The 72089-nt window shown below is 40.3% G+C and overlaps 1 long non-coding RNA gene across 1 annotated transcript; it reads left to right on the top strand.

Annotated features, from left to right (window-relative positions):
• Positions 1 to 23177: 23177 nt before the first annotated feature.
• On the top strand, positions 23178 to 47744 carry LOC142070831 (uncharacterized). The gene is made up of 3 exons (XR_012666754.1): positions 23178 to 23261; positions 28630 to 28684; positions 47341 to 47744. It is a non-coding gene; the product is annotated as an uncharacterized LOC142070831 (long non-coding RNA).
• Positions 47745 to 72089: the final 24345 nt, after the last annotated feature.

Here is a 72089-nt window from a genome sequence, read left to right as displayed (position 1 = left end):
TCTTTTAGCTTATAATGGAGCAATGGCCCATGTTTCAATTAGTCTAATGTCTGAAATTTGCCTACATGGGGAGATTGTACAGGACTTTCACCACCTGGTCCTGGTCTCTCTGACATCAATGGAGAGCAGGACGGGCACCCTGGAAACTATTCAAGATATACAGTGTTAATTTGGATCATTAGCAGTTATCTTCTGTGGTGTTCGGGAGTTTCCATCTGCAGTAAGTGTAATAGGCACTAGCTTGGTTCATGTAAGGGGTAAGCCTTTGCCTTTAAGGTACCTTTCAAAAAATTTCAAACAGCATAATTGAAAAAGAAGCTTCATTTCAATATCCCTATAAGTTGTTTTTTTGCAACAGGTCCTGTTCAGCTACCTTAGACTCGTAGGAGAATTAATAAAATGATTATTCAGGTAGGAAAGGAGAGGTTGTTGATTGTGCTCCATGCTAGATTCTTATTTGCCTTTATCTTGCTAGGGGCCTAATGTGTACAAGTAGTCCCAGTGGTTGCAGTAATAGGGAAAAACTTGCTTTATTCTGAGGCACAAGATCTGGAATGCTTCTTTGGATTGAGGCTTTATGGATACAGTGGGCCTCATTCTCCACTGTCATTTAGGCAGGGCTCGAATAGTGCCAGAATTGTGCCGGAATACCATTCTCGGTAGTACCAGAAGTACCATGACTGCAGCCAACACTACTCTTTTAAGGACTTGGTCATGAATTTAGGCCTCTGCAAAGTGGGTTTAAAATGCTACCAACTCAGTTTTCCAAACTAACTTAAGTCCACTTTGTATTGGCCAGGCCAGATATTCAGCTCTGCCCAAGGAGTCATGCAAGGGTGACATAAAGGTCACCTTTCCACTATCTGGTCCTGGAGCTGCTTCTCAGACATAAGCAAGTATGGCCAAAAGGCTACTTTAACTGACACTGACTGCTAATAGCCACACATGGGGTGAACGCTGCAGCCAGGGACTGGTGCTGTTTAGGGCATTCCAGTCCCTCGCCTTTGCTCCTGCTATGCCCTCTGCTTCAGCAACAGGGATGGAAATGGCATAGCAGGCTCTTGCACTAAGGCAATCTTCTTCTGCCCAGTTACATGACCAGAACCTGGCAGGTGATCTTAGCATATTCATGATATGACACAGTTTGCACTAGTGTCAATAACCACACATGGTGCAAACAGGCCCAGTGACTTAGTTATTTTGTATTTACCTAGGATATTGAGCTGATATGATTTTATGTTCAAATTTCCTACAGAGTGGGATACAATGTTTCTTGTAGTTTAAGAGTATATTTTAACTAGCTAAAGGCAGGCATTTGTCACCAATTAGCTATTAACTCTCCCAAGAAGAGAGCTTGTAGCGGCTGTCAATCTCAGGTGTGTGTTTTCGTGTGTGTGGTTTTTTCTGGTAGGTGGGTCTGAAGCTCAGTTTCCTCAGCAATAACCAGGGCCTAGCCTCGGCCGTCAAAGTACCCGAAAAAGTGCAGGGTATTTTTCCTTTTGAATTCTCTTGGAAATCATAATAAGAGTGCCTGCAACATGCTTGCCTGTTGTCAAAAGTATATAATTGTGGATGCAAGGAACTGTATTTCTGACTAAATAAAATCCTCAGCCAATGTGTAAAAAGGGCATAAAACACTCCCAGATTAGAATGGTAGGACCAGATCCTCAGCAGGTGTATTGCTGCAGCATATGCAGTTTTTCTTATTTTTACCTCAATTAGAAAAAATAATACTTAGTAACAAAACCACGCCCAATTTGCCTTTTTGTTTTCTATGCTATGTTTCAATGATGTCTCCCAGTTTCACTATGATGAGCCTATTACTTTTCTTAAAACTTACCATCAATCACACACGTAATGATGGGAAAATGCATTAGTTGAAGAAGAGAAGGAAGGAGGTAGACAAAAGGTCAGGAGATGCTGTAATAATCAAGATTTATAAATTAAGAGATAAACAGATAAAAACCTTAAGCATACTTTATAAATTGTAAGTGCAGTGAAACTGAAACCTGTTTATAGAAATATAACTAAAATGAGATTCAAAACTAAATAGAAAAAAAGAAACCTGATGGAAAGCAGTAGCACAGTTACACTCACTGGGAAAAGAGAACATTATCCTTTGAAAGATTTGTGACCATATTCAAGCCAATAAAGCACAGTGAGGCTTTATTTTCAGGATGTCTATGGCCCTGATTGTATTCCTGATCTTTCCATTTAGGTGTGATGTTTAGGTGACTGACAAGTACAGAGGCATTGCTTTTGGAAAGGCTGATGCAGAACAGTGTAGGGGGGCAGGTTGTTGGCAACAGCAGCAGTGGTGGTGGGCTTAAAAATGGTCTCTTGGAAAATCTGCACTTTGACTCATGTCTAGAACCAAGTAACTACCCTTGTGTGCAGCATGTTACTAATCAAACCCAACAGACAAACAGTGGCACAGCTGCAGCATATTGTGCTGCCATGCAGGAGATGCAGGCCTGGGGGAGACCTAATTCTTAAGACTTTTTGCTCACTAGGCAAGAGGAGACAATGCATGACATGAAGGTTACATGTTTAGTCTCTGGAACAGAACATTCAGACACTGCCAGAGTAGCTTGTGTTGACCTACTAATGGAGAGAAGGTCATGTTTTATTCTTCTAGTTGCAGAGTGCAAAGTTTCAGATAATACAAAATTATTCACTATAGTTCAGTATAAATCTGATAGCGAAGAGTTACAGGGAATCTCATAAAACAGGGTGACTGGGCAACAAAATGTCAGATGAAATTCAACATTAAAAGTGCAAAGTGATGCACATTGGAAAAAATAATTCTAACTATACTTATATACTGATAGGTTCTAAATTAGCTGTTGCTACTCAGGAATGAGATCTTGGAGTCATTGTGGATAGTTCTCCCAAAACTTTAGCTCAATGGGCAGAACGGTCAAAAAGGCTAACAGAATGTAAAGAACTATTTGAAAAGGGATGCCATCATAAAACCATGGTGTTCCCACACCTTGAATACTGTGTCCAGTTCTGTGTGCACCATTTCAAAGAGGATATAACGGATTTTTGAGGAAAGATTGCTTTGCTCTGGTCTCAGAAAAACACCAGAAAAGAAAGGAAAGACAGCTGACATACAGCAATCATGGCCCAACCCGATCTTCCATCACCACCAGTAACAACAAGCCTGTGGCCCAAGAATTGGACTCCTCAGTCACCAAAGAACCTATGAAAAATAAAACCTGCGAAAGAGACCACCCTCAACCTCTAGAAATCGCCAGCAATAGTGGAACTGGAACAAGTTCAGAGAAGGGCAACAAAAGATGATCAAGGGTATGGAAGGGCTTCCATATAAGGAGCAACTAAAAAGATTAGTGCTGTTCATCTTAGAATCTTAGAATTGTAGGACTGGAAGGGACCTCGAGAGATCTTCTAGTCCTGTCTCCTACACTCAAGGCAGGACTAAGTATTATCTAGAACATCCCTGACAAGAGTTTGTCTAACCTGCTCTTAAAAATTTCCAGTGACAGACATTCCACAACCTCCCTAGGCAATTTATTCCAGTGCTTAACTACCCTGATAGTTAGGAACTTTTTCCTAATGTCTAGCCTAAACCACCCTTGCTGCAATTTAAGCCCATTGATTCTTGTTCTATCCTCAGAGGTTAAGAAGAACATTTTTTCTCCGTTCTCCCTGTAACAACCATTTAAATACATAAAAATTCCTATCATGTCCCCTCTCCAGACTAAACAACCCCAATTTTTTCAATCTTCCCTCATAGACCTTGTTGCGCTTCTCTGGACTTTCTCCAATTTGTCCACGTCTTTCCTGTAATGTGATGCCCAGAACTGGACACAACACTCCTGTAACACTCTACCCCCCAGGGGAGCATTCTGTAACCCCCATATTCATTATTTATATATAACTGTGATATTGCACACAGAGCATGCCTTGTAAGGTATCATGGGAAAGGTTATGATCTGCTGAAACCCATTGTTCTGTCTAAATATTTATAGCATTGTGTTGTATAATTGTCACGAAAGTGGGTTTGGGCAGTGCCCAGATACTAGCTCCTCAAAGACAATAACCAGGGAGATAACCAACGCCCGGGCAGATGTTGAACAATCAACAACAGCCATTGTCCAGCAAGGGAGCTATAATGCAATGACTCACTTGCACAAGACCACATCAGGGGAATTCCTCAACCTCACCTTGTGTCTCAGCAATGCCCACCAGACATGCCTGGACTTATGATCCAAGCATATGGACTAAGGGTATAAAACAGAACACAGGGGCCCCATGCTTTGCCTTTTCTCCTCCCCCACCTATGCTGCAAGCAACAAGAATGCTCAGAAGACTGAAGAGTGTAACAGAGGAGATTGTCCCATGTTTAAGTGACAAACCTGTATATTCAGGACTGTAAGATCCAGTAGGTAAGAACATTGCTTGATCTAAATACTATCTAGTGTGATAAGGGTTAAGGTTTAGACTGTGTGCTTATATTTTATTTTATTTTGGTAACCACTCTGACTCTTTTCCTATCACCAATAATCACTTAAAATCTATCTTTTGTAATCGATAAACTTGTTTTACTGTTTCTCTTTACCAGTGAGTTTGCCTGAAGTGTTTGGCAAATCTGCTCAGGTTTACAAAGGCAGGTGTATATCCATTTTCCATTGATGAAGTGGTAAACCAATCAATAAACTTGCACTGCTCATCTTGAGCAGTGCAAGACGGCATATTCCTGAGGTACGACACTGGGAGCTGGGGGGATTTTTCTGGTGCCTTTCTCTGTGTGATTCATGAGTGGCTCTGGGAGCATTCATGCATTCTAGCTGGGTGTGGGGCTCCATATGTGCTTGTCTTTAGTGACAACAGTGCCTGGAGCAGTTTGCTACATTTTCATTAAGACTGTCTCTGATTTCCATCTCAACTTCAGTCCAAGTGTATCCATTTTGATATATCTTAGTAAAAAGATGATGGGGAGGGGTAGGATAGAATCTACAAAATCATAAACAGTGTGGAAAAAGTGAATAAAGAAGTTTTATTTACGCTTTCCTGTAATACAAAACCATGGGTCACCCAATCAAATTAATAAGCATCTGGTTTAATACAAACAAGAGAAAGTATTTTTTCATACAATGCACAATTAATCTGTGGAACCCATTGCAATGGGATGTTGTAATCACCAAAAGTATAACTGAGTTCAAGAAAAGAATAAGTTAAGTTCATGGAGAATAGATCCATCAATGGCAATAAGCCAAGATGTTCAGGGATGCAATCTCATGTACAGGGAAATCCTAAAACTATGACTTCCAGAAGCAAGGAGGGGAAGACAAAGGTGGAGCTCTCCAAAATTGTCCCGCTCTGTGCACTCCCCCTGAAGCTCTGGTATCGCCCACTGTCAGAGACAGGATACTGGGTTAGATGGACCATTGGTCTGTGCCAGCATGGCAGCTCTTACGTTTTTGTGTAGTATGAATGATGGGACACACTTTGCCCATGCTCAGCTTCAAAAAGAATTATGAGTTTTTTAAATCTGCTGAACAAGACAAAGAGGTCACCAGCTAAAGAGAGAAAAAGATGTGGAGAGATCCATTGCAGATGAAAAATACCATAACACTCCCTTAAAGATCTTTTACTGGATGTTTGTTATCACAAATAACACTTTGCACTTCCATAAAGTACTTTTTAATCTGTAGATCTCAAAGCTGTTTACAAAGGTAGGGAAGCATTTTACCAACAGGGTTACTGATGAAGAGAGAAGCTAGCATACTTGCTGAAGGTCACATAATGAATATCAGAACCAAGATTAGAATTTAGATCTTGTGACTTCTAAGTCCATGCTTAACAAACTAGCTTGTGTTTATTAAAAAAACAAACAAGCCATATCAACACAATTACATTCAGAGGGACATACCATTCCCATTCTACCAGTGTAAGACTATGATTGTATCTGCCTTCATACAGCTGCACTACATCTGTACTAAGGAAAGTGTACTTTAATTTTCTATAAAATACATTTCCTGTCAAAATAATGGCATCAGAACCACATATTATCAAAATGGAGTCATACTTACACATTTACATGAAAAGTAACATGGAGCTGCATGTGTTGCATATAAGAAGGACATACTCTTTTCAGGGTTTTTTTAAGATTGTCAGTTTACTGTGAGAATGCTCAGCCACAGGGCATACCCTTCAACTCTATGTCCATTACAAAATATACTACTGATTTCACACTACATTGTATCTCCATCCCATGAAACCTGATGCCATCGCCCTGTGTCTCCTTGTAAATTATTTATATCTGTAACCCCTTTGTGGTTTAGAGAGCATGGCCCTTTAAATCTTTTTCCGGAGTGGGGAAATGCTGATTGTTCCATGAAGAGGAAGTGCTGTTGGGAGGGTAGGGGAGCAGAGAGAGGGGGGAGAGAGTGACAGGGTGTGTGTCTGGAGCTCCAAACAGAAGGGCTGTAACAAGCAGGCCCTCTCAGAGTGAAGCAGCTGAGAACCTGACTGAATCCTGGGAGGGACAGAGTGGGGGATCGGGGACACCCCAGGGCAGGAGTCAGGAGGAGCACTGTGCCAGGAAGAACTCGCCCGAGAAGGACAAACTGGAGCTGGATCAAGTATCGCTGCTGCCTAGAGCTGCATGGGGCTGTGAGTACTGAGGGTTGTGACCTTGCATTGGGAATAAGCGGGAGGCTGTTAGCTAGTGAACTGGAGAGGTTGTCATCTGTGTGGCTTTGCGGAGAGCAACAGAAGAGGGCACTGAAGGGGTTTGTTGGGGAAAGTTTACTGGGACCGAAGATGACCAGGAGCACCCAAGATTCACCACTGGACTGGAACTTTGCCCAGGACTCTTGAACTCTGTGTGCAGACACATTGCTTGGTGTCTGCCTTTTCAGACTGTGGTACCACTGGGACTGTGGGGCCTTGTGTTGAATGCAACCCTGTTTTACTACTCGCCATATATATCCCCCTATTGTTTTTCTCCTCTCATCCCTCTGTGAGTAAATATTTCCCCTTTCCTATATTCATTGTACTCTTCCGATGTACACTGTGTTCACTGTGAGGGTTTGAAACAGGTTCCTCTGGGCTGGGGTGGAAGGGAGTATGCCTGCTGCATTCGTGTGCGTGCCTTCTCTTGGTCAAAGCTGCCTACAGAGCAGATTCCATCTTGGCCAGGAGGGTGCTAAAGTTACACATTTGTTGCCGGCACCCAGTGCCGAGAGGCTGAACAACAGCTTGAGTTGGTTCGTTACCCGGTGTGCTACACCCAATAATCACAACGGGGTGGAGAAGCAGAAAAGTTTATTTGCAGCTGCAAAAAGGTACAGGGAGAATAAAATCTCAAATCCTGCACACAGAGCAGGAAGTTACACAAGCTTTTATACATCCTTTTTCCCAGCATACTTATCCAATAGCAAGCTGCCCCAAGTATCCATATAGCCAGCCAATCCAGTTCCCAGCTAGTTCCCTGATTCTCTGTATCATTTGTTAAACTATACATAAAGCTGCTTTATTCAGCATTGTTCTTCCATATCTCCCCTGTTTGGCCTTGCTTAGTTTCAGGCAGTCTGACTCTGCAACATACTGTTGCAGATTCTCAGCATAACTGCTGTGTGTGCCTCCAGGCGGGGGGGCCAAGGACACTTGGGCCTAGTATGCAGAGCTGCTGCGAGTGCCTCCAGGCAGGAGGGGGGGCCAAGGACACCGGGGCCTAGTGCGAGGGGGCTTCATCGACACTCGTGGTCTTCCATCCCCTTGAGTTACCTAGTGGCTATGCCCCAGTGTCCCCAACACATTGATTATGCAAAATCATGATTTTCAACAGATGTTAGACAACAGTTCATAATATCAAGCTGCTTCTTTGCCTTTTTGCTATGTACTTTATTGTAGGAGTTCATCTCATAATAAAAATGCCGGTGTCACACTGGGATTGTGGGGTGTTCAAAGCTATGCCGCTCAGTAATTATGGTTATTAGGCCTTTAACTGCAGCAGAAACTTCAGGATCTGAGAATTGGTGGCCAAATGTCAGCACTTTCCTTTGTCCGGTATTTAATATGTAGCTAAATGCAGTAATGATTAAACTTGAGATATTACTGCTCAATATAAAGGAATTTAACTACCCAGCAAATAAAGTAAGATAGATTCATTTTTTAAAAATATGCTGAAGTAAATATCACTGTCCCGAAGAGATGCACGTGACTGTCTCAGAATGCATATCTACAATTCCAAAACCAAGCACCTGTATCTCAGTGATTCCATGTCCTACGAAAGTGGTTTTCAAAAAAAATTCTGGGGACCCAGTTGAAGAAAACTGTTGATGCCCAAGACTCAACAGAGCTGAGGATGAGGGGTTTGGGGTGTGGAAGGGGCTCAGGGCTGGGAGAGAGATTTGGGATGTGGGGGTGAGGGCTGCAGGTGGGTCTGGGAATGAGGGGTTCAGGGTGTGCAGGGGGGGCTCTGGGCTGGGGCAGGGGGTTGGGGTGCAGGAGGGACTCCAGGTTTGTGGGGGCTCAGGGCTGGGGCAATGGATTGGGGCACAGGCATGGACTTATCTCTGGTGGTTCAGCAGCGCAGCCGGGGTGCACTGCAAACTGTGCTATGCCCCGGAAGTGGCCAGCAGCAGGTCTGGCTCCTGAGCGGAAGTGCTCAAGCAGCTCCGCGTGACTCTCACCCACCGGCACCTCCCCCCCTACAGTTCCCATTGGCTGGTTCCAGCCAACGGGAGTGCAAAGCCAGTGCTTGCGGTACAGAGACCTGTGGCTCCCCTGCCTAGTAGATGGACTGCTACTGGCTGCTTCCGGGGCACAGTGCAGCATCGGAAAAGGTAGGCACTAGCCTGCCTTCACTGGGCAGCACCGCCAATGGGAGCTTTAATGTCTCGGTCAGCAGTTCTGACCAGAGCAAGGCAACCCAGTGCCTTACATGCCGTGACCCAGTACTGCGATCCATGGATTGAAAAACACTGTCCTACGGGTTGGACTGTCTATATATTTTAAGAGGAGGAAGAAGTGGAGTAGAGAGCTTCCACCTTACACTTCCCCTTTTAGTTTCTGACATATCTGATGGACACAATCCAGAATGCTTGCTTATAAACAAAAGTGAATGGAAATAAAACTATTACATTATGTTTGCATTGTTTGTATTAAGCAGATTAATAATTTCCACTAGATATTTGTTGGCATTAAGCACTTCTTAGTAAATAACATGTAACTGTATTAGTAATTTTAAATTAAATAATCACTAGTGGGATGCTTCTGAGTATCCAGGGTTGTGAGGCACCTCACCACCCCCTGCCGTTAGCATAAGGATAACCCCTGCAGTCTCCACAATCTATTGATTAACACTTTGCTTAGACTGTAAATGGGCGTCCATTGTGAACCACAGAATACTTAGTCTGTACATGAGCAGTCAGAGTGATACAAGCATCTTTCCCTCTGCCTGACAGCATATGTGGATTACCTTTCAGTGACTTGCCTTAACTCACAGACCTAGAGAACATAATTTGTAGTATATAGACATAATTCTTCACATATTTTCTGTACATACATCTTGCTATGATTATGATGACCGGTGTGACATAGGCTTTCATTAGAGACCTTACATGACATTCTTTGGCAGACTAGTAGGTATGTGCCAGACCCAGGGTATTCCTGTAACCCTCATGTACTCCTGTACTCTCTGTCAGTTGGCATCAAGTTGTTCATGGGTCACAACTAGTTAATAATAAGTATAAAAATATGAAGGGCCTGATAATATGTCTAATATTAATTGCACACTTTCTGGGAGGATCTTCCCCTTCCCAGGCAAAAAGGGGGAAGGGATTAACTCTTTGTCACAATCACCTTTGGGTAGTTTCTGCAGAGAATGCTTTGTGGGGTCAGTGATGCACAAGTCAGGGCTTGGGAAAGTGTGTGTGCATGTTGAGGGGAGAGAAGTACTTTGGGCAGAGGCCTCCAGAGCCAACATGGATGCACTGGCCTCTTCCTGGATTGTTCTAATCTCCTGTGGATCCCCTGGGATCTGTGCAGGTTTTGTCTGATCTGTGGTTTCTGGAGTTGAAACCTCTGCTCATTTGGCATTGATGTGAGGTGGGAATACAACACTGCACTCCAGGATAGGGCAATTTGGAGAAAACACTTGCTCATGTACCCCCTGAAAAAGGCTTTAAGAAGGACAACTGCCACACTTTTGTGACAGCACAGCCTTTCATCTGCTAATATTTCTGTATTGAAATAATTAGAAGAAAAGGAGTAAACCATTCAAGTATTAGAAACATTAACATTGCATCTTCTGAATGGCACCCACACAAATGGTTATATTGTCATTGAAAAGCCAACAAACAAATTATTCTTCTAGAATCACATTGGAATTAATGGAATATAACTTTGCTCTTAGGTGAAGCAGTGCTGTCCCAAGCAGATCAATGGATGAAAAAATGCAATGAGTCATCACTCTAGACTATTTTACAGAACCCTTTGGTAAGGTCTTTCTTATTTTATAAGACTTGAACTATGTCTCACTGTTGACACAGGAGTGAAAAGAAAGTGAGATAAAATGACCGACTGAAGATTAAATGGAATAAAAAATGGCTTTGTGTCTTTTGCCAGATTATGATTATTTCCCAGCTGGATTTGTTGCTCTTACATAAATAGATAGATCCTGCAAAAACTTATGCATGTGCTTAACTTTACGTCTCACTGACGTCATGGAGCTACTCACTTGAGTAAAGTTAAGTACATGTGTAAGTCTTTAGAGGAGCGAGGTCCACATATGTGATTATATACTTGTGAGTATATAGCTGATGAACCCTAGTACTACAACAGATGAAAAACTAGTTACCAGCACCCTGGATGGAAAATAAAAGTGTAGAAATCCTTCCTGAATTCTTGCTATGGGCCTGTGCTCTGGACTTTTTCTCTCCACTGATAGAGGATGTTGTGTACAGTTCATTTTAAAGTCTTTGGAACTCAACAGTAGATCGTATTTATCAGTTGGATGGCATTTTTCTTTAAATGCTCTATAAAAAAAAATAGAACGTTAACTTCATCCTCATCAAATACCTCTTTTTGCCTTTAAAAAAAATCAAAGTGTTGGAGAAGAGGAAATCAACTACCTTTTTATCATAGCTACTTAAAATGAATGACAAAGACTGCGACTTTAAGAAATATATTTTATGGTCTGACACCATGCCAAACGCACTATCTTTGCAATAAGATTTGCTATTAACACTGAAAGGAAGTCAAGAAAAATAAAATATTATCAATGAGCTGTTTTCACAGCTGGCAACCATGATTAGAGCCCTGTGTTGATACAAAATTTGTATCTGCATCTGATCCGCGATTCAGAAACATGATCCGCAGATATCCACAGATATAAAACAAACATCCACAGATTTGCAGAGCTTTATACCTGGTATCCTTTATTAAACTGTTAACATATGATAATAGGTGTGATGTTCCCCTGGTGTTATCCGGACTGGTGATCTGCTGGGTCACTCCAATCCTAGAGTCTGGGAGCCAGCTTTACCCTGCTCTGCTGTGAAAACCCCCACTCCTGAGCTGTTCATGCACAGCCTCTAGCATGTAAGCTGCTCCTTGGATTGTGCAACCGAATGACACTAGCCAATATCTCTGGTCCCAGACAGAACCCTAGGAACCTCCATCTTGCAGTGTCCAGTTATGCCCGCTGGATGCTGCAAACATACATGAGTTTGTCAATTTAACAAAGAAATTGATATGTACCAGGCTTGTTATCCCAAGGGGAGTCACAGCCACGCTTCAAATGCACTGCTTCAGGTAGAATAAACAAACAGATTTATTAACTACAAAGACAGATTTTAAGTGATTATAAGTCAAAGCATAACAAGTCAGATTTGGTCAAATGAAATAAAAGCAAAACACATTCTAAGCTGATCTTAACACTTTCAATACTCTTACAAACTTAGATGCTTCTCACCACAGGCTGGCTGGTTGCCCTTCAGCCAGGCTCTCCCATTTGATCAGCGCTTCAGTCACTTGGTGGTGATGTCTGTAAATGGAGGTGGAAGAGAGAGGAAGAGCATGGCAAACATCTCTCCCTTTTATCATGTACTTTCTTCCCTCTTGGCTTTGCCCCCCCTCCTTCAGAGTCAGGTGAGCATTACCTCACTTCAGTCCCAAACTGACTAAAGGAAGGGGGGTGACTCACTCGAAAGTCCAACAGATTCTTTGTTGTTGCCTAGGTTAGTGTCCTTTGTTCCTGTGAGTCTGGGATGGGTTTGTCCCATGCATGCCCTGATGAGGTGTGAACTGCTGCTCTGCTCTTGGAGAGTTTTTGCCTCGGCTTGCTTTAAACCATGAGATACCTTTTCAGCCTCATAACTATATACATGAAATTATAACCTATAACATTACTATAACATTACTGTAACAACAATTACGATAACATCACTATAACAACAATGAGCCTTCCAAAGATACCTAACATGACAAACTTTGCATTCGATTCCACACAATCATTTTATAAGGGTGAACATGGGGGTGTAGGATGTTCCCACGAGGTACAGAATGTCACAATATGTCAATCATAAAAGAGAATCCAGATAAGCCTGAACACCATTGCCTTACCTTCATGATAGAGGAAGCTACATTGGCTACCTTACTACTTCCTAAATAACAAGTAGATATTGCTTATTTGATGGTTACTATTCAAGTCAGTCCCCAAAATCTCTTCAGTTTAGTTCTTGGATAAGTGTCCTTCATCTGTCACAGGTATTTTTCCAGGATCTGCGGCCTTCCTCACTCCTGAGATACCAGAGGCACCCTGACATGTATACCATAATTTTACAGCCCCATATCCTGAGCCTTGGGAGCCTGTCTGCTGGCATTGGCCAGCAGCAGGTGTTCAATTGCAGGGTAGACATACCCTGAGTGCTCCTTTCCTAACATTATATCAAATGCCCATTTCTAATATGTAACCTTTGAAGTTAATTTCTGTTTCCAGTCAATGCATCTTTTTAATCTTTCCTTTTTAATGGAAAGCCAGCAGCAAGGCCAATTATTTTTCCCCTTGGTATTCTCTCAGCTTCCCAGAATATCATATCTTCTACATTTCTATCATTGTGGTTAAAATATTTCTCAGTATAGGATCTGAACAGTTGCTAATAATTAGAAGCTAGAAGCAACAGTCAAACCCCAAAATTATGTATTCATTTTTAATTACTGATTCATAGTAAGATAATTGCTTGTCATTTTCCAGTGGTTACTTAGAATTATGTAGAATTACTTAATTTTGTTTGGAAATTGCTTAGGGCTTGATTGCTCCCTCCCAATGAAATAACCAAGAAAGGGCTTGGGGCTATATGTTTACATTGCAATGTAAGCACAGGGGTGGTGGGACTTGAGTCTGTGGACTCTGGGTTAGAAAACCCAGGGCTTGAATATCTACACTTATTGTCAACCCTAGCTTAAGAATTTTCTAACCCAGGCTCAAATCTGGGGCTCTGGTATCCACGCTGCAGCACCCAGACTCAAGTCCAGCCAACAATATCCCAGACTTCCTAGTGTCCTTCTGAAATGTGGCTGCTCTAGTCCTTTGACTGTCGTGCAGTGTGGGAAAACTTGATGCTCCACCCTGAATGTTACAGGAAGTTTGAATAACCTGCCAACACATCCTGCCGAGCAAACTTTTTGTTCTGTGCATTCTCAGTAACTGGATCCAGCAATATGGAAAAGGCACAATTTGAAGGACTTCTCTTGCTTGTGCTTTCAGTCCTGTTTCAGGAAATAGGAAGAACCTTTGAGAGATGCTGGTGGACTTTTTGGTAGTATTTTATGACCCACCAAAGGTGCCTGGCAGGCTAATGATGGAGCAGGAGCAGAAGCAGGAGGAGGAAGACACAGACATGGCAGATTCAAACTGACTGATGCTGCTCATGATGCTTGGTGTAGCTCCTGATGCTCTCTACATAGACCAGTGCTTCTGGAGCAGGGCCACAAGCACAGACTGGTAGAACCACATCATCATGCAGAGCTACTTGGGTTTGCAGTGGAGGAAGTCAGTGGATGTATTACAAAAGGCTTCTTTTTCAGTTCAGGCATTCTACATTTTGGAACACATAACAGTTCTTGTGGTGCTTGATTGGCAAAAGGACATGTTATTCCAAGCTGCTGGTGAAAAACCAGAAGGGTATGCCCCCAAAGTATTCAAACGTATAGTGAGTGAAAAACAAATCTATGAATGGAGTGGGCTGGTAAGCTACCAAGGTGACCCTGGAAAATACACTCTTGTACAAAATGTGACTACCTACCTGGAGTTCCTGCTTCAGGAAGGTTGTAACTATTAGCACCCAAGATTGGGTCAGAATTCATGGCAACCAACATGATGCTGTGTTAGCTTCTATGTGGCTTAGTTTATTTTGACTGCATGAAAACATACATAACTCCACAGCTATCCTCCTTACATCCAGGTACATTTCTGGACACAATTTCAAGGTCCCATAGTATTTGGGAAAAATGATTTTGTCACTGGTAGACTGCATGGACTATCTCAAACTGAAATGGACTAGATTTGTAAATGGAACACATTCCACCTCTCTGTAGTTCCCTCATTACAACATTGTACAACAGAGCAAAGTACTTATAGGCATGGCAATGTAAGGTTATTATTTTTAAGAAACAGAAATGCTCTAGCAAAAATGTGTGACTTTCCAGTAAAAAGTCACTCTCTACATGTTTTTACTCTTTGGCTTTCCCAGTCACCATTTTGAATTTCACATGGTGGGGAGGGAGAGGAGGCAGGAAGACGTCAAACTACTGCTGGTATGCAATCTGCCATGAGCTGATACACACTGGTAGCTGGGGCCTGTAATAACTTTTGCATTGGTTCATAAAATGGAAATCCTTCCCATTCCTATATTAATAAACATTAAAATGGAGCCAGAAACTTATCAGGCTCCAGGACAGCTTCTATCCCTCCCATTTCTGCTGCCAGTCTCCTGGCTGGCCATTCCTCAGGAGGGGGATTGAAAAGATGTTCCAAGTATGGCCCCAGGATGTGCTGATGGTGCTCCAGTGGCAAAGCGTCTTTTGCGATCAACATGAGCAGCAGAGTCACTTTGCTGGCCTCGTTTACACCTGCTGCTGGCACGCATCAGTCCCCAGGCTGAATTCTGGAGCCAGCAGGTTGCCATCCCATTTGACCAGTTCATCGTGCACCGCTATTGGCTTCATGCTGGGTGCAGTATCGAGCACCTAGTCAAACTCATCATGAAATGGGTATGATGTCGGTGAGTTGCACAAGGTGTGGTTCTGGTCCCTGATTTTCAAGTGCTCAGTCCTGGACCTTCTCCCTGAACTGGTCACTAGTCCAGTAAATTTCCAATGCTGCCAGCTTCTTCACTATCTGTTGTTATGTGTAGTCATTTCTGGTGCTCTTACTAAAATCCACTGTTTTACTGGCCTTGCACCAGAGATTAATCAGAACCTTGGTGGGTTCCCGTGGCCAGGAAGCTGTACACTTTGCAAAAGACTTTATGTGATTAGTAGCTCTCGAAAATGCCGAATGTTCTCCAAAGGTGTGTTTGCAGCTCACCGGTGAGAAAACAATGGAAGGGTTAAAAGCTGACTCACCCAGCTGCGGCACTACCACAAGGTGAGTTGCTTCCATTCCCCTGGAGTTGACTGGTGATTCATGGGATAGAGAGGACAAAGGAAGTTGGCCCATGAGATTGTGGGATAATTTTGGCGGACTCCCAGGATCTGAGTCTGGGATTGTGGGGGGGGAGTGTCTCTGTGACGGGTTCGATCACAGAGACCCCCTTGGGACTGTCACCTCATGTGCTGAAATTACCTCTAAGCCCATTTTCCCTGCCAGATTGGGACTCCAGAACCCTGCCTTGTTGAGCCAGATATGCTAGCCAGCTGCAACACAGACTCAGGGTCTGGGCCATGGCCCCACAGCTGCAGACTTTAACCAAAAACAGCTCAGTAGATTAGCTCTCCAGCACCCAGACACCCAGTTCCCAATGGGATCCAAACCCCAAATAAATCCATTTTACTCTGTATAAAGCTTATACAGGGTAAACTCATAAATTGTCCGCCCTCTATAACACTGATAGAGAGATATTCACAGCTGTTTGCTCCCTCAGGTATAAATCACTTTCTCTGGGCTTATTAATAAACAAAAGTGATTTTATTAAGTATAAAATAGGATGTAAGTGGTTTCAAGTAATAACAGACAGAACAAAGTAAGTCACCAAGCAAAATAAGGCAAAAGCTCACAAGTCTAAGCCTAATACATTAAGAAACTGATTACAGGTAATATCTCAACCTCAGAGATGTTCCAATAAACTTATTTCACAGACTAGACTTCTTCCTAGTCTGGGCCCAATCCTTTCCCCTGGTACAGTCCTTGTTAGTTCCATCAGACATCTCAGGTGATAAGCAGGGGTTTTCTCATGACTGGCAGCCCCTTTTATCCTGCTCCACTGCCTTTTATAGCTTTGGCACAAGGCGAGAATCTTTTGTCTGTGCTTGTCCCCACCCCTGCCTCATCAATGGAAAACTACAAGGATTAAGATGGATTCCAGTATCATGTGAAATGGTCACATGTCACTGTAAGACCCCTAGTCTCCTTTCTTCCTGGTTGGCTCACACGTACACAGGAAGGTTCGCAGGTAAATAACCATTTACTTCCAATTGCCCTAGTCAATGGGAGACATCAAGATTCTAAACCACCATTAATGGCTCACACTTTGCATAATTACAATAAGACCTCAGAATTATACTTCATATTTCTAGCTTCAGATACAAGAGTGATACATGCATACAAATAGGAGGAATAAATTCAGTAGGTTATAACTTTTGTTATGATACCTTACAAGAGACCTTTTGCGTGAAGCATATTCCAATTCCATCATATACACACTCATAAGCATATTTCCATAAAACATATGGATGCAACATCACAGCCTCTATAGTGCAAAGCAATAGGTCTTCAACTCTGGACCCTGGCTGGATGTGGGCTTGAATCCTCAGCCCCTGCAGGGTCCTAGGATTCTGGGTCTCATCGCAAGTCATAGAGATTTGTGTGTAGATGGAAGGTGGATTTGGCCTCAAGCCAGAGGCCTGGGATTACATTGCAGTGTAGACATGTGGACAGTGAGAGTAGCTTTCTCTCTTGGCATTCTGTGTGGTCAAAGCTTAGAGGTGCACTGGTAATGGTACCACCATAAACCGGTACATATAGGAAGTGTTTTCACTTGTGCCCAATTCAGTATGGCTTAGAATCAGACTGTTTCAGTACTTGTGGCCTGCCTCCCCATCAGTATGTCTGTGTACTATTTTACTGAACACCAAAGCAGAAAATACACTCACAAAACACCACAGTGACAAACATGCTAACAGAACACAAAGCGGCTTGTAAGAATGAAGTCCCAAACAGCAGCATGTAGGCTGGTTGTATTTTGGGGTTCTTGTTCCCATGTGCCGTGTTGTAGTGAGTAATGCTGCTGTGGATACATGTTGCGCAAAGTTTCTGCACAGATCTGTCCCCTGGTGGAGGTACAACCACCTCTGTGTTACCCCACGTAGCTGTTACTCTCTCCATCTCTGATCAACTGTCAGATTCCAACCACCACAGAACCTTAGGACACCAACGTTCCATTTGGTTCTCACAGGGCCCAGTGATGACTGAACCTGGTGATATTTCAAACAAAAAGAGCTCTCAGCCAAGCCTGCAGCTGTTTCCATTGCTTCACTTTGACTCAACAGGCATTCAGTGCTTCAGACAGACACAGACAGAGAGTGTCTAACCTGGAAGATGTGTGTTGATTTGTGCAGATGGCAAGTGAAGGGTGTGCTGTAGTGAGAGACTGTGTGTGTTTAGGGTTACTGTGTCCGTGTGGTTTTGAAGAACTGTGGCAGCTGTGCCAAGTAATCCACCATCTCTGCAGTCCCCCTCATGCAACCAAACTAACTGTTGCATGCTAGTTAGCTGTAGAGTAAGGGTGGTGATTGGCTGAGTTCCTTTGCTGTCATCATGGTCTGGGACTCTTGGTTGGGCATAAATACATGCCTTATTGTAGCTAAGTTGCAAACCACATGGGTGTAATTTATAAAGGAAAAATGCTGAAAGCTTAAAAATTGGATGATAACAGACCACGAATCCCAGTGATGATTCAACCTGCTGATGTTCTGAACAAAAAAGAGCACTTGGCCATGCATGTAGCTCTTTCCTTAGCTTCACACTGACTCAACAGACATTCTAGGCATCAAAGTAACAATCCTGGAATCTTGTTACATAGATTATGCAGTGCAAGGTTGGAAAGGCAAATTACATGAATTCCCCAAAGTTCCTAATTTGAAGATTGAGCTTTGCCTGCTCCTATTTCAAGGCACACTGCCAAGCACTTTAAGGCCCCAAATTTTACAACCCATCAAAGATGTGTATTTTGTTAGCAAATGTCTTTCTGGAACTACTCAGTGTCTGTTTCTTTTAAGTACCACACCAGCTTTGAATAATCACCATTCCAACAAGCATCCCTCCCTGATCAGTCTCACATACAAAGTGGAACAATGACAGATTCCATAAGCAACATGTTCTTATTCAAAATTCAGCCAGAAAAAGATAAAACCTATTGACTTCAAAACTTTTGTGTCCCATGGGTAGTTTTACTTCCGCTTCATTTTGGATTTGTTCCTTTTCTTGACCAATCTATGGAATCTCTCTGTGCCCATGAGCTGACTCAAAGGACTGAATAGATGATGCACCCCAAGGAAAAAATTATAGCTAATAATATTAATCTGAATGGGAGATGTGGGTAATGTACTGCTTTCACCACACTGCAGGAGAATTCAAGAATGAGAGAATTCTTTGACACTGGTTTAATACGGTGTTCCAAGGAGTCAAGCAATGTGGCCGCACACTGGATATCTGATGCTGCACCCTCTATTTCTCCTTTGATATCCAAATCATAAAAACAACATACAGCTGCAGAAAACACAAACTGATTCTGAGAAAATGAATCAATGGACAGCCACAGCCACAGCCACTTATCAACTCAAGTCACACACTGCTTCACGTGAAACCACAGCTCACAAAGACTAACCCCAACATCTCAAGTTTGTGTTGATCACCGCAAGATCAGAGGTTAACCAGACAGCCTCATTACAGACGATGCCCTCCAAACAATCTATTTTATTGAAACCTGGCTAGATAACATAGCAGTTCCAGCGCTAGCTCACTGCATTCCCACAAATTCCTTTATATGTCACAAATCCAGTCCAAAAGCACCTGGCAATGGCCACTGTCAGAAAGCAGTAAACTGGTCTAGATGGACCACGGTCTGATCCAGTATGGCTGTTATATTCTTAAAAATAGTTAAAGACAAAAAATTGGTATCATTATTCCCATCCAGCTTCAAATGAAGAAGAGTCCCCTGAAACAAAGTATTAAATGCATATGCTTCATTTGTGAGGCCAAATAGGACCCAGTGGGCACCTGTTATTCTACAGAGCATCAGATATTGTAGCAAAGCTGATGGACATGGTGGGTCAGCTCCAGTGACTCATTCCAAGTGACATCAGTATCTTTTCTGACAGAACTGTTGATAGCAAGCCCCAAACTTAAGTTTTTCTAAGGTAATCTTTGAGACTAAACACATAGCCAGTGACACACTATATCTGTTCCTCAGGCTGAGTGTGGACATAGGGTGGATACCCATTACTTTCCAGTTCTAGTGAAATCACCACTTCATCAGGTGGTGTATGGAGGCGTCCCCATATGGAGGCGTCCCCATCTTCAGGAAAGATGGTCCCATCACCATGAACTGCTCCTGGACTCACCAAAATTGCAGAAAGAAAATATCACTCAAGAAGATTGCTTGGAAATCAACCTGCTACTCCTTGACTGTTGCTGTTTACATGCTGATGATTCCTACCATTGCTAAGCTCTTCTTAGTTTTCAGATGTCCTTCACAGAAACAGCAGGAAACTAGAAAATGTGAGCATCACTGGAAGAAAACATTAGCCGATATAGAAACTGGCACAATATTTTTTTTTCAAAACTTCCTCAGTGGTAGGGGAAGTCAAAAGATTGTACTAGTCCTCTGCTGTTGTGGCAAAAAAGTCACATCTCACAGGCCTATTTTGGATGTTACATCATCCTATCATTTGGAATGACTCCAAGAATGCCAGATCTGCCCCCCTCCTCGCAATGGGAGGAATTAACATCCTGCTTCAGAGAGGATCCCTCTGCATCAGAGATGGTATTTCCAGACACTAGGAGTAAACTAAGCTCAGAAGGATTGATAATGCAGCACACTCATTCCAAACATTTGGTACCAACCACAAATCAGGAAATCCTGGAAGCTATCTCAGAAATCTGAGCCACTACCTATGACCAACCCATGCCTTGAGTAGCTAATGAAAGAGAATCCAGAGTGTCTGCATATCTGCCAGCAGAAATGGTTGACATCACCATTATTCCAAGAAGGAAATCTACCACTAACCATCTAGCATCCCATAATCTGGACAATATTAAAGAAACGGTTGCTCAGTGATACCCATCTCACAAATCACTTCCCTGTGTACCTGAGAAACCACATTAAGCAGGGTTCTGGGAGCAGCCACAGGCTTTCCCTGTCCTGACAAGAAGTAAGACATGAGCTGTAGGCAGTAGAGTCTTTGTAGAGACACAGGGTTTCTGGGCTTGTGCAGATCCTTCATTACCTCAAATTATTGTAAACTCTGTTTCCCCACAACAGTGTGATTTGGGAAAAGATCCATGAAGGTAACCTTACTGCTGTTTCCTCCCTCTTGTGCCCCTTTCTAAGGGTATTACTGTGGAAGAGGACAATCTGTGACCTTGATATAGTCTCTCCTGCCCACTTAAATTGATCTTTTTGTTTGAATGTGAGTATTGCTCTTCAGAAGGCTTTCTATAGTTTCAGGGCAAGAAGAACATGTCATAGTAAACCTTATTCTTTGCCCTCCATTTTCTGCTATTCCATTATAATGCATGACACTTGGGAAAAATTGCTTAGGGTGATAAAACTAATGAAACTGGCAAATGATCCTTTTGTACGGTCTGCACAAAGCTGGCAATAAGCCTAGTTTTGCTATACGCTCTACATTTGTAACAAAGCTCTAACAAAAATATATTGTGCTGCTGACGTGCTACAAAACTAACTCTGGACATTATCTTCCACAATCTAATTGAAATAAACACAGTGTCTGCTTCCACAAGAATTGATTTAATTGGCCTATTCATGAGGAACAATACAAGCTCTGTGTAAAGAAGTCTACTTTAGTCCACTCCTAAAAAATCCTAGCAAAACAAAAGCCAAACAAAAAACCTATAGTGGGGAAGTATGTTATAAATTATTTACATAGCATGGCTAGAGGAAGAAGAAAGTGAATATCTTCTATTGTAGTCTGCTAATGAATAAGAGGCTAAGATTAATACCTATTCTCTAGTGGCACTATACTAAAAGCAAAATTCATCACTGAAAACATGAAAGGAGTTAACCTTCTTATATGGTTAAACGTAAGCCCTTAAAAACATGCAGTACAAGTAACCCTAAACTTATCATAAACAATTTGGCACTGCAGACTCACTTATACTGCATATTAGGGAAACTTTCTAGTTTTGAAGAGGAGGATTTGTATGCTTTCCTCAGGATCAGTTGCAATTAAAATTGTGATCTTTTAGGGCCTCTCTCTGGTGTTGCTATTACAATCTTATTCAATTTCTCTTCTGCTTAACGGGTAGTAAAATATACTGAACTTGCTAAAAAGAAAATGAAATTTCATTTATTTTAAATTAAAAGAATGTAGGGCTTTTGGGGTGTATGCTAAGATTTAAACAAATGAGAAATTTCTTTGATCATATAAAACGACTTTCAGAGCAAAAGAATGCTTGTAATTAATAGAATAAATAGGAATTTTTGTTTGTTCGTATACAAGTATATTTTCCTCAGAGACCGGCCTTACCCACTAAATCTGGAATGACCTTCAAGCCCTCACAATTCAATCTGTGATTTCAATTTGGCCTATTACAAAGAGAAAAGCCTGAGCCACATAATTAGGATACAAACTAACAAATAGCTCAAATGATTAGCAGCCCAAAATTTTAGGAGAAGAAAAAGCAAAGTGATCCAGTGGGCAGGGCACTGGGCTGGGAAACTGGAGACTTGGATTCTGCTCCTGGCTCTGCTGTTGCTGTGCTGTGTGACCTTCAGGTAGTCACCTCCTTGCTCTGTATCTAAATTTCCCCATCAAGTAAGATGCTTATTCTTCTTTGCAAACTCTCATAGAGCTATGAAAGACATATGCTGATATATATATATATATATATATATATATATATAAAGAGAGAGAGAGAGATGATTTCCAGGCTGTACTTAAGCTCCTGAAGGTGTTATATAATTAATATATGTATAACTATTATTGTTGTTCAGATCCCTGATTCTGTCTGTGACACATTTTTTGTTTTTCTTGTATATATTCACTTAATTTGGAATGTTTTCTGCTGAATCAATAGCATATTTATCAAGTGTAATATATTATGCCTCAACTGTATAACCTGCACAAAACCCCATATGGTGGTAAGGACATGCCTACCTCAAGGAGACACATTGTACCTCACAATGCACTACCTTTTCTGTGGCAGCTCATAGCACATAACAAGGTATGTGTGCACACTTCGCAACTAGGTCTTCTGGGGGCAGCAGATCCATAAAGCAGGCAGCCACATTCTGTACTATGTGATGTTTCCAAATCTTCTTCAGATGCAGCCCCACACAGAGTAGCCCATGCAGTTAGTGGATACTAACTTCCGACTGGTGACAGAGACACTGATCTTCACCACACTGACCCAGATCTTGTGACTGGAGCCAGACAACATAGGCTTTTACTATCACACCTGTATGTCAGATCTTTATTTTAAAGGGTGTCAGGGTGATCATATCTTGAGGTAACAAAAGCACAGATAAGTATTAGTAGGTAGAAAAGATCACCAACCTCTCACCAAACACAGCTGGAAAAAGTCACTTCTTAAGCAGTGCTGCTAACTGAATATCCATAAGTAGCTGGGGGCACAAAGTGATCCCCATATTGAAAACCTGTGTAAGAGATTGAGGGTGTATCCTCTGAATTGGATGAGTCAAATAATCTCCACTGTGTCTTCTGGTTACTTCCCACAGCTTTCAAGTATTACTTCAATCTTATCTGGGATGGACCACAGCCAGCAAGCCTTTGTCCAAGATCCACACCCCATTAGGCAAAGGGTAAGTCACTAAACTAAACTGATTAGGTTGAATGAGATGTAGAGATAGACGTCATTTGCATATTGAAGTCTCCACAGTCCCTCTTTCACAAGCCCTCCTGACCACCCTATATATGTTTCAAAGAGGGGTTGGGAGGATGTCAGAGATCCTATGGAACAATACAGAAGACAGCCTTTTGAGCAGATGACTAATTGCTAGTTTTTAGCACTAGCATTGCTATTACTAATATCTATTTCAACATTTAATCACAGTGAACTCAGTTTGAAGTCAAAACAGGAGTACATCAGGAGTGTGTCATGTCTGCAGTTCTCTTCAACATTGCCATCAACTGGGTAGTGTGATGTCCAACAGAAGATTTGACAAGAGGCATTAAATGGACGCTCTTCTCATTCCCTGAAGACTTGGACTTCGTAGATGATGTCGCTCTCCTATCACATAGTCAACACCATATATAAGAAAAAACAACTCGACTCAACACATTCCGCCAGCAAATTGGACTGAAAATCAACCGCAATAAGACAGATATCATGACCTTTAATATTGCCTCACCATCACCAATACAGATAGAGGATTATGTTCTCACCAACGTAGAAACATTAACATACTTGGGCAGCACCATCAGCCAGGATGGTGGAACAAGCCAGGACATCCGGAACAAAATCAGTAAAGCCAGGAACACCTTCAGGAGCTTAAGTACAGTCTGGAAATCATCAAAATACAACAAACTAAACTCAATACTTATCAGAGCTGTGTACTTTCAACACTACTTTATACTGCAGAATGCTGGGGAATGAGAAAGTATGACATGTCCAAACTGTCTTCATTCCATACAACCTGCCTCAGAAAAATCTTCCATATCTTTTGGCCCAGAACAATCTCAAACCAAGATCTATTGACACAGTACAGCCAAGAGGATCTGGGCACCATCATTGCCAGGAGGTGTTAGAGATGGGTCGGTCATGTGCTTTGGATGGAAACTGATTCCATCACCAGAGTAGCAATAAGATGGACACCCAAAGGCAAGTGAAAATGGGGTCACCTGAAAACAACACGATGAAGAGCTCTGGATGCTGAGCTGAAAAACCTGGGGCACAGGTTGGATTAGATGACCTTCTAACCCTGATATTCTATGAAATGATTTGAGCTTTGTGTAGATAAGCTTCATTTTTTCCGTGCGTGAATACAAAAATTTCTGATAAAGAATGCCTACAGATTCTGGAGAAGGTTTTTTCTAGAGAGCCTTGAATTTATTGCATTATACAAATGTGTCATTCTTCCCTTTTGAAGTGTTAAAGGTACTTTATGATAATGAAGCATATTCTCAGTGGTCTATATTTCTCAGTTTGAAGAAGACATCTAGGGTGTGATACATTAGAAATTATCATGCATATAGAAACTTCATACAAAAGTATCTCTCAGGAATTAGGAGTCTATAATAGTATGGCCTTGAATAATAGTTCTGTGATGGTGAATATTACAGCTCCATTGTAGACAGTATTTGTTGCATTGAGTATATTTCTCAGTTTTAGCACATTATCATTAAAGCTGACATTTCTCATGTCCCATCTTGCATCTGTTGAGCACAAAACTTCCACTGAAGTCAAACATTGAAAAAAACCCTGGAAACTAATATTTTGTAATATAGATTGAAAATTTATACTGTATAAGTATATTACAAAATATTTGTCAATATGCAACTGCTGTCAATTATTGTTTTATTGTTGCAGTACCATTTGTAAACCAATAACCAGAGATTATGGAGTTCAATATATCTATTAACTGGTATAATCCTGAATGGTTACTTTACACTGTTAGTGCTTTACATTCAAGTAATTCCAAAGTACTTTACAAGATTTACAAAGTATGCAGAATAATAAAATAGATGAAACATCTGTTAAAATATTTTATTTGAATGTTTAGCGTGATAAGTTGAGGGAAAAAATGTTCAAATTCTCTTACAGCTCATACTGTCACTTAAACATATACACATGTAAAATCTCATTGCACATCCCCCCCCTCAAAAAAAGATTATCTTTTGCACAGCTGCAATGTATAGACTACAAATTCTCTTACACACTTCAACCTTACATCAAGTACATTTTAAAGCATGACTAGAGATTTTTGCGATCATTACCGTGCTTGTTTTTACCCACCACATATGGCTCATATACCCATCCTCCAGCTTAGCTCCCCACTGCTAGCCTGAAACAACAGCATCTTGTTTCTTTTCCATCATAGGCAGGTCGGAAACTCAACCCTCTTCTAAACAAAGGCCAAAAAACTAAGGCCTGTTCTCCATGTACAGGCTATAGACAACACCCTTCTCCCTTCCCCACTTTGAGGCTCTATCTATTGGATTAGATATCCATTTATACTCATTCATTTGATGCATATAACCCTAACCTTTCATAAAGTTTTGCAGATGAGCAAGGCCTTCTGGAAATTAAAAATAAAAAAAGGTTTTCAATATGCTGCACTTAAGGGAGCATGACTGATTTTTGGTAAAAGAATACTCTCAGTTAATTGGGGATAGCTAATCAATACTGTACTACACACACATAACATATCATAAAACACAAGGGTGGGTATCTGGCCCACTGATACTTGTTCTCTACTTGTTCTTCATCAGAATGAATCCGATGAAGTGAGCTGTAGGTCATGAAAGCTTATGCTCAAATAAATTTGTTAGTCTCTAAGGTGCCACAAGTACTCCTTTTCTTTTTGTTCTTGGAACTAATCCTGGGAACATTTAGAACCAGGCAAAATGCTTATAGGAGATTTTCCTGAGTTAGGCCTGTGGGACCAGGCCCTCCTGTTGTATGTGTTCATATAATCAATTTAGAGAAAATCATGACAAATATGCATTAAAAAAAATTAGGCTTCTCTGTTTGCTCTGTTTCTCCAGTATAAAAACAACTTTTATGATGATGTTGACTGCTAGGTGAAAACCTTCAATAGACTGGGGAAACTGAGTACTTTGTAAATTCAAATATGGGTTCTTTTTCAGACTGTAGCAACACACTGTCCACATTTTTTATTTTGTAGAATTTTTTTTTAAAAGCGTGTCTTTTTGCAGAGATGTCAGTAGACTCTCTAAACATACTTGCTCAATGTAGTCTTCAGATATCTTGATGCATTTTTAAATAGCTAAATGTAAATATATAAAGCTAGGAACAAAGAATGTGGGCCATGCTTACAGGATGGGTACCAGTGACTCTGAAAAAGATTTAGGGGTCATGGTGGATAATGAGCTTCCAGTGTGGTGCTGTTGCCAAAAGGGCTAATGAGATCCTTGGACGCATAAACATGGAAATCTTGAGTAGGAGTAGCAAGATTATTTTACCTCTATATTTGGCACTGGTGTGACCATTGCTGGAAGATTGCATCCGGTTCTTGCATCCACAATTCAAGAAGGATGTTGATAAATTGGAGAGGGTTCAGAGGTTAGCCATGAGAACAATTAGAAAACATGACTTAAAGTGATAGACTCAAAGATCTGAGAGAAGGTTAAGGGGTGACTTCATTACAGTCTGTAAGTATCTACATGGGGGACAAATGTTTGACAATGGGATCTTCAGTCTAGCAGAGAAAGATATAACGTGATCCACTGGCTAGAAGTGGAACTAGACAAATTCAGATTGGAAATAATGTGTAAATTTTTAACAATGAAGGTAGGTAACCATTGGAACAATTTACCAAGGGTCATGGTGGATTCTCCATCCCTGGCAATTTTAAAATCAAAATTGAATGTTTTTATAAAAGGTATGCTCTAGGAATTATTTTGCATGAGTTCTATGGCCTGTGTCACATAGGAGGCCAGACTAGAGCTTTACAATTGTCTCTTCAGGGTCATACGTGTGGATAGATGAAAGCTGGTCATTTTGTACTCCTGCCCATTAAAAGCTCAATCCAGTCCCTTTGAAATCAGTAGGACTCTTTCCAGTGTTGTCAATGGAAGTTGCATCAGGCTCCAACAAAGGTGTTGGAAAGGGTAGTGAAGAAGACTAGAGACCAAGTTCTGATTGGCTGGTGATGCAGGCTTTAGGTTTGTTATATTGCAACTGGGCTCATGAGGCTTGAGATTGTGCCTGAGCTAGTGTTTTGAGATTGTTCCCAAAATAAATGATTCCCTCAAAGAGAAATCTGTGTACCTGTGTACTAGGTCCACAACTGGTATATATTCGTGATTAATTTTCAGATTGCTCTGTTTTTCAATATTTGTTTGCTTTTCTGTTTTGGGGGGAAATTAATCATTTTTTTTCCTCTAGACTTTTTCACTAGCCTAACTTGTTGTTTAATACCAATATTTAAAAGCATTGAGAATAAACATTTAAAAATCCAAACCCACTTGGCAACAAATTTTCCTTTGGCCAATATTACCTAATTTATATTCAAAGAGAAATTGTGAATGGAATTTTAATCCCCCAGAGATTATTTTGTTTATCATGGTGCATAACATGCTTCTAAACCAATGAAGCAGCTTAAAGCAATTTAGTCTAGAAGCTTCATAACATAAAACTAAGTATTATTTTCCTACAAAGTCTTCCTCTCTGAGAATTAAAGAGCTTCTTAGTGTTGTGAAGGCCTCTGGAGCCCAAACCTACATGTATTCACACTTCTCTCTCCTTTTGCAGGGGAAGCTTTCAGTGTGCACGAAATGCGGAAGAAGGCCATTAATTTAATTAAGCCAGATGCTCAGCTGGTATAAATCAAAATAGATCAACTGGGTGAAATTTTAGCCCTGTTGAAGTCAATGGCAAAAATCCCCTTGATTTCAATGTGGCCAGCATTACACCCTTTAAGGTCAAGGGAGATATGCTGATTTACACTAGCTGAAGATCTGCCTCCACATTTTATGGACCAAAAGCCTGCCCCACTGAAGCCCCTAGCAAAACTCCTATTGACTTCTGTGGGAGCAAGATTTAACTTACAGTTCGGCACTGTAATACTTTTATTCAGTATTTGAAAAATAATTCCTAATATTGAGCTCTTATATTTTGTTTTTTTGATCTTCAAGTTGAAAAAAGCAATTCTAAATTGATGAACTACATACCAACATCTTGAGCAATATGAAGTTTCCTCCAATCTTGAAGTGAAAAATGGTTATTCTTTATTACATTGGGTACAGATCCCTAACTGGCACATGCTTTACACAGTTTGTAGGTGTGCTGTCAACCTGAGTATAGAATTTAAAATAATGATTGACTAGAATAACATTCACATGAATATGAGGAATAAGTGTGATCAGTAATGAAGAAATCTTTGTGTGCAATAATTTCAATTCATTTTTAATAGCAGATTGTCTTAAGGAAATTACTAGTACAATATTTAATTTAAAAATAATAATAGTACTATCTCCATTTTACAGATGAGGAACTGAGGCAGTAAGCGATTAACATCACTTGCCCAAGATCACACATGAGGTCTGTACAATCTATCTTTTTTTTTAACAATTTTTTAAAAATATCTTCTCTGTGCCAGTTATATTCAGTATTTGCATAAGCAGTTGGGCAAGTCTATTTCTGCTACAGCACACAAACTTTTATATATTAAAAACATTTTGTATCAACAAAAATATCACAATTTATGTGTTAAATTGCAGAGAATAAAGAACTCTTTCACTGAAGGAAAAGTTTCCGGGAATCTGTATTTTACACTTTAACGCATTAAGTATCCAAATTCAATATCTGGGAAACACTTGATTTTTTTGTTTTTAAATGTCTCTGACAAACTTTGGGGTTCTCTAATGGTTCCTTTAAACACAGGCTGTGAAATAGATTTGTAAACAGTGGCCATAAGATTCACCAGGAAGAATGTTTTATTATGATGTTAAAAGAAAAAGAAAATGGTACAGAGTTTAAGCATAGAAGTTTCTGGTTATCAGGGAATAACATACACATTATCAAGGGGTGTGAAGTTCGGTGTAGGATTGGATGGCATAAGGAGTACATAATCTGCAATGTCCCCAATTGGGGGTAAAAGGTTAACGGGTCATAGTACAGACACTGAGATATGAGGGTATGTTGTTCATATAATGGCTATGTTCAGGTGTGGAGTATAATGAGCGGTTATGATGATGAGGATGGATCTACCCTCATTTGGTGGGATTTAATGTTCAGTGAGTTTATGGTTCCAGTTCATATGGTTCAATGGAAAAAGTCTCTCGGTCCCTTTCTCGTAGTTGATGTACTACATTGAATACAGAACCCCATTTTGTTCTGTGAATGTGATCATGTATTTCAAGTGTTACTTAGATTGTAACCTTCACTGTAACCTTCACTTTGTGCTGTAACCACCATTTGGGGAGGTTTGTGTTTGGGAGGCTTTTGTGTATGGATTGGGCACCTAGCTGAATGACTATGAATTACAGAGCAATTAAGGACTGTCAACTCTGAGTGACTCTTCCCTACTGGAACAATGGATTTGCTGGGGGTAGAGATCATTGATTTGAATAGACTTTCTACAAAGAAACCCATCTGGGAGTGGGTTGCTGGAATTCTCTGGTCTAAATACCTCTCAGAGACCTGCCAATTCTCTACCTGATAACTGTTATTTATAGAAGGGAATCTCTGTGAGGTGCCTTTCCAATGCCACAAATAAGCAGGAGTTACTGGAGAGAGTGAAGGCAGGAGAGTATCTAAGGACACTGACCAGAACCAGGATGCACTGGTGGGGTGAGATCAGATGGGAGGTGGGGTTGTTCAGAATGTTGTTGTTGTGTTGTTTGCCTAAGATCTAGTCTGCTTTGTTATGAGTCTTTGTAGTTAAGAAACTCCATTGCTAAGTCTTGGTTTCTTGCTTTATGCCACACTTTCCCTGAATGTTTTAAATAGAAATCAAAACTCCCAAAGCCAGGTGGAATGTGCGGGAGAACACGTCCAAGAAACTGGGGCTTGCAAGGGATGTGACACTAGTTCTACAGTCTAGGTGGATGGACTGTAGGGCCCCACTGTGCAAGAAAAGTGTGAGATAAAGGGCTTGGACGTGGGTGTGCACCTGAGAGAGTCAGAGCTAGGAACAGTGGCCAGTCACTGCCCATAGTCATGAGGCTTAGAATTATGTGTGGTTCAGCTCTTGGGTGCACTTAAAACAGACTGGTGGTCAAGAGGGAGGACAAGGACAAGCTGTAACACACTATACTTTAATATCCTTCCTGGAGTTTCCAGAAAGTTTCAAAATATGAAAATGTACTGGATAATTATAGTATAATTCTATAAGTGTTGGAACTGTAGCTACATACTCTCTGTTCATCAGTATGTCAAAGCACACTATGGAACTTTCAATGGGCAGCAGCAGGATCCACATGACCACCAAGGATATGTCTACACTACAAAATTAGGTTGAATTTATAGAAGTTGTTTTTTTAGAAATTGTTTTTGTGTAGTTGATTTTGTGTGTCCCCACACAAAATGCTCTAAGTGCATTAAGTGCATTAACTCAGTGGAGTGCTTCCACAGTACCGAGGCTAGTGACGACTTCCGGAGCATTGCACTGTGGGTAGCTCTCCCACAGTTCCCGCAGTCTCCGCTGCCCATTGGAATTCTGGGTTGAGATCCCAATGCCTAACGGGGCAAAAACATTGTCGCGGGTGGTTCTGGGTACATGTCATAAAGCCCTCCCTCCCTCCATGAAAACAACGGCAGACAATCATTTTGCGCCTTTTTTCCTGAGTTACCTGTGCAGACGCCATACCACGGCAAGCAAGTAGCCTGCTCAGCTCACTGTCACCCTACGTCTCCTGGGTGCTGGCAGACGCGGTACTGCATTGCTACACAGCAGCAGCTCATTGCCTTGTGGCAACAGATGGTGCAATAGGCCTTATAGCCGTCATCATCATGTCCAAGGTGCTCTTGGCTGCCTCGGTAAGGTCGGTCAGGAGCTCCTGGGCAGACATGGGTGCAGGGACTAAAATAGGAGTGACTCGACCAGGTCATTCTCTTTAGTCCTGCCGGCAGTCCTACTGCACCGTCTTCTGCCAAGCAGCCAGGAGATGAGGATTGCTAGCAGTCCTACTGCACCGTCTGCTGCCAGCCAAAGATGTAAAAGATAGATGGAGTGGATCAAAACAAGAAATAGACCAGATTTGTTCTGTATTCATTTGCTCCACCCTCCCTCCCTCTGTGAAATCAATGGCCGACAATCATTTTGGTGAGGTCTGTTAGGGGCACCTTGAAAAGTTTAATGGACACTCAGTCCTGCCTACAATACTGGGGGTGGGATAGCTCAGTGGGTTGCGCATTGGCCTGCTAAGCCCAGGGTTTTGAGTTCAATCCTTGAGGGGGCCATTCTGTGTGACAGTTGTTCTTGTTTCTCCTTGATGTAAAGCTACCCCCTTTGTTGATTTTAATTCCCTGTGAGCCAATCCCGTAAGCCATGTTGTCAATCACCCCTCCCTCCATCAGAGCAATGGCAGACAATTGTTCCACTCCTTTTTTCCATGCAGACCCTATACCATGGCAAGCATGGATCCTGCTCAGATCACTTTGGCAATTAGGAGCACATTAAACACCATGTGCATTGTCCAGCAGTATATGCAGGAGGATAACTGCCAAGGTAGCCCAGGAGGGGTGGTGGAGGAGGGAAGCACTGGGTGGGGTGGTGGAGGAGGGAAGGACAAGACCACACAGCACTTTCAATTTTAAAACTTTAAAACTTATTGAATGCCAGCCTTCTGTTGCTTGGGCAATCCTCTGGGGTGGAGTGGTTGGGTGGCCAGAGGCCCCACCACCGCGGTCTTGGGTATCTGGGTGAGGAGGCTATGGAACTTGGGGAGGAGGGCAGTTGGTTACACAGGGGCTGTAGTGGCAGTCTGTGCTCCTGCTGCCTTTCCTGAAGCTCAACCATACCCTGGAGCATATTAGTTTGATCCTCCAGCAGCCTCAGCATTGAATCCTGCCTCCTCTCATCATGCTGCCGCCACCAATCAGCTTCAGCCCTCTCTTCAGCCCGCCACTTACTCTCTTCAGCCCACCACTTCTCCTCGTGTTCATTTTGTGCTTTCCTGCACTCTGACATTGTCTGCCTCCATGCATTTGTCTGTGCTCTGTCAGCATGAGGTCAGAGAACATTTCATTGCGAGTGAGTTTTTTTCACCTTCTAATCTTCGGTAGCCTCTGGGAAGGAGAAGATCCTGTGATCCTTGAAACATATGCAGCTGGTGGAGGGAAAAAAAAGGGACAGTGGTATTCAAAAAGACACATTTTATAGAACAATGAGTACACTCTCTCACCAACCACGTGGCTAACAGCAGGGAACATTTCTGTTCAGCCACAGGCAAACAGCCCAGCAGGAATGGGCACCTCTGAATGTCCCCTTAAGAAAAGCACCATATTTCAACCAGGTGACCGTGAATGATATCACTCTCCTGAGGATAACCCAGAGAGATAAAGAACGGATGTTGTTTGAACACCAGCAAACATACGCTGCAATGCTTTGTTCTGCAATGATTTCCGACTACTTGCTGCTGGCCTGGAGTGGTAAAGTGTCCTATCATGGTGGACGGAATAAGGCTGCCCTCCCCAGAAACCTTTTGTAAAGGTATCTGTACTGGCCGCGAATGCCAGGGCAAATTCATCATTAAACACACTTGCTTTTAAACCATGTATACTATTTTAAAAGGTACACTCACCAAAGGTCCCTTCTCCACCTGGCGGGTCCGGGAGGCAGCCTTGGGTGTGTTCGGGGGGTACTGGCTCCAGGTCCAGGGTGAGAAACAATTCCTGGCTGTTGGGAAAACCGGTTTCTCCACTTGCTTGCTGTGAGATATCTACAACCTCATCATCATCATCTTCCTCGTCCCCAAAACCTGCTTCCGTGTTGCCTCCCTCTCCATTGATGGAGTCAAAGCACATGGTTCAGGTAGTGGTGGCTGAACCCCCTAAAATGGCATGCAGCTCATCATAGAAGCGGCATATTTGGGGCTCTGACCCAGAGCAGCCGTTTGCCTCTCTGGTTTTCTGGTAGGCTTGCCTCAGCTCCTTAAGTTTCATGCAGCACTGCTTCAGGTCCCTGTTATGGCCTCTGTCCTTTATGCCCTGGGAGATTTTGACAAATGTTTTGGCATTTCGAAAACTGGAACGGAGTTCTGATAGCACGGATTCCTCTCCCCATACAGCGATCAGATCCTGTATCTCCCATTCGGTCCATGCCAGAACTCTTTTGCGATTCTGGGACTCCATCATGGCCACCTCTGCTGATGAGCTCTGCATGGTCACCTCTGCTGATGAGCTCTGCACTCACCTGCAGCTTGCCACGCTGGCCAAACAGGAAATGAGATTCAAAAGTTTGTGGGCCTTTTCCTGTCTACCTGGCCAGTGCATCTGAGTTGAGAGTGTTGTCCAGAGCGGTCACAATGGAGCACTCTGGGATAGCTCCCGGAGGCCAATTCCGTTGAATTGTGTCCAAATTTGACGCGGCAAGGCCGATTTCAGCGCTAATTCCCTTGTCGGGGGTGGAGTAAAGAAACAGATTTTAAGAGCCCTTTAAGTCGAAAAAAAGGGCTTTGTCGTGTGGACGGGTACAGGGTTAAATCTATTTAACATTGCTAAATTCTACCTCAACTCCTAGTGTAGAGCAGGGCCAAGTGTGAGTCAGGCTAGCATGCTATAGATTCAAAACCCAGCTTGCCATATACTAAAACATCATATAGACAAACCCTTTGATTATGTGACTATCTGAATTATACACAGAGGTCTCTATAAGCAAATACCTGGCATTTGACTGGTTTTGGTTCTCACAGAGGTCTCTGTTAGCAAATACCTGGCATTTGGCTGGTTTTGGTTATTTAGTGAATGTGTAAATGTTCAAACTGTGTATAGCAAAGCTGCCTAGAATTCATTATTGAGGATCTTTTCTCTTCCATTTAGAGTTAGCTGTTATGTCCTTGAGATAGCCTTGTGTGTTCATGTAACTTGCTGCTGTGTCTGAATCTTATTTTATGTATTTATAAAAATAACAAAATGTATAGAAGAAAGACCATGAGATATGCAGAATGGGGTGAATCTTAAGAAGGGAGAAGTATTACAGGACCTCTGATATTCATACAGAAGCACAGACCTTTTTTGTAGATACACTATATGCTATCCCCTAATACACATAATCCAGTCAGCCTTAATGATTCATGCTTCCTTTGTCTTAAATATAACTGGAACTAGGAGTGGACTGAAAAGATGCTCAACTCATCTGGGTGCCTAAGTATCTTCATGATAACTTCTATGCCAGTGAGTGCTCCATGGTGTTGTACACAATCATTTTATTAGGAAGAGACAGTCATTGCTCTGTAGTAAATGCTGACTTCTACATTTAGGCATTCAACCACTGTGGTGCATATGAAGAATATAGTGCATTCTCCCAAAATTAGAGAGTGCAGAATGAGTTTTCTGAGAATTTGCAATTCAATCAGTTAATGAGTTAATAAATGAGTTTATGAGTTAATATTAATTTTAAAATAGTTCCTCTAAGAAACGATGTGCCTGGTGTTAGAGCATTATTTTAACCCTGAATGATCTTAACAGAATAATGCTGACTCTTCAAACATCCATATAATTCAAATTCACTGAAATGTTACTTTTGAAGAAGTTTCTTCTTCAGCAAATAATGTTTTACCATAACGAATTCCTCACAAAACTGTCCTCTCATCTTGTGCTCAATGGGAGAGGCTAAAAGAGTCTTCAGCAAAGATGCCCTCTTTCAAATGGTCACCATCACCCTTTGTTACCAATGGGAGTGAAGCCATCCTCCCCTCAGACAAAGGTAGCCCCTGACAGCCAAAGTTGCTTGAGTGTTCCTTGATAGACAAACATGCTACATTTCAGCCCAAAAGAAAAAATCTTGAAATTTCTTGGGCAATCTTAAGTATAGACATCACTGTGTGCTTTACCTGTAGTCCAGGAAAATGTTCTATACATTTTCTTCCAACAGCATAATTGCCATTTTCGGGATGATATTCCTAAACTTCTCTTCCTCTCAGTTATTTTTTTAATTTTTAAGATGATATTTAACTACTTTTGGTTTCTTCCTTTCAGCGTGTTATCAAGCCATTGCAGATAACTTACTGAGCTCTGCATTGTAACAGGTGCTGAGGCACCTATCGTGTAATGCAAGATGAAGTGAGCTGTAGCTCACGAAAGCTCATGCTCAAATTAATTGGTTAGTCTCTAAGGTGCCACAAGTACTCCTTTTCTTTTTGCGAATACAGACTAACACGGTTGTTACTCTGAAAAGAAAGACAGTGAATTCCTGTCCAAAAGTTGGTGTAAATCATCTAAGTTTGCTTCCTGCTGCATTTTAACAGTGTTTATTAAACTGCTCTTAGTTCTAATACTTGAGCAAGTACATTATTCATGAGATTAAGCTGATGGATATGGCACAGCATACATTCTACTAAATATTTAAACTCTTATAAGAGTTATGCATGATAGCAACAAGAGATTAGACCCTTTCATATAGTTTTTGAAATCAAAAAAAGAGGAATACATATTCCCATGTTCATTCTGTGCAGCAGATATTATGAATTCTCATGCCACCAGTGTTATACATGAACACAAATTGTTTTTAAAACTTTCAGAGAAACATTGCAATTGCTTGGTAAATTATTAGTATATTTTTTTATTATTATTATTATTAAATAGACCTTCAGGGGTTAATATTACTAAGTTATTGTCCCAAAATAGAGGCAATCATCTTTCACTGACATAAAATCCACACGTCAAGAATAAATATATCTGTAAAGTGCCCCTGAACTCTGCGTCTCCTCAACTATAACACCTATATTCATATTACACTGTTTCAAGTAGCTTATTTTTCAGTTCTTTCCAAGGAAAGGGTGGCCTGACCAATCTTACTTTAAATTATATCTTCCAGAAATTCTGACTCACTTTTATTATTATATAGCATACTTGTGCTCTGAAGTATTTTGTTTGTACTCTTGGATGTTCAGTACCACAATAGTTTAGGAAAGAAGATATGCAAATAAATTATTTATACCTCATCCTTAAAACATATTTTTAACTGGGAAAAACTGAAACCTACATCTGTTACCTCTAGCCATACCCAGTCAGGCTGGTATGTTATAATTTCTTATAAGAATAGAACGGGTGGATCTAATCGATACTTGGAAAGGAGGGCCACAAAAGGAAAACTCAGTTCATGGCAATATAAACCAGAACTGTGCAGAGGACAGAAGGATTTTGAGATTTTGAAATCGGCTTTGTTACAAATTTGAGTGAAAATTGAAAATTTTGAAATTCTTTCTGATGGAAAATTCCATTTTTGTTTGTTTGTTTGTTTTGGGTCATTTGAAATACTATGTAATATTGGAATACTATGTTTGGAATACTATGTAATATCATACATAGTAAAAATAAAATAAAAACAATAAAGGTGTTACAAAATGAAAAACTGAAACTATTTATTCCTAAAATGTCAACATGGGACATTTCAACATTGATTTTTTGCATGGTGACAGGTTTCAGAGTGGTAGCCGGGTTAGTCTGTATTAACAAAAACAACAAGGAGTCCTTGTGGCACTTTAAAGGCTAACAAATTTATTTGGGCATAAGCTTTTGTGGGCTAAAACCCACTTCATCAGATGCATGGAGTGGAACATACAGTAGGGAGGTATAAATACACAGTAAATGAAAAGATGGGAGTTGCATTATCAAGGGCGGGGATCAGTGCTAATGAGCCAATTCAATTTAAGTTGGAAGTAGGCAATTCTCAACAGTTGACAAGCAGGAGTGGAAGTCACTTTTGTAGTGTTAACTAGGTCAATATAAACAAGGTGGCCCATTCCAAACAGTTGACATGAAGGTGTGAGTATTTAGCAAGGGGAAATTTTTGTAAAAACAACGAGGAGTACTTGTGGCACCTTAGAGACTAACAAATTGATTTAGTTTCTGTAGTGACCCATCCACTCCCAGTCTCTATTCAGGCCTAATTTGATGGTGTCCAGTTTGCAAATTAGTTCCAGTTCTGCAGTTTTTGGTTGGAGTCTGTTTTTGAAGTGTTTTTGTTGAAGAACTGCCACTTTTAAGTCTGTTATTGAGTGACCAGGGAGATTGAAGTGTTCTCCTACTGGTTTTTTAATGTTATAATTCCTGATGTCAGATTTGTGTCCATTTATGCTTTTGCAGTTTGGCCAATATACATGGCAGAGGGACATTGCTGACATATGATGGCATATATCACATTCAAAAACCAGTAGGAGAACACTTCAATCTCCCTGGTGCTGACTACAGCTGAGTACAGCTGGTTAACTATTCATCATGAGCAATTCATTTGATTGATTTGTCCCTTTTTTAACGTTTCCAGATTGTCCATGAAACAATGGGGATTTTAAATAATTTGTTTATCTTTTTTGACATCAGTGTTTTATGCACATATTTGGCCAATGGTTTTTCAGAAATGGGTTGTGAGCATATGAAATATGGAATCCAGAATTTATACTATGTAGTTGGTCATGTAAATCATATTGGTATAGTTTCATTGGGTGATCAAACCATCAGTCTGCCAATTAGATTACCTAAACTTCAAATAGCAACAGTACTTGAAAGAATTAACACAGGAAGGCTTAACCTTATAGCTAGAGGGTCAGGTGCATTTTAGGGAGAGTGACATGGGAAACAAGATAATCTAAATAATTTTAGGACACATAAAATATTTTCTTGTCCTCTTTTGCACAAGAAAAGGAAGTTATATTGCATATGCAACCCACCTTCCATGTGTCTAAATCCCCTAAACTACTCTGAAAATCTCAACCTTTGTGTTTAAACAAGAACTTTCTCACTATCCATCTTCCTTTAACTTTTTTCTGCAGTAAAATCTTAATACTAATTTTTTGCTATTGTCATTTGCTCCGTGACTTGCACAGGAATGTCACAAATACAGAATTATAAGATCAACGCAGTAGCCTTTAAAAACAACAGATCTGGGAATAGGGCTGATGCAAACATACATCTTCTTTCAATAACATCAAGGAAAATGATTGGCAAGTTATATTATATTTTATAAAGGTTCTCGTCTTCTTTGAATTTGCTGTGGCATAAAAATTACCTCTGTTTGACCAAAGTTTAAAATATATTTAGTAGGATAGCAACTACCAGCAACTCTCCATGTTTCTGCAATACAAATAAAGGCCTTTCCCCTGAAATTTAAAACTGCATATATATATAGCTATATATGAGTTTAAAATTGCAAATATATATACACACACACACACACAAAGAGACAGGTTTCAAAGTAGCAGCCATGTTAGTCTATATCCGCAAAAAGAAAAGGAGTACTTGTGGCACCTTAGAAACTAATAAATTTATTTGAGCATAAGTTTTCGTGAGCTACAGCTCACTTCATCAGATGCACTGAATGCTTATGCTCAAATAAATTTGTTAGTTTCTAAGGTGCCACGAGTACTCCTTTTCTTTTTACATACAAAGAGAGAGAGAAAGAGAGAGAAACCTAGGGCTGCATGAATTGTTCCTCATTACACAAGATTTTGTCACATCTCAGTGCATGTTAACTATAACTACTCAATATATGAAAAGCTGGGTTTGAACCCAAATACCTAATTGCTGTTTATTCTTAATGACGAACATTTTCAGTCACAACAATGCTAGAAATTCATGCAATTAACCACTTTTTAAGTTACATTGGTTATAGTATCACCATAACTAACGTCAGATGCCTACTATTAGAAACAATTTTTCCAAGAAAGTTTCATATTTTGAAAGGATGATTAATATAAGGGCCCAGTGGAATGAAGCTTCATAGTTTATGCTTTTCAATAATGTTAAAATAAATGAACTCAGTTGTAGGGTGGACAGTGGGATGAATTTCAGCATCCTAGTACATATCAGTAATTTACAAATTCTGCACACTGTAATGTTGTAGAGCACAGCAGTTATTGATCTGCTTTAACCCTCGGGAATCAATTCTAAATGAGATCTTCTTTAGTATTTATGTTAGAGGATTAAGGCATAGTACAGTGAAGATACCAATGTTCTATATTTTGAATGCACTTTGTCTAGTCCCCACACACATTTTTGATTTTTGCTCATCTTTTTCTAAATATGGAGGGCCAGATGCTTGGGTGCCATGAGATTGCTTTGCACTGCACCACCAGCATGCTGTGGCTGCAAGCCTTGAGCACATGGGTGAGGGAGGATTATCCCAGTATGATAGTTGTCACAGTGTCTCAAGTGGCTCACAACCATGAGTGCCTACCTCAGGCAGACTGTTAGAAAACAGGGCAATGCCCCAAACTGATGGTGTGTTCTATAATTAGATTTCACCAACCCAGTGACAAATGTGAACTCCTGGATCACTCAAACAGGCTTACCAGGGAGTCACAGACAGTCCCCTTAGACTCTCCAGTCTATCTTGCCACCCAGACAAATGGGACTTTGTGATAAAAGGTCACTTAAACCAAAAATCACACAACATAAGGTTGCTCCCCGCCCCAAGAAACCAATCACTTACCCCAGATCAATTGGTACTCTAGATCTTATACCAAAGACAATGCCAAATATCTGTAGCCAATTCTATAGTAAACTAACTAAAGGTTTATTAGCTAAGAAAAGGAAATGAGAGCTATTGAGAGGCTAAAGCAGGTAATATACATATTCAGGTGAACCACAGTTTATAATTCCAAATGGTGGCAGTGATGTAATAAACTGCCAGTTTCCGAAAAGTCTTTTGAGAGTTCCCAGATTGTCTCTGGGGATCTCCACTTTGCATCTGGTGTACTTCCAAACAGTTCAGAGATCCAGGATCTTTCTTTGAATCCATACTTGTAGCTGCTACTCACAGAAAACAAGCTGACAGTGTCCCTGCACATGTGGGCTTTTCCTTTGATAACAGAGAGTGAGGAATGCATTTAGAGTCTTTGACCACAATCATCACACACAATAACCACTTGCTTTGAAATTAGCATTTCTTTGTTAAAGTTCTTCATTTGCATTCCACAAAGCTCTTCTCTTGTTTGATGTGTTATTTAATTACAGGGTATACACAATGTAAATGCTTGCTACTACATTATATAACGAGATACAGATAAGTGAAAATAATCTAAGTAACATCCCATTAGTTGTCATGAAGTTTTAACACCAAATATACACTTCTACATTTAACAATCACTTTGATCTATACTAATACATAAGGGAATTGGCCTGGGCTCTGGCAAGAGCAGACACCTGGTCTGCCAGTGTCACAATAATGATCCTGCAGCAGCATACATTCAATGTAAGGGCCTGCATACCACACACCCTGCTTACTGTCAGCATAGTTGGAAGGGAAGATACAGCATGGTTGCAACACTGATTCTGAGCTACATTTTCAGCCCCTTATACATATTACAGGCCAGTGTAACTTAGGGCTGGTCTACATGGGGACACGCAAGAAAGTTACTCTGAATTAACTAAAGGTGTGAATTTAAAGCGAGTTAGTTAAACTGCATTAAACCCCTATGTCGACATTCTCATTCCGAATTAAAGTAGCCTTAATGTGTTTTGGTTTAAACCCAGCAGCTTTTATCAAACCAACACCTCAGTTCACCTGAAAGAATACCAAAATACTGTTGCCTAAACCAGGCTTCTGGCATTTCATATTGATGAGGATGTGATCCGTCGTCTAGAAGATTGGACTCTTGGTGATGGGTAAAGAGGGCTTGCCTGTTAACCTTTTTTCTTCCACAACTATGGTTTGGTAAAATAACTCATATGCTTCATTTGTTCTCTGACATGTCAGAAATGCTACAGTGAGCTCAACGGATTGTAAGCCTTCTTGCAAAGCACAGCTTGTTCTTTGCAGAACTCAGGTTGTCTGTTCAGTGTAACTGATTATTCGATACACTAAACAAAGTCCAAAATATAACTTGAACAGTTCAAGATGGTTGAGAACATCTTTGGCTTTGCTACCATGCTCAGCATTAAAAGACTAATTGATTTCATAGCAATATTCCAAAAGAGTGTGGTTGAAAGATTTGGCTGAATAGTGTACATTTATGCAGTACCCATACAAATATTTAAAGCATTCCTTATTGTGACATACCATAGCTTGAATCCTGCAAGCACCTGTTTAAACAGTGTGCGAAACAGTGTACATACAATGCTGCTCATTCTAGTTCCCATATCCATGCAGCAACTCCATGAAATTTCCCAGCCATGTTACCTGTTCCATCATATGCTTGTCGCTGGCAGGGTAACATGCAATGCACCAGTGTGTCTTTCACAACTGTGCACAGGTGTTGTGTGTCAGTTTTATCTAGTTGCATAAAGCTTCTGCAGGCTTCATAAATGTCAAAAGAATTTGTTGACCCATCAAATACAAATCACCATTTGTTCCTTTTCAGATAAGACGGTGGCTTCAGGTCAGCAATTCCAATGGTATTGCTGGATTTCAGGTAGTTTTGCTTTGTATTGTAGAATCTCATTTCCCATGAGAGAGATCATTTCATTCACAATCCCATGTGATAGATAATTTTTGTTAGCAACCCTTGCATTGATGTTTGGATTGTCTTCAGCTCTTAAAATCAAAAGCTTTTGGAGGATTCCCCAGAACGTCTTCATGTCTGCATATTGCCTTGCCATGATAGGATAAGTAGGCTGAATAGCTGAAAGATTGCATCCTTTCTTGTACAATTCAGTCACAGTATAATAGATCATTCAGTTGCATTACGAAGATCACTTTTGTCATCTTCTCTGAACCTAACTATCACATTGTTGCAATCATTGTACCCTTTTTGGTGAAAGCATCTTCAGCTTTCTTACCCACTGCTAACAGAATTTGAGCTTCTCCCTAGTAGCAGTAGCAACAAAAATGCCACGTTCTACTGAAGACACAATCTCACCCATTGGTAATGACTGTGTCCTCATTCTTGAAAGACTTGAAATATTGTGTCCTCATTCTTGTTTCCAGATTGTCTTCTTGTTCCTTCAAGTTGGTTGGTTGGTGAGGAGTAGCTGCTTCAGAGTGACAGCATATCCCAAAACATTCACGTTCCTTGTCATTTGACAATAAAGAAATGTCATCAATAACACTCTTAGAGTGTGCATATTTCCAAACTTCAGTAACTTACTCTTCAGTACTTGATGGCTGCTGTGTTTCTGGCAAGGATGCAATTTTCAGGAACTTTCTTCTATTAATCAGCACTGCACAACCGTCACGCAGTGAACAACATTTCTTGGATGGAGCCAGCTCTTGTTTCTCTTATGTTGGAGGAGGAGATGTTACATCTTGTAACTAAAGTTTAGGTGAGGACTGAAAGAGCAACATTTGCTGCTTTTGGTTTATTGAAAAATATATTGAGAGCAAAGATCATTTAATTGATCTCCTCTTCTCTGCATTTTCAAGCTCTGCATGAGGAGTGGGGTGAATTGGGGCATCAGGGCAAAGGGAGAGGTCGGGGTGTTGGGGATAAGAAAGGGAATCCAGGTGGGGGAGATATTCAATTGTACATGCAAGAGCAAAGTAGAACTCTGAGTGCCAAAGAGGATGTTTTAAGAGTCACAGTTTCCCATGGGAAATTATAGCTGTATCAGCTCTGCGCACAATACTTGATTGGCATTACAAGTGCTGCCTGTTTTCAAAAAGACAGAACCTTCTGTGCTTTTCCAACAATCAATATAGTCTTTATGTATCCACTTAATGGCAGTTCCACCAAGCCTGCCTTTCTGCAGTTTACTTATCAGAATGTCATGTGGGATTGTGTCAAAAGCCTTGCTGAAGTCCAGGTATATTTTGTCCACCACATTCCCCCATCCTCCAAACCAATTACTGTGTCAAAGAAGGAAATCAAGCAGGTTTGTCTTTATTTGTTCTTAGTAAATCCATGCTGGCTGCTAGTGATCACCCCTTCATCCCCCAGGTATTTGCAAATTGAATGTTTTATGCATTGCTCTAGTAGCTTGCCAGGTATACAGGTCAGGCTGACTGATCTATAGTTCCCTGGCTCCTGTTTTTTCCCTTTTTTAGAGATGGGCATTATGTGAGCCCTTCTTCAGTCTTCCGGGACCTCTCCTGTCATCCATGAGTTTCCAAATATTATCGCCAGTCACTCTGAGATTTTTCAGCTAGTTCCTCAGTACCCTGGGGTGAATACCATCAGGCTCTGCTGTATTAAATTAATTGAAATTGTTCAAAAAGTCTCCAATGTGTTCTTTACTTGTTCTGAGCTGCAGCCCTTCCCCTTTATTGTCTATGGTAACTTTGCTAGTCATCTGGTCACATCTTATTTTTTGTGAGAAGACTGAAGCAAAGTAGGACACTGACAATGGTTTTTATAATGGAAGTTAACAAAATATAGGGAAGAGATAAACTGTGTTACATTCATTTTTAATGGCAAATAGGCAGGTTCCTACCTCTGCTCATGACTGCATGATATTTTTCAGTGTAAAAACCCATTATCTGCCGCAGCATATACTCAAGCATGACGCATGCCAACCCATCACATCATAAGGGCCAAATTCTGCTCTCACATTTTTTATTGAAGTTTTATACCAGTGTTAAGTCTGAACATAATTTGATGCTCTATCTTCCTAAATACTCTTAAGATTCTTTTTTATCATCATTGCAGAATTTGGGATAGCTGAACTACCAAATACCTGTTAAAGGGTCATACAACTTTAGCTATTTCCTTCACATATTTTGAACATGACTCAGTTATGGATCTAAAGGTTACAGGATGATACACAGGAAATGAAAATCCTAAATTTCAGGATGTATGTTGTAAGTGTCTAATGGCAATGCATTCCTTTCCTGCAAATTCAGTGGTTCATATGAGGTAACATGATTTTTGCACTGCCAATGGAAACAAGAAAAGTCAAGGAGCAATTTCAGCAGTGTAAAAAGATCAAAAGAAGGTTCATGTAGTGACTTGACTACTAAAGCAGAAATTCTCAACTTGAGTTCAGGCAACTAGAGAACTGCTAGTATTCCAAGTTTATTATCTATATCCGTTTCCAAAACTTCTCAGAACCTCTGCTAAATCCAAAGATAAAAATTGCAATTAGAATTGCCATCACCAATAAAAATAAAATCATGTTCTTTCTTATTTAGAAGATTCATAGTGGAACTGGGAAAATATTTTATAAGTTATACTTTTTAGTTCAGCACAAGCGTGTGTGTGTGTATGTGTGTGTGTGTGTGTGTGTGTGAGAGAGAGAGAGAGAGGTACTCCATTAAGTGTGCCAATAGGTGGGAAATTATGTGTATTTTATTCAGTTCTTTTGATTTTTCTTGTGTAATGTCCAAATGATCAGTCCGTTTGTTTGAACTAGTGACCTATACACTACTCCGTTAGTCATTCACCTTCAGAATTATAATATTCAAGTGGAAGTAATTATGAGTGCCCTAGTTAGTCCAGTATAACCTCATCCAAAGGTTATTGTTACTCTTTCTATGTTAATTGATCAGATTATTTCTTATTTTTTGTATATGTGATTGTTCATCCGGGCTCACACAATGACAGCCAGTGCATTTATCTAAGCCAGTAGGTATCATAACAGCAATTATGCCAGGTCTATGCAACTGGAGGATCTCCCTACATTGAAACCTGATACACTGCCTCCACAGCCACAGCCTAAAAACCTGGTCCACAGAACCTAATCTAAAAAAAATTGTATTTCAGTAAGGAGAGGGTTGATTTGTGTATGAGGTTGCTGTCCTGATTTTCAAACCCTGGCTCCCTGAGGGACCAGCTCTGTCTTCACAACTTCACTTTCCAAGGACACTTTTGTTCCACTGAAATTATTCAAGACAACAAGTACAGAACTCATTGCCAGATGAAATAAGAATGACTGCTAGCCTCACTACATCCAGGGATAAATGCAAAACCCACCTGTTCATGCAAACTTTCCTGCACTAGTACCATCGCGCCCACCAGCACACCCCTGCTATATTCAATAATGATTAAACAACAAACACTAATACACCCAATACTGGCTGTTGCCCAAAGGGAATATCATTGTTATATTTTATTCTTTGGAGGCACTCAGATAACACAGCAATTGGCTCCAATATAAGAACCTGGAGGGAAGAGCAGGTTTACAGGGGCATGGGGAGAATGGTATTGCACAGAGTTCAGTTCCAGGTTCTCCTAATTTTCAAACCCTGATAGATAGTATTTGTTTTCTGGTGGTCCGAGTATCATTTCATTCTTGGAAGACTCCTTTCTCCCCGCCTTTTGTGAGCAGAAGTCACAAACATAGACATATGAACTGTTTCTACATTGGCTTAGATCTTGCAGATTTGTATGGAAGTGTTTCTTCCTACTGAGTACATAAACACTGCTAACTAGTCTTTATGTTACTTATTTATTTTTTCCTGTGTAAAATCAATGAAAATCGTAGTTTTTCAAAAAAATAATTTTAATCAAAACATTATGAAGTATACAAATAACAAAAAGATAATAGATTCACAGAGTGGGAACCATTATGGGCCTGATCCTGCAAACACTTGTGCATGTGCTTAATTTTAAGTACACAAGAAGTCCCACTGAAGCCAATGAAATGACTCATGTTTAAAGTTGAGTGTATAAGTGGATGATTGGGTCCTAAATTCTTAGGGCCAGGCCCTCACAGTTGATCTTCAGCAGCCTCTGTAAGAATGTTGTTTCATCAGACTTGCTACAAAACTATGGATCTACAGAACACAGTTATAGGAACTTTATTGTACAGAAGTGAAACGTAGGCACTGAGGAAACTTGAAGAGCACTGAATCAAAAACATCAATCCAAGGTCAGATATGAGGATACTTGACCCTGATCCCAGAAATTGTCCCATCAGCACTGGCTCAGTTTCAGTGGCTTTCTTGGTATGGACATGTTATTAGGATGTAAGACCAACGAATTACCGAAGCATCTTTACCAAGGAATGCAACTACATAGCTAGCAATCACATGGACACCAAAAGCTTTGGTGGCATGATAAAATCACCAGTGATGGACAGAAATGGAATATCCAGTACGAACACCTAAAGGGCCTAGTTAGAGATCAGTCCAGGTGGTGTTTGATCTGCAAGAAGGCTCTACTCCGTTGGGACTTGCCATGATGATGATGAGATCCTCAGCTGTATCACTGCAGTCAATGCAATTATCCTTGTGTATAACAACTGAGCACCTGGCCTTCTATGTTTAAAACAGTTCAGAATTTACCTTATCAATGGTATTTGCAATATTTCCTTTACGTTGTATGAGGCATGTTGAAAATGTGATCATTTTAATTACTGCACTTTGTAAATGACAAAATCTAATGTCACAGACTCTTCCAATACAATTTGTAGTTTACAGTCGAAGCCAATGAATGTTAATTCACCATCCTACAAGTGTTATTTATTTATACATTAAAAAAATACATCTGCCCTCTGTGTGATGCATTCATCTTCTGTTCGCCCAGTGTCTTGCAAGTGTGAATTTCTGTCTATGGCTTGTATGGCTTGTATGGGGCAGGGACTAAGGCTGGGAGGTGGGAGATCCAGGATCCAGTCCTCCTGCTCCAATAACTTTTTAAATGGGCAATGGCAAAAATAACTGGACAGAGTAAAATCTCATTTCAGACAGAAATATCATCATCATCATCAACAACAACAACATGGCAAATTCCAAATGGACGTAAAGATTAAAAATGACAAAATATTACATGTATTTTTTGAATAATTACAATTTTCTGACACAAACTTTCCTGTTCTTTTAGAGAGCTGTAACTATGTGAGAGATGAATAGTGGCTATCTAAGCATTCCACAAACATTTCTGTTTTCTTCTGAGATCAAATTAATTATTTTGTGTCACGATGATGCCTGTCTTTTTGCAGAATAATTAGTTGTCAGGTTAAACATGAGGTTAACGTGATAAAAAAACTATGAAGTGGCTAATTGGGAAAAATGCAGATTTCAATTTCTCAAATGTGTTGACTTGATTATAAGCCCATATTGCTTTTTATTACTTTTACCAATGAAGTAAATTCATGGCATTATTTTTAAGACAGAGAGTGCAGAAAACAGAGACAAATGAATTCATGTCCTTATATCTTTCAATCTTTAATTTATTTAATTTGCTTGCTTTTTAAAAGTACTTCTTTCCTATTATTTGCAGGATTTAGAAAATATCTGACAATTTGAGAACAATTTGAAAAGAGTTGCATCTTCAGCAAGGAAAAAATATCAATGCAATTTTGAAAAGCCAGTGGTAGCAGAATCTTCAACTGGTCTGGAAATGGAAGAAAGGAAGCACATGACATCATTTTCACATCCAGTGAAAGTGGAAACATCACTCTCAGACAATGATGAAGCTACCAAGAAAATTTCTGGTGCACTTCCTGCAGCCACAGGAGAATATGAATGTTTCCTTGCTTTCTCTTTCAAGAAGGAAGCAACTGACTCTGCTATGGTAAGCCATGGCCATCAATCTAGTTTGAACTAGGGGAAGAGAAAAATTAATTGCAATAATTGTCATGAAATAAAAACACAAATGTGTGAATTTACTTGAAGTTGACACAGAATTTTCAGTCTGCTGCACCAGGGTGCCTCTGAAACCTAGCAGCCAGGCCACAGTATGTAGGTTAAGTTGGCCACAGAATATATAGAGCCTTGTACTTAACATTCCTTAATGTTATTTCTTTTGGACTTTCCCTTCCAGAACAGGAGAAGCAGTTGAGATCCTGATTCAGCAAAGCACAAAGCATGTGCTTAATTCCAATTGACTCCCATGGAGCATTCAAATGCTTAAAGATAAGCATAGGTCCAACAGTATAGAATTTGCAGTGGGGGTCAGGGAAGTAGAGGCTAGCCTACAGGTGTTTCTCCAAAGGTATAGTGCAAAGTCCTTGACTGCTGCAGAATCCTGATGTGATGAAATTGACAAGATCAGTAACACTCTTGCTGCCTTACCAAGAAGTGACAGTTCTATTGCTCAATGTGAGTTTGACCAAATCTGTATCACTGCTAAATTTGTTTTGGAGTAGGAGATCAAGCAGTTGTGTTCTTAGATTAATTTAACTTGAAGAGAGAAGAGCTATGTGCGGTTTCATAACCATAAAATATGCAAGAGTCACAAAAGATTTGGAGCTTCCTGCAGTGAAATTGACTAATTTTGAAATCTTCTGTTCTCATTAAGGGGCCAATTTGAAAGAGGGGAAAGAAATGGGTTGTGGGCTTGAATAGAAAAAAAATGTCTGGCTGTGTTTTTCCACACATTAGGATTTGTAACCTGTGAGCTGAAAGAACAGGTTTGGACAACAGCCTTCAGCTTGCGGAACTCTCATGATATTTCAGAGTGAAATGGACTGAATTCACTTACAGCTTGATGAACTCTGTTCTCACCTCATGGCATGATCTGCTCAGATATTAAAATGGGTGTCCTGACAGAGCAGCTGCTGGGAGCATTGCTTTCCTGACATTTATAGGTAACATCAGCTTCATCAGCTTGTTGCCTGATCTTCTGCTTATTTACCAGAAATTTCTGAAATGCCTTCAAAGTGACATAGTTTCTGTACTTAACAGAGTGAGCTGTGACCACTATGAAATCTGACTATAAGAGCTCTTTAAATAAAACCTTTTTAAAACTACTTGACAGGAATCACGGTGAAGATATAGTTGTCCATAGAAGAAATGAGAAGTCTATGATAGGGGCACATATTCACTCATTGTGGAGCTGCAGGATGCAACAAAAAACATTTTAGCTTAGAAATAGTGTGATCTGGATGCAGTGAATAAATGAGGTTCATTTTAATATGGAGAGATGCATGAATATGCACCTGCACCAGATAGTTAATCTTAAAACATTCTGCAGTCATTCAATTTACTCAACAGGAAAATAAACCTAAAGTGGGGGAAGTACATCAGATTTGGATTCTGTTGAACTTTGTGCTGTTTGAAATGGGACTACATTAACACACACTAGGGAACTTTTAGTGCATACCAGCAGGGTCCACATGGGCCAATTACTGTGCAACACATTAGTGTGGGTTAGAATTTACAGTCCTGCTAGTGGAGACTAAACCTGTATTGATGCAGCTGCTCTGCTGTAAAGTCTCTTGTGTAGATGCTCTATCCTGATATGCTTTTACATGTATGCTTTTACAACAAAGTAAAAGAAGCAGTGAGAGGCAAAAAGGCATCCTTTAAAAAGTGGAAGTTAAATCCTATTGAGGAAAATAGAAAGGAGCATAAACGCTGGCAAATTAAATGTAAAAATATAATTAGGAAGGCCAATAAAGAATAGTTAGCCAAAGACTCAAAAAGTAATAGCAAACATTTTTTTAAGTTCATCAGAAGCAGGAAGCTTGCTAAACAACCAGTGGGGCCACTGGATGATCGAGATGCTAAAGGAGCACTCAAGGATGATAAGGCCATTGCGAAGAAACTAAATTAATTCTTTACATCAGTCTTCATGGCTGAGGATCTGAGAGAGATTCCCAAACCTGAGCCATTCTTTTTAAGTGACAAATCTGAGGGACTGTCCCAGATTGAGGTGTCATTAGAGGAGGTTTTGGAACAAATTGATAAACTAAACAGTAATAAGTCACCAGGACCAGACAGTTCTGAAGGAACTCAAATGTGAAATTGCAGAACTACTAACTGTAGTCTGTAACCTATCATTTATATCAGCTTCTGTACCAAATGACTGGAGGATGGCTAATGTGATGCCAATTTTTAAAAAGGGCTCCAGAGGTGATCCTGGCAATTACAGGCCAGTAAGCCTGACTTCAGTACCGGGCAAACTGGCTGAAACTAAACTAAACTAAGAACAAAATTGTTTTTGTAATGGGAAATCATGCCTCACCAATCTACGAGAATTCTTTGAGGGGGTCCATAAGCATGTGGACAAGGGTGATCCAGTAGATATAGTGAGCGTGGACTTTCAGAAAGCCTTTGACAAGGTCCCTCACCAAAGGCTGTTATGCAAAGTAAGCTCTCATGGGATAAGAGGGAAGGTCCTCTCATGGATTGGTGACTGGTTAAAAGATAGGAAACAAAGTGTAGGAATAAATGATCCGTTTTCAGAATAGATAGAGGTAAATATAGTGTCCTCCAGGGGTCTGTACGGGGCCCAGTCCTTTTCAATATATTCCTAAATGATCTGGAAAAAGGGGTAAACAGTGAGGTGGCAAAATTTGCAGATGATACAAAATTGCTGAAGTGATTTAAGTCCTAGGCAGACTGCGAATCACTACAAAAGAATCTCTCAAAAATGGGTGACTGAGCAACCAAATGGCAGATGAAATTCAATGTTGATAAATGCAAAGTAATGCATATTGGAAAACATAATCCCAGCTATACATATAAAATGATGGGGTCTAAATTGGCTGTTACCACTCAAGAAAGAGATCTTGGAGTCATTGTAGATAGTTCTCTGAAAACATCCACTTAATGTGCAGCAGCAGTCAAAAAAGCAAACAGAATGTTGGGAATCATTAAGAAAGGGATAGATAATAAGACAGAAAATATCATATTGTCTCTATATAAATCCATGGTACACCCACATCTTGAATACTGCATACAGAAGTGGTCACCCCATCTCAAAAAAGATATAATGGAATTAGAAAAGGTTCTGAAAAGGGCAACAACAATGATTATGGGTATGGAATGGCTGCCATATGAGGAGAGATTAATAAGGCTTCGACTTTTCAGCTTGGAAAAGAGACGACTAAGGGGGGATATGATAGAGGTTTATAAAATCATGACTGGTGTGGAGAAAGTAAATAAGAAAGTGTTTTACTCCTCATAACACAAGAATTAGGGGTCACCAAATGAAATTAATAGGCAGCAGGTTTAAAACAAATAAAAGGAAGTATTTTTTTTTCAGACAATGTACAATAAACCTGTGGAACGCCTTGCCAGAGGATGTTGTGAAGGCCAAGACTATAACAGAGTTCAAAAAAGAACTAGATATGTTCATGGAGGATAGGTCCATCAATGGCTATTAGCCAGGATGGGCAGGGATGGTGTCCCTAGCCTCTGTTTGCAAGAAGCTGGGAATGGGTGACAGGGGATGGCTTAAATGATGATTACCTGTTCTGTTCATTCCCTCTGGGGCACCTGGCATTGGCCACTGTTGGAAGACAAGATACTGGGCTAGATGGACCTTTGGTGTGATCCAGTATGGCCATTCTTATGTTCTTATGAGAGAGCTCTCCCATTAACATAATTAATCCGCCCCCAATGAGCAGTGTCAGTGGATGACGCTTTTCCGCCAACATAGCACTATGCACACTAGTGTTTATGCCAGCATAATTTATGTCACTCAGGGGATGGAATATTCATACCCCTGAGTGACTTCGGTTTTTCCAATATAAGTGGCAGCGTAGACATAGCCTAAGGCACCATGTTGACAAGCCCTGACAGTCTCATGGAATTGATTCTGCTCTCTGAAAGGATGAATTAATTTTTTATAAATGGAAGGAGAAGAATGTAAGAGACTTCTAAATGGACACGTAGACACAAAGGATATGTCTACACTGCAATTAAAAACCCACAGCTGGCCTATGTCAGCTGCCTTGAGTTCATGGGGCATGGGCTAAGGGACTGTTGAATTGCGGTGTAGATGCTAGGGCTCAGGCTGGACCATGAGGTCTGGGACACCATGAGAGGTCCAAACCCAGCCCTAGCCCAAGTCTGAACATCTACATCGCATTTAAACAGCCTGAGACATGTGAGACTGAGTCAGCTGGCACAAGCCAGCTGTGGGAGTTTAATTGCAGTGTAGACGTACCCAGGAAGGCTTGTGCTAGAAGCATACATACATGTGAATGAGTTTTCACAAGATTTTCACTTGTCACAAATATTTTTGGAAAATAAATAATAATCTCATGAATGGCCATGGAAAACAACTAAAAAGGTAACAATACCACTGAAGAAGATCCCTAGTTTGAAATCCTGACTCCATTGAAGTTGATGGCGAAAAGTCCCACTGACTTCATTGGGGGCCAAGATTTCAGCTGTAGTTTTTATTTGAATAAATGTTCAGGTCATGCTTGCCAGGTCAGCTGAAGAACCCACAATGATCATCACTAAAAACAGAGTTGGAAAATACATAACTTTTTATTCACACAAATTTGTTCCCAGTATTAAAGTGGAATCCAAATGAGTGAACTACAGCTGCTCAAGAAAGACACCATTGCACACTGAGAGGAGCAACCCTTCTTCAAAATGGCTAAATCATTTGGACCAAACAGAAAACAAATAGCTACAGCCAAAACTTATGAGAATGTTCTGAATTGGGAGGTGGTATCCTTGTGTGAGTCAGTAATTATGAATCTTTTGGGGAGGGCATGTTACAGGATTGCTGCACTGAATTACAAAATATTTGTTGTTTGAAAACTACAGTAGAATATAAAATAGTTTTGCAGTCACTTGATCCAATGCAAAACACGAGAAAAAACAATAATAAATATTTCTTTGACTAGCCCTGCATGTAAATACAAAATAATGAAGCAGGCACAGGTAAATATATTTTCTGTCTGATGCCAAGTAATAGGACAGGAAGTTCAAAAGTGTAGCTGGAGACACAAGAAATTTCAGCCAGCTGTGGAGACACAGGGAACATAAAGAAATTTCCATGTCTTTTTTCTCCTCTCTCTCTCTCTTCCTTTCATGGGCCTACTTATGTAAGTAAAATTCACTCATGTGAGTAAGGGTTTGAAAGATTTTTCCCTAAAATCCAAATCCTACATTACTTACATAGGAAAACTCTAATACAAGTCAGTGAATCTTTTGTCTCATTAAAGGCTACAGGACTGGGTTCTAATATCTTGTAATGTCATGTAGAAATCCTTCAGTATGCCATCAGTGACAGAACATCAATGACTCAAATACACAAGTCAAAAAAGGCACAAAAGCATGGCATTTAAAAAATGTTTTACTGAACATGCTATTTATTTAATCCATACAACGTAAAAATGTAGACACTACTAAACTACATACACTTGCTGGATATATAGGTGATATAAAATAACATTAAAGGAAAAACGTGATTTTTACTCATGTCTTTGAAAATTACCAGAACATTCAAAATAAGAACAGGTAAATTAAGCAAAAAATGACAAAACATTATTTAAAAATATGCACAAATGTTCCCAAACCCATGTTGATATAAGCTGTCACTTTAAAGATAGCTCCAATGGAAAACCCCAGCCTGGGGACATGCAACAAAGGAAGAAGATTAGAGCTGTAGTTTGAGATTCAGGGTGAGATTCTGCCAAACTGTGCTCATTACATGACAGATGGGGGAAGAGGAACAACACCCCTCTCTCTTGGGATCAGCTGTGAAGAGCCTCCCCCAGGAATGCACCAGTACACCAGCTATCCTACACCTGGAAATTCCTCTCACACAAAAATCTGGCCTGAAGAGAACAGTTGGAGATTTCCACTGTTCTTATCAGGAACGAAATTTAAGAATTCCATGAATTCCAGGTTTAAGCCCTTTATATTGCATTGATCAGTAATATTGACTTGAGAGAATAAGACCACTCTGAGCATTAAATTGCATTATGTTACTTTATAGCACGATTATTTTATAAGACTGCTAAATGTAACATCAGGCCAGTCCTTCTGGTTCAGCAAAGCTGCATTCAGGACAGGTCTGATGGGGAATAGTGGGGAAGATTACTTTGTTCCAAGTCTCCTTTCCACACCACTAATTCTAGGGGTGAATTTGACTACAAAATGCATAATGTGTGACCTGTCCCCATGCAGAGCCCCTTTGAAGTAAATGAGGTTGTGTGGGATCACAAAAAAAAATACCGAGAATATGCCCCTCAACCCCTACTGAATGGCATATACTGTGAAGACGCGTTATCAAGAGATAATACAGTTCTGGTAATTTGGGTCATGGTGAGAATTTATGGCTTTTAGCTACCACTGGCAAAACTACACACTCCAGTGATCTCACATAACATGAAAAGATACTTTAGAATTATTTAAGTCTTTGGATTCCTGTAGACAGGCTACTGAGATAACTATATATATATAATATGGATCTGTCTAGATATCAGAAAAATCTGGTCAGTTATAGCTTTAACCCCATGCATTTAAGGAGCCAGAGAAGCAGAATGGTCTATCACAGTAGGTAATTAATCTCAATAACGATGACTATAAAAGCTAAATCTTATAGTTCAAAAATGCTATTTTTGTCATTCTTGTTCTTGAAAACTGCACTCAGGGTCAATCTGACTCCCCAAAATAAATCTGATATTTTTCTCTTAGTGATAAAGATATCCCTATAATCAAAATACTGGTTCATTTGTATCTAATATGTAACCTTTATTATATGCATACTAAAATATAGCACATTGGAGTATCACTCCCAGCATACTGCTGGAGACAATTTGTAGAGACACAGTGATTCACATTTTTTGACACTGTCCTAAATTCTTTACATTTTGGGAAATGGTATTTGAGTATGTGAGACAAATGTTGCAAAATAAGATCTACACTGACTCCTGAGACTGAACCACATAACAAAGGACAGCAGCAGGCTTCTGAGCTCTGTGTGCATGAGCAGGCATGCCCATGTGCAAGTGCCTGTGTGTTAAAGATTGCCTAAATGCAGTCTATATCATTCTTATTTGGAAAGCAACAGAATCTCTTGGGCGGTTAAATTGCCATCTCATTTATAACCCATTTGTTCTGGTCTCTTAGAAAACAAAAGTTTATGGTGCAAATTGTGATGGGTTTGGTCAGAGACCCCCTTGCGACTGTCGCCTGATGTGCTGAAATGATCTCTGAGCCTGTTTTCCTCTGACAGCTTGGGTCTCCAGAACCCTGCCTTGTTGGGCCAGACATGCTAGTCTGCTGCAACATAGACCCAGGTCTGGCCCATGCCCCCAGAGCTGCAGGCTTTAACCAAAAACTGCTCAGCAAGTCACTTATCTCCAGCACCCAGACACCCAGTTCCCAATGGGATCCAAACCCCAAATAAATCCATTTTACTCTGTACAAAGCTTATACAGGGTAAACTCATAAATTGTCTGCCCTCTATAACACTGATAGAGAGATATGCACAGCTGTTTGCCCCGCCCCCCCGCCCCCCCGGTATTAATCACTTAGTCTGGGTTAATTAATAAAAAAAGTGATTTTATTAAGTATAAAAGTAGGATTTAAGTGGTTTCAAGTAATAACAGACAGAACAAAGAAAGTTACCAAGCAAAATAAATCAAAACATGCAAGTCTAAGCTTTTTATATTAAGAAACTGAATACAGGTAAATCTCACCCTCAGAGATGTTCCAACAAGCTTCTTTCACAGACTAGACTCCTTCATAGTCTAGGCCCAATCCTTTCCCCTGGTACAGTTCTTGTTAGTTCCAGCTCAGGTAGTAACTAGGGGTTTCCTCATGACTGCAGCCCCTTTTGTTCTGTTTCAATCCCTTTTATATCTTTGGCATAAGGCAGGAATCCGTTTCTCTCTCTGGGTTCCCACCCTTCCTTCTAAATGGAAAAGCACCAAGTTTAAGATGTATTCCAGTATCATGTGTCATGTTCACATGTCCTGTGATAATTCATTACCTACTGGCTGGCACCCACATATACAGGAATTCTTACAGATAAACAGAGCCATTTACCACCAATTGTCCTAGTTAATGGGATCCATCAAGATTCCAAGCTACCTTTAAAGGCCCACACATTGCATAGTTACAAGAGGATTCAGAGTAATACTTCATAATTCTAGCTTCAGATACAAGAATGATACATTCATACAAATAGGATGAACACACTCAGCAGATTATAAACTTTGTAATGATACCTTAGAAGAGACCTTTTGCACAAAGCATATTTCAGTTACATCATATTCACACTCATTAGTGTATTTCCATAAAACATATGGAGTGCAACGTCACACAAATTAAAATACTTTTTGGTAATTCACACCTTTCAGTTGAATGGTTAAATGCTCTCATACCCATAAGAGACCTCTTTTTGCTGTAGCATTGTCACATGATGTGGCTAGTCAATCTCCAAATCTATTATTACATATTTTCTAAGGAAAAATACATAGTGTGCTAGCAATTTTCTTGGAATTACAATTTGAAGGTGGACTTGAATTCTTAGTATTGTGAAGTAGAGAGATTGATGACACAAGTTCTCATTTACAAAATGCTGTCTTTCTACGCCTCCTCTTTCTTCCTCAGTTTCATGTATAATCATAAAATAAAAACTACATCAATCTCAACAAAATAATCTTCCACTATAACTCAGAATTACTGAGCAAATATTAAAAAACAGGCATGAGAATATCCACATCAGCAACAATGATAACAAAGAGCTAGATTGTCCCATAACCTTATGCAGGTGTGATGGTGGGGAAAAGCACTCTGCAAGTCCCAGGGCTAATTACTGTTCCTGTGTTCAGGGGAGTGCAGGGGCTACTGACTCAGTACACAAAGGCAGTGTACAGTCTGTGCTCCACACCTCAGTGATGGTGGGGAACAGGTGGATCTATGATGGCTCTCTACTAGCCCACAAGTAGACTTGGCTTGTCAAGGGGTGGAGGCCGTACAATCACAAGGAATTGTGCAGCCTATGTACCGCCCTTGTGTACTCAGGTGGCTCCAGAGGCACAGTTTGTCAGTGCTCTCCATTTTGCTTCTCCAACCTTCCCCCCTCCTCATACCAGCACACACATACATACTCATGAGTGGGCAGCTGAGTTTAGAATCGTTACCAACAACAGAAAAATAAAATGGTGTATTGTACTCTTTTGTCCATCGCATGGGATTTTTGCTATCAGCCCCGAATGGAACAGCACTGCCAATTTGTCTCAGGTGTAATAGAGCAACATACAGAGAATGACTAGTAATACTACTGAAAACACTAAAGAATCTTTCTCAGTGAAGAAGGTTTTGAAAACATCGCATTCCATTCCGTTTTAAATAATAAGCTACATATCCCATGATAAATATTTTTCCTTTGATGTACAGTCTGGAAAATTAAGCAAAAAAGAAGACAAGTAAAGTATGTGTGTCTGTTGAGAAGGGATATGATTACTTATTTTTCAGCTGTTGGTAGTGACCACTAGAAAAATGAATCTGGTTCTTAGGAATTTATGTTTGTCTATAGCTGGATAATAATTTTATATCATGGGAAAAATGTGTGTCTTTGCACTTCGTGGTTTCAACCAGAAATAGAAGCATTTCAGTCTCAAGGGAAAACACCTTCTTATACTACTTCTGCCTCAACTAACATAATGACACATTAAAAATCTCACAAAAAAAGCTTGATATTGAGATATTCCCAGGCCAAATGGTTCAGGTAAGTTTGGAGGTGCTTCCAAACTGAATCTCCAAACATGTTGTGGTCCGCCGCATCATTCTGTAGTTACACACATAGACATAATAGATTAAGCACTTAATCTTTTTAAAGTTTTCGACGAGCATATTAGGTCTTCGTTTCATGCTGACAACCCTGCTGACACTGTCTGTAAGGGGATTAATTTAAATAACTTCTAAAAATGCAAGTGTTCCACATTCACTCTCCTGAAGTAGAAAAAAATGTTGAAGAATAATATAGATGTCTTTTTCTTCGTGTACAAGCAAATGTCTAATGGATTGTGTCATTTCTGGGTTCTTCATGTGTCTGAAATAACTTTTAGATTGTATTATCATTTGAAAATCTGTAACTCAACACTTTTAAACATGGAAAAAAAAAACTTTATTCATATTTCCGTTGTGGAATCCACATTGGGAACCATTTTAACTGCATCCCAGTGGAATAACATTCACCATAAATATTATACAATCCTCACCTGACCTAGCTTTATACTCAGTTCAACAGATGATTCTCCTTAGGATGCACTGAAGCCCCTTAGATTTATTTAATGTTGGCATAAAAGAATGACGAATGTTGGTGATGCTGTATAATCTCATTCATTCCAATAAATGCTCTGGGACTGTCCTAACCTGAATGGAATTTGGAAAGATGCAGGTGACATCATAGGCATTGACTCCATGGGTGCTTAACACCCACCAGCAGTCAGTTCCCCCATTTCCCTCCCAGCGCCTTATGTCCACTGGCAACCTTGCTGATCAACTTCTCCCCCTCCCTCCCAGCACCTTCTGCCTGCTGTGATCAGCTGTTCCGCAGCATGGATGGGGCACTCAGGGGTCAGGGGGAACTGGGCAGGAAGAGGCAGGGCAGGGGTGGGAGCTTGGGAAAAGGGGTGTAATCGGGGCAGGGCCTGGAGCAGAGCAGGGGCAGGAAGAGGCTGAGTGGGAGTGGGGACTTGGATGAAGGGGTCCGGTGGGGGCAGGGCCTGGGGCAGAGCCAGGGTTTGAGCACCCCTGGGGCCTGGAGGAAGTCAGCACCTGTGGGTGACAGAACAACTTTTAAAATGTGGCTTTTCCTTTATTACTTGTAATGTTCACATTTCAACTGATAAAGGTAAACTACACCTTCCAGATCCTCAGAAATTGGTTTGTTTGGGCTGTACTTGAAGCTAGTTTATTTATCTTGCAAATATGGAGGACTTGTTTGTCTCCAAAGACTGGCATAAACATTTATAAGAAATGGCAAACCTTAAAAGACTCATCACTAATTCATCTATATTTTAAATTTTATACCATCTCTTCTAACCCAGCAAAGGAATGATTACACTGGGCATTCACTTAGGAACAAAACAGGTGTATGTGATCTTTTCTCTTCTGCCTCAGTTACTTTGATTGATAAAATAGAACACTTATTGCGGAACCTACAGTGCATATTATTTTTCTGATGAGATGTAATGGACATATTTAATCTTAACAGGAATAGATGCTCCAGGATAGTATTTGTAATACTTTTCTCAGTAATATGAACAGGAGAATATTTTGGTTACAACGTAAATTTAAATCAGATTTTTAACAGAGTAGATGTTTTAGATTAGCAGTTACTTTCAGTTGACTAACAATACTAGAGTATAGTATCATGATTCTGTGCAAGACACTTAAGGTGAAGCTACACAAATGCTCCTACCACATTCAGTGTAATATGACATATAATTATCCTTGAGAAAATCGATCAAGAGGGTTCATTTACTGCTTACTTAAGCTATTTAGATAATCATTACTCCAAGAGAGCTATATTTAAGCAAACAGAAACTATTCACACTTACTATACTATTCTATGTAAGCATAAACACTCGTATAGGCACACACCAGAAATTAGCAGCTTGGGATCAGTGAAAAAGCTGACACAGCTAGAAAAGCAGAGCTAATATGTAAGTTCCAAGATACGTGGGTCTGAACAGTTTGTTATATCAGCCACGGTACTGGTCTGAACAAATGTTATGTGTCTCGAAAGCTGTTCAATTTTAGCAGCTTGTCTCTTTATGTTTTGTAATCAATTAATCACAAAACGCTGGACAAATGCAGAGTCCAAAAACAAAGTAATCAAAAAGCTTTTAAAATTCAATCAATTTTTCTTTGAAGTTTTCCTAGCCGATGCCAAATAAATAAAACATAGACACAGCCAGTCATAAACTGTTTTTATTAATTTCCATTTCCCTGAAACCTTACTAAGTGCTGTCACAATCAGCACCAAATAAGCTTAATGTTAAAATAGGGATTGCCAACTCAGAACTCTCACATACAACAATAACTGCTCAATTCCATCTCCTTAAGGGCTATAGAATCCACTTATAACCTCACACTTACTGCTCTAGGTCCTGATTCAGCAAGCACTTGAGCATATCTTTAACGTACAGGAGGGCCTCACAGTACTCTGGTAGGGCTGGATCCTGATGGGAGTCCTTCTACTGATTTCAGTGGGCTTTTGGTTAGGTCCACAGAATTTAATGGGACCACTCGAGTCCTTAAAGTTAAGCACAGCGTCCTTTGCAAGCATAAGAATTTTGGTCAATGACTGTATTTACTCTGTAAAACAGAGAAGATACCTAGAGAAAGGCTTTATATAGTAGTCAAGGGTGTCCACTGAAAAAAAGGAGAGGAGAGAAGAAAATAATGAAACTAAAATTACTTAATGTGAGTTATACTCCCACAATGTATTGTCAGATGCCAAGACCTTCAATACCAGAATACAGACTTCTAATACTTGAGCTAAAAGAGAAACTCCAGGTAGCAATAGTAGGCTTTTATCCTTTGTGGACCAAACATTAGAGGAGGACACAATACACTTAGTGTGTTACAAATCTACTTCAGAAGTCTCAGTCAGTGAAAAGCTGTTTTAATAAAATGATTTTGTTGGTAATTCAGCAAGTTCTTTTTTATTTTTTTAAACCAAATGCAGTACCTTTCCTCTTTTCCGTAGCAACACACTAATGCTTATGCTTCATGTACATTTGTATCCAGCCATAAAAGGTTTAATCAAGAACTGATGGATAAACTTAGTGTAGCAGAACATTAACCTAATGCCATTTCAAACTGTAGCACAGTTCTTAACTTAAGTTCAAGTTTACTCTTTAAGGAACTGAAGTTATACTGGTTTAAGTCAGGTTCACCACTCTTTCTCCTGGGGCTGTCAATTAATTGCAGTTAATTCAAGCTATTAATGCAAAACAAATTAACTAGATTTTAAAAAATAGTCGCAATTAGTTGCAATTTTTATCACATGGTGAAACAATAATAGAATATCAATTTAAAGTTATAAATATTTGTGGATTTTTTTCTATTTTTTCAAATATATTGATTTCTATTACAACACAGAATACAAAGTGTACAGTGCTCACTTTATATTATCATTTTTATTACAAATATTTGCACAGTAAAAAAGATAAAATAAATAGTATTTTTCCATTCACCTCATATAAGTACTGTAGTGCAATCTCTTTATCATGAGAGTGCAACTTATAAATATAGAATTTTTTTTTACATAACTGCACTCAAAAACAAACAATGTAACACTTTAGAGCCTACAAGTCCACTCAGTCCTACTTCTTGTTCAGCCAATCACTAAAACAAACAAGTTTGTTTACATTTATGGGAGATAATGCTTCCCACTCCTTATTTACAATGTTACCTGAAAGTGAGAACAGGCATTTGCATGGTACTGTTGTAGCTGGCATTGCAAGGTATTTACATTGCAGATATGCTAAACAGTCATATGTCCCTTCATGCTTTGACTTTTAGATTGCACTAGTTTTTTAAAATCTTTTTTACAGTGCAAATATTTGTAATAAAAATAATAATATACAGTGAGCACTGTACACTTTGTATTCTGAATACATTCTGAATATATTTGAAAATGTAGAAAACATCCAATACTTATAATAAAATTAAATTGGTATTCTATTTTTGTTTAACAGTGCTATTCAAACTGTCATTAATTGTGAGTATTTTTAATCTCACTATTAATTGTGATTTGTTTTTAAATCGTTTGACAGTCCTACTTTCTACAAGTCAGGCTTTGACTTAATTTTCTCCCAATAGCCATTCAAGCACTTTCTAGTCAACTGTTTAATACTCACTGTAGCCATATATTGATTCTCTTCAAAGAGCTGAAGGAATGTTTGGTGGTGTAAGTTGTGACTGAAAGAGCAAGATTGTCAAGGTGGCCATATTAATGCTTGGGTAAATTTGGGTGTCTTCCAAAATGTCATTTTCATGCTTGTCTCTTGGTGATGCTGACAGGCCCTCACTTTTTGAAAGTGAATACTTTGCATGATAATTGATCTTCCACAGTTTCTTAAAATTCACCTCGGTTCCAGCTGAGTCATTTGGAATGGACAAAAATTTATCAGTCTGAATCTGAGTTTTGCCTAAAGCTAAACTGCAGAATCAAAAAAAGATACATAGAAGGAGTGGCAGTAAAATTCTGCTATAGATTCAGTCATGGGTTTAGCTAGATATATCTGCCATCATTCTGGTTGCGAAGCTCTGACTTCCATGACTAGAAAAAAGGAAAAGAGACATCATGGACAGGATTTAGAGACAATATGAACATGATCTCTGAGTTGTATATGTTGCTAATAAAAAATCAAAAGTTGAGCTCTCTTCTGAAAACTGATTGTCTAAAAATTGCAATATGGGATTGCCTGGTTGTAGTATCACAATGATTTCTGTATCCTGCATGATCAATTCATTGGTAAAAAAAAGGTGGATTTTAATTGCAAACTCAACATGAGCTCTGAGAGTCAAGCTGACCTCTCAAAGTTAAGGAGTATTTCCTTCTCATGCATACTAGCTTAAAAAACTTTTATTTGATGAAATATAAGGAAAGATAGTCAAATTCATTCCAGCTTAGTTGTGTTGACTGTTCAAGCTCAACAGGAATAAAAAGTAAATACTTATTTTGATCACTAGGGGCAGATTTTTAAAGGAATTTAGATGCAAAGATGGAAATAGGCAGCTGGTGCGGTTTTCAAAAGCACCTAGATGCCTAACTCCCACTCACCATAAAAGCATTGCAGAAACAAAGGTCTAGAATATACAGAGTTGCACATTTGTAACAAGTTAGCGTAGGAAATTATTCTAGCAATGTACAATATAAGCAATCAGTAAGAATACATTTGGAAAACTGTATTGTATATAGCCATGTCTAAAATAATTATTGTACAGTTGGACAATATACAACTATGGGAATTAGAAAAAATGGGGGCTCAATCAACCTAAACTGCAGAATTTATAGAAGAATAGAGAAAAGGTTGTTACTAGACTATTGGAGTGTGGGCTAAGGGAAATATTGTTGGTAAAAGAGGGTTCAAGCAAAAACAAGTTTCTCCTTTAGTACACTTTATTTTTCCTCTTACATCTATTACCCATCTTTTCTAACCTGGGAGGTGACCGAATTATGACTTTTAAAAAATGCTTCAAGATAGGAGTTTGTTTCATGATCTCAGTCTCTTGCGCACACACCTTTCCTCATCTTTTTAGTCTCTATTCTGTCCCCTCTAAAATAACTGAAAATCAAAATTAAAAAGGAGGCTAAAGAGGTGTAGTGTGTTTATGCACTAGCCTTTCACCTCAGGAGGCTTGAGTTCAAAGTGTTGCTTAGGTCATAAATAAAAATCAATTTGATGATTGCATCCTGGTCCCTATGTGACCACACCTCCTATTAAAAAGAATTTAGTTTGCTATGACGGGCAGTCTTTCCTCTTCTTAAACAATGAAGAGGCTTGGGTTTTGAAGGTGAGAACCAAGATATGTAAGAGAGAGCAATGTGGAATACATTTACGCAGTTCCATCTGTTGCTTTACCTGACTAACCTGCCTTGTGCGTGTCAGTATTCTGTCAGATCAGTGTGCATTGTACATGAAATAACAAATGTGCAGGAGCTGAAGTCAGCCGAGAAACCTTGACTGTTCAATCACACTATTTGAGACAATTATGTTACAAACAGGACCCACAGTTTTGCACATACAGGGCACAGCTTGTTTTGCCCTTTTGGCATGTCTTAGCAGAGACAGATGCAGCAAGTTTTACTTTTTCTAGCTGGGAACGGGGACAGCTAATTATGCATAGATAAGAAGGAAAAATAAAAATCTTAGCCACAATGGTATTTGTGTGTATTTGACATTTCTTCCTGTATGTTTAAATATTTAGAATATTTTATTAGCATTTTCAATTTTAAAGATTTTGACTGAATTTAATGGCTCTTTATACTGAAAGATTGATAGCAGGTCCCTCTAATTGACTAGCTGGCCCAGCTTACTGTTTTCAATATGTATTATGATTAGTGTGATGTATGTAGTGGAGGACAGTGCAAAGTACTTACATTTAGCTCTCACTCTGATCCTATTTTCAGTCCTATTGTAATTTAAAAGACTGGTGTTGTTCCAGGTACTTATTATGGCAGGATTTTTGGGAGGTTTTTTTGTTTGTTTGTTTCACTTCATCATGAGACATTTCATATCCTGACTGTAATGAACTGCAGTTTCTTAGGATAAACAGAAGATCTCCATAAGCTTAGACAAAAATGGATAGATACCCGTTGTTGTATAGGATGAGAAGGGGTGGCATTGTACTCGGTACCACTGGTTGTTGTCTGCAATAAGTAGCAACCAGTTTCTATCAACTTTAAGGTGATTAACATGCCAATAAACTCAATAAGAGCTATGCTGCTGTATGAATCAGGAATTGTTTATTTGTGCTGTGATCACACTGGCTCTCAAGCACTAAGCAGGATCGGGCAGTATCTACTTATCTATTTTAGGTATTTATATGACCCCTATTACTATGATATTTGATTGTATCCCCATGTTAAACCTCACAACACTGCTGTGAGGTAGAGAAGTGCTATTATCCCCATTATGCAGATGGGGAACTGAGGCACTGAGGGACAGATTTTTAAAAGTATTTAGGTGCCTAGTGGGATATGCCTAAAATTAATTGATTTAAAGGGTGATAGGTGCCTAGCTGCTCTAGAAAATCCCAGTAGGTGCCTAAATACGTTTAAATATCTGGCCCCCAGAGACTAAGGTCCAGATCCACAAAGGCATTTAGGATCCTGAAAGTTAGGAGCCTAAATACCTTTGTGAATGTGGGCATAAGTGACTTGCCCAAGATCATACAATTACTTTGTAGCAGAGCAGAGAACTGAACCCCAGTCTAACACCCTAGCCACTGAACCAGTCTTTCTCTGATGTCCAATATTGTGCAAAGGAACACGTATGTGCTGCAAAAAGTTATTCAGCAGGCTATTTTCTATCTGAGTCTGTACTGAACCAATGACCCAGAATAGTATTAGATGACAATATGCTGTCCTTAAAAACAATAGGGAAAAACTTGAGTTCCTGGCCAATTGTAGTAATTCAAGAAATCATGGTTCTTGTTTCAAAAGTGGATGTACTATCTGGCCAAGCAGCAACTTAGGTAACTACATGCTGCCATCCTAATTCCTAATGGTGAAGTTTCTATATTATGTGGGACTCTTCTTCCATACCTGTCCCAAACCAGTGTTTGGTACTACTGGGCTTTCACACCAGAGATGACTGCATTTCAGTAGTGAAAATTTTAAAAGATGTGTGCCTAAATCCTTAAAGTGTTCACTTGTAAATTTGTAAAACAACAAGGAAGGGCCTCAACTGCCACCCCAGGGTGGCCAAAAAAGTCCGCCAAGGCAGGGTACAAAGGCCATCTGTAACCTAAACTACTGGGGGTCTAATTTAAGCCCATTGAAACACTGATTGCTAGCAAATAAGCAACAGAAAAAGGGTGAAATCCTGGCTCTCTTGAAGTTTATGGGAGTTTTACCATTGACTTCTATAGGGCCAGAATCTCACACCAAGAATTATTCACATAAATTATTCAGTGCAAAAATTCAATTAATAAATGAATCTGAGAAATTGTAGGTAATCTGAAAAACAACAACAAAAAACCAACCCCTAATAACTTAGAGGAGACATTCATTGAATAAATTATTCATTGCAAATTATTTGCCTTGCTGTAGTCCAAACTTTTCATTTGTTAGCTGAAGTTCCTTTCATAGACTTCTCCTCTTTCCTGCTGGCTGCCATCATGACATTTTGCACTTAGCTCAGTAAAAGGAGATACTGTAGGTGAATTACCATTCAGGGCCAGATCTCATTTCTACATCACAAATAATCTGTCCAGGATGCAGAAAAGTGGTTAATCAACATATTTGTGTAGTTTAAAGGAAAACTTCTCCTGATTCGCTAAGTCCCACCTTATAAAAGTTCATAAATTAAGAAGTACTTGCCACTAGGGATAAATTATGACTTCAAAAAAATGTGTTTAATTTCAAATGACATTTCTCAGTCTAGTGGTGGAGGTGACCATTTTTCTGAGAAGCGATGTCATTTGGGACATTGTAACTCAATTCAGGAGACTATGGACCAGGCTCCACCATGTTTTAATAATGGGAACTATTTTCACTTGTGCCCAATTCGGTATGGCTTGGAATCAGACTGTTTCAGTACTTTCAGTACTTCATAATAATATCTGCAAATTAATACTGACTACTGTCTCTGAGTCTTGATGGTTTTCTTATCACACAGCCACATCGTATTCACAAAACAGTCCCTTCAGTAGTGCCCTATTTAGCTGCTGATCCGCTGGAGCTTGTATTTGCTGCTTCCTGGTGACATCCACTAAACATTTAACCAGTTCAGCAAGAAGACACTTGTTTTCACAAGCTACTTGGCTGATGTATTCAGCTCTCCTTTTCCTCCAAGTTAGGAACACTTTAAGGTAGCAAGATGTGAAGAGGTCAGTCAAATAATCCATGATACTGGGAGTTAGAGGTAATCCCTGATTTTGCAGATTTTACTTATCTTCTTCCTGTAGAAACAAAGTAATTTCCAGTTGAGCCACTTAAGCACTGCAGGGTTATATACATAAAATGCTATCCCTTATAGTTAATTCAATGAATTTGTCACTAACAATATATGTCATATAGTCAAATATATATACATATATTCATGGTGAATAGAGATGGTTGAAAATCATAGGGAAAAATTCTTCAGAACTTTAGTTGGAAGTGTTATTTACCCCTTCACATAACACACAAACCAGGGGTCACCCAATAAATTTAACAGGCAGCAGGTTCAAAACAAACACAAGGAAGTACTTTGTCACACAACGCACAGCGAGCCTGTGGAACTCTTTGCCAGGGGTTGTGAAAGACACAAGTATAGCTGGGTTAAAAAAAAGAATTAGATAAGTTAATGGAGGATAGGTCCATCAATGGCTATTAGCCAAGATAGTCAGGTGCACAACCCTATGATCAGGGTGTCCCTAAACCTCAGATTGCCAGAAGCTGAGACTGGATGACAGGGGATGGATCACTCAATAATTTCTGTGTTCTGTTCATTCCCTCTGAAGCACCTGGAACTGGCTACTGTTAGACGGCAGGATACTGAGCTTGATGGACCATTGGTCTGACCCACTATGGCCATTCTTATGTTCATGTGATTTAAAAACAAATAAGCAAGATATAAGTGTAGTCACAGGTGCTACTAACCCCTGCCATATGACAAGGGGTCACATCATTACTGTCACCTGGAGCCAGATCAGGTCACTGAGGCCAAGAAATAAAGTCCAGTTGCTTAATAGCACCGTTGTGTGCCAAACCCTTGTTACGGAGAGAACTTAAAAGAGAAGACTTTTTCTACTCTGTCTCTTTTCACTTCTCTGAACCTACCTACAGTTTCATGATTCACTCAAAGTGATCTGCTCTGCTTCTTCCATTAATGTTTTAGTAAATGTTCCAGCCTCTTTAGAGAAGCAGTATCCTGTGAATGATTAAAAAAAAAGAAAAAAAAACCCAGAAAGCAGAAAGTTGGCATTCCTATAAGATTTGACTGAGCACTGTTTTATAGAGAATTTGAAACAACATCTGACAGATCCCTATCTCAGACCTGTTGTCATGCACATAAACAATGCATTAGGCCCTCTGGAGGCTCTCTTTCTTCTTTACTCAGATGGAAAATAAACATACTAGAAGAGACAATGGAAGGCTGCCCTCACATTACTCCTTGGTCACGTGAGTCTGAAGGATCTATTATATTGTACCTAGAACACCAGAGAAAAGCTGAAAAAAGACAGCAACACAAGGGATCTGGTGATAATTATCCTTTTTAGACAACAGACTCAGAAACAATAAGCCAAAAGACAATTGTTTAGAGTTTATCCTTAATGACCTTTACAATATTGGTTCCCACACAATGGTCTAGCTAATACTGAGCAGAATATTGCAGACTCCAAACAGTCTGGCAGTCCTGAAGATCATCATAATCCAAAATCTTTACTTCAGAATGGAATGAGATAATAAGTCTGTCTCTTGCAAAAAAGATGCTTTATAATGGATAATGTACAATGTACTGGGAAATACTCAAAATGAAAATGTCAGTTTATTATTGAACATGCAGATACCTCATAACCACTTACCAGTTTAATAATAAATTGATGTATACAGTGCAGAATTGTTGGCAATGAAGACCCCCTTGCAAACAAAATCTTATATCTCTATGTCTACACTACAAAATTAGGTCGAATTTATAGAAGTCGATTTTTAGAAGGCGATTTTATACAGTCGATTGTGTGTGTCCCTACTTAAGATCATTAAGACCATTAAGTTGGCTGAGTGTGTCCACAGTACCGAGGCTAGCATCGACTTCCGGAGCATTGCACTGTGGGTAGCTATCCCGCAGTTTCCGCAGTCGCCACTGCCCATTGGAATTCTGGGTTGAGAACCCAATGCCTGATGGGGCAAAAACATTGTCGCGGGTGGTTCTGGGTACATGTCATCAGTCCCCCCCCCCACATGAAAGCAATGGCCAACAATAGTTTCGTACCTTTTTCCATGTGGGTTCCATATTGCTGTCAGCATCGTCATTCACCCCCAGCTTCCGCTGCCACTCTGCTCTCCTGCAGACTCCATACCACGGCAAGCATGGAGCCTGCTCAGATCACTGCGACAGTTATGAGCATTGTAAACACCACGTGCATTATCCAGCAGTATATGCAGAACCAGAACTGAAAAAGCAAGTGAGGAGGCGACGGCAGCGTGGTGACGAGACCGATGAGGACATGGACACAGACTTCTCTCAAAGTATGGGCCCTGGCAATGTGGACATCATGGTGGTAATGGGGCAGGTTCATGCCATGGAACGCTGATTCTCGGCCTGGGAAAAAAGCACAGACTGGTGGGACTGCATAGTGTTGCAGGTCTGGGACAATTCCCAGTGGCTGAGAAACTTTTGCATGTGTAAGGGCACTTTCATACACAGGCAGCCTGGACAGTAGTCAGGAGCTGTTCAACTACAGGCTGAGCAAGCGCAGAATGGTGGTAGAATGTGCATTTGGACGTTTAAATGCGCGCTGGCGCAGTTTACTGACTCAGTTAGACCTCAGCAAAAACAGTATTCCCATTGTTATTACTGCTTGCTGTGCACTCCACAATATCTGTGAGAGTAAGGGGGAGATGTTTATGGTCGGGTGGGAGGTTTAGGCAAATCGCCTGGCCGCTGATTACATGCAGCCAGACACCAGGGTGGATAGAAGAGTACAGGAGGGCGTGGTGTGCATCAGAGAAGCTTTGAAAACCAGTTTCATGACTGGCCAGGCTACGATGTGAAAGTTATGTTTGTTTCTCCTTGATGAAAACCCGCCCCCTTGGTTCACTCTATTTCCCTGTAAGCCAACCACCCTCCCTTCCCCCCTTCGATCACTGCTTGCAGAGGCAATAAAGTAAGTGTTGTTTCAAATTCATGCATTCTTTATTAATTCATCACACAAATAGGGAGATAACTGCCAAGGTAGGCTGGGAGGGGTGGGGGACGAGGGAAGCACCAGGTGAGGTGGGAGAGGAGGGAAGGACAAGGCCAAACTTTAAAACTATCATCTTCAACCTGCCACCTGTCCTCGCGTTCATATTGTGCTTTCCTGGACTCTGACATTGCTTGTGTCAAGGTTCCTCCCCCACTCTGAACTCTAGGGTACAGATGTGGGGACCTGCATGAAAAACCTCCTAAGCTTATCTTTACCAGCTTAGGTCAAAACTTCCCCAAGGTACAAAATATTCCACCCTTTGTCCTTGGATTGGCCGCTACCACCACCAAACAAATACTGGTTACTGGGGAAGAGCTGTTTGGAAACGTCTTTCCCCCCAAAATACTTCCCAAAACCTTGCACCCCACTTCCTGGACAAGGTTTGGTAAAAAGCCTCACCAATTTGCCTAGGTGACTACAGACCCAGACCCTTGGATCTTAAGAACAATGGACAATCCTCCCAACACTTGCACCCCCCTTTCCTGGGAAATGTTGGATAAAAAGCCTCACCAATTTGCATAGGTGACTACAGACCCAAACCCTTGGATCTGAGAACAATGAAAAAGCATTCAGGTTTTTACAAGAAGACTTTTAATAAAAAATAGAAGTAAATAGAAGTAAAGAAATCACCTCTGTAAAATCAGGATGGTGGATATCTTACAGGGTAATTAGATTCAAAACATAGAGAACCCCTCTAGGCAAAACCTTAAGTTACAAAAAAGATACACAGACAGAAATAGTTATTCTATTCAGCACAATTCTTTTCTCAGCCATTTAAAGAAATCATAATCTAACGCATACCTAGCTAGATTACTTACTAAAAGTTCTAAGACTCCATTCCTGTTCTGTCCCTGGCAAGAGCAGCATACAGACAGACACAGACCCTTTGTTTCTCTCCCTCCTCCCAGCTTTTGAAAGTATCTTGTCTCCTCATTGGTCATTTTGGTCAGGTGCCAGCGAGGTTACCTTTAGCTTCTTAACCCTTTACAGGTGAGAGGAGTTTTCCCCTGGCCAGGAGGGATTTCAAAGGGCTTTACCCTTCCCTTTATATTTATGACAGCTTGTCTCCACGCATTCTGCTGGGATCTTTCAGTGTGGGAGGACTGCATGAGCTCAGAGAACATTTAATCTCGAGTGCATTTTTTTCACCTTCTAATCTTCGCTAGCCTCTGGTAAGGAGATGATAGTGTGAGCATTGAAACATTTTCAGCTGCGGGAAGGAAAAAAAGGGAGAGTAGTAGTTAAAAAGACACATTTTAGAGAACAATGGGTAGACTCTTTCACGGTGAACCTTGCTGTTAACATTACATAGCACTTGTGCTTTCGGTACAAGCTTGCATTTTGCCTCTTATATTGAGGGTCTGCCGGTTTGGTGTGAGAGATCACATACGCAGGACCGGGGAACAGAATTTGGCTTGCAGGCAGCCATGACAAGCCACAGTCTTTTGGCTTCTTTAACCTTCATAACATGTGGGAATGGTTTCAAACAGCAGCACCCTCATTTCCCATACCAAGCAGCCGTTGGGTTGGTGATTTAAAATGGGTTGGCAATTTAAAAGGAGGGGCTGTGGTTTTCAGGTTAACATGCAGCACAAACCCAACTAACCCCCCCCACACCCTCAATTCTCTGGGACGATCGCTTCACCCCTCCCCCCACCGCATGGATAACAGCGGGGAATATTTCTTTTCAGCCACACGCACACAGCCCAGCAGGAACTGCCACCTCTGAATGTCCCCTTAATAAAATTACATGACCATGAGGAGTGACCATCCAGGAGAGCTTTATGAAGATGTCCCTGGAGGATTTCTGCTCCATCCCCAGACATGTTAACAGACTTTTCCAGTAGCTGGACTGGCCGCGAATGCATCCCATGTCTTCAGGGCAAATTAATCATTAAACATGCTTGCATTTAAACCATGTATTATATTTACAAAGGTACACTCACCAGAGGTCCCTTCTCTGCCTGGCAGGTCCTGAGGGCAGCCTTGGGTGAGTTCAGGGGGTACTGGCTCCTGGTCAAGGGTGAGAAACAGTTCCTGGCTCTTGGGGAAAACGGTTTCTCCACTTGCTTGCTGTGCGCTATCTTCAACATCCTCCTCCTCATCATCCTCTTCCTTGACCCCAAAATGCACATCCGTGTTGCGTGATAATCCATTGATGGAGTCAAAGCAGAAAGGTGGGGTAGTGGTTGGTGCACCCCCTAGAATGGCATGCAGCTCATCATAGAAGCGGCATATCTGGGGCTCTGACTCTGAGTGTCCGTTTGCCTCTGTGTTTTTTTGCTAGGCTTGCCTGAGCTCCTTAAGTTTCACATGGCACTTCTGAGGGTCCCTGTTATAGCTTCTGTCCTTCATGGCCTTGGAGATTTTTTCAAATATTTGGGCATTTCATCTTTTGGAACAGAGTTCTGATAGCACGGATTTGACTCCCCATACAACGATCAGATCCCGTACCTCCCGTTTGGTCCATGCTGAAGCTCTTTTGCAATTCTGGGACTCCATCATGGTCACCTCTGCTGATGAGATCTGCACTCACCTGCAGCTTGCCACGCTGGCCAAACAGGAAATGAGATTCAAAAGTTTGCGGGCCTTTTCCTGTCTACCTAGCCAGTGCATCTGAGTTGAGAGTGTTGTCCAGAGCGGTCACAATGGAGAACTCTGGGATAGCTCCTGGAGGCCAATACCGTC

Source organism: Caretta caretta, chromosome 2 (genome assembly GCF_965140235.1).
Source record: "Caretta caretta isolate rCarCar2 chromosome 2, rCarCar1.hap1, whole genome shotgun sequence".
Classification (NCBI taxonomy): domain Eukaryota; kingdom Metazoa; phylum Chordata; order Testudines; family Cheloniidae; genus Caretta; species Caretta caretta.
This window is presented reverse-complemented; position numbering and strand designations above follow the sequence as displayed.